The sequence below is a fragment of the Medicago sativa genome, chromosome 8 (genome assembly GCF_051527215.1).
Source record: "Medicago sativa cultivar Bolivia chromosome 8, Bolivia_mono, whole genome shotgun sequence".
NCBI classification, from domain to species: domain Eukaryota; kingdom Viridiplantae; phylum Streptophyta; class Magnoliopsida; order Fabales; family Fabaceae; genus Medicago; species Medicago sativa.
Genome location: NC_140756.1, coordinates 77,980,348 through 78,052,436, shown reverse-complemented (window position 1 = coordinate 78,052,436; position 72,089 = coordinate 77,980,348). Strand labels below are relative to the sequence as shown.

At 32.7% G+C, this 72,089-nt stretch overlaps 3 protein-coding genes and 1 pseudogene across 5 annotated transcripts; 2 read left to right on the top strand and 2 right to left on the bottom strand.

Moving 5' to 3' along the window:
* Positions 1–26,967: 26,967 nt before the first annotated feature.
* LOC146901821 (uncharacterized) lies at positions 26,968–36,743 on the top strand. 2 transcript variants are annotated; one of them, XM_085735629.1, is made up of 15 exons: positions 26,968–29,869; positions 29,963–30,091; positions 30,171–30,359; positions 30,440–30,486; positions 30,581–30,893; positions 31,061–31,202; positions 31,285–31,449; positions 32,265–32,369; positions 33,968–34,164; positions 34,275–34,490; positions 34,570–34,845; positions 34,969–35,116; positions 35,200–35,333; positions 35,535–35,621; positions 35,699–36,743. In XM_085735629.1, the coding sequence occupies exons 1-15, from the start codon at positions 27,194–27,196 to the stop codon at positions 35,783–35,785; spliced, it is 4,911 nt and encodes a 1,636-aa protein (XP_085591755.1). In that variant the 5' UTR covers positions 26,968–27,193; the 3' UTR covers positions 35,786–36,743. The 2 variants fall into 2 exon arrangements, with proteins under 2 accessions (XP_085591755.1, XP_085591754.1); XM_085735628.1 differs by having other exon boundaries at positions 31,055–31,202.
* Positions 36,744–41,103: 4,360 nt separating this feature from the next.
* On the bottom strand, positions 41,104–42,873 carry LOC146901820 (uncharacterized; annotated as a pseudogene). The gene is made up of 2 exons (XR_015022796.1): positions 41,654–42,873; positions 41,104–41,227 (listed from the first exon to the last, which is right to left on the bottom strand). The product of XR_015022796.1 is annotated as an uncharacterized LOC146901820 (transcript).
* Positions 42,874–48,812: 5,939 nt separating this feature from the next.
* On the top strand, positions 48,813–50,376 carry LOC146901819 (LOB domain-containing protein 27-like). Its single transcript, XM_085735627.1, has 2 exons — positions 48,813–49,761; positions 50,048–50,376. The coding sequence occupies exons 1-2, from the start codon at positions 48,965–48,967 to the stop codon at positions 50,148–50,150; spliced, it is 900 nt and encodes a 299-aa protein (XP_085591753.1). The 5' UTR covers positions 48,813–48,964; the 3' UTR covers positions 50,151–50,376.
* Positions 50,377–51,802: 1,426 nt separating this feature from the next.
* On the bottom strand, positions 51,803–63,877 carry LOC146901818 (zinc ion binding protein). Its single transcript, XM_085735626.1, has 12 exons — positions 63,467–63,877; positions 61,236–61,454; positions 59,862–60,056; positions 59,396–59,754; positions 59,000–59,231; positions 56,697–58,381; positions 55,446–55,664; positions 55,212–55,349; positions 53,914–54,148; positions 53,774–53,833; positions 52,166–52,237; positions 51,803–52,067 (listed from the first exon to the last, which is right to left on the bottom strand). The coding sequence occupies exons 1-12, from the start codon at positions 63,764–63,766 to the stop codon at positions 51,966–51,968; spliced, it is 3,816 nt and encodes a 1,271-aa protein (XP_085591752.1). The 5' UTR covers positions 63,767–63,877; the 3' UTR covers positions 51,803–51,965.
* Between the last annotated feature and the right edge of the window lie 8,212 nt (positions 63,878–72,089).

Genomic DNA, 72,089 nt, shown 5'->3' with positions numbered 1-72,089 from the left:
GGACAAGAAAACAAGGTCTGTAAGTTAGATAATTATTTGAATGGTCTAAAATAAACTCCTGAGGAATGGCATGAAAAATTTGACATTCTAATATTATCGAATGAGTATAAAGTGAATGAAAGTGACAAATAATATTTGCACGATCATATGTCTCTATGAAGACAACTTGCTCATATTTGATTTAAAGATTCATGTTATGAATTATGTGAAATCATTGTTTATCAACAACATTGATAAGAAAGACCTAAACAAAAATTGAAGTAATTCTTGGTTTCAAGATTACTAGATCAGAAAAGATAATTTTTTTGATAATTCTCACAAAGTTGAGAAGATCTTAAAGAAATGTACTTATTTCACCGTAAACTTGCAATCACATATTATGATCCAAGTGTAAGAACACTTGAGATGGAACTAGAAAAACATAATATACGAGCATCATTGGAAGCACTTAGGTATGCCACTGAATGTATTAGATCCGACATTGTCGATGTCGTAAAACTCTTGTGCAAGTTTACTAGTAGACGGATGAGAAGCATTGCCATGCTATAGAAAGAGTCATGAGGTGCCTTAAGAAGACTATGACTCTAAGATTACTTCATTAGGAGTAACATATTGTACTTAAGTGGTACAAGATATAAAATAGAACATCTTTCAGATGAATATTTAGCGAATAGTGTTTGCACATTGAGCATCACTAGAGGAGTTGTTTGTTAAAACAAATGATATTGACTCAGTCCACTATGGAATGAATCTGAGATGAGAACACTAGATAAAACTAGTGAAGAAGCAAGTTGGCTAAGATCTTTGCTAGCTGAGATCCCTCTATGGGAAAAACCGTTACCTGCTGTGTTAATTCATTGTGATAGTACCGCGGCTATTGCAAAGATTAAGAATCGTTATTACAATGGTAAGAGACGACAGATATGGCGAAAACACAACACGATTAGAGAGTGTATCTCTAAATGGAGCGGTTGGAGTTGATTTTGTACGTACGAATGAAAACTTAGCTGATCCTTTGACGAAAGGACTTAATAGAGAGAAAGTCCAAGAAACATCCAGTAGGATGGGACTAATGCCTATAGCCCACAAGTGATGGTAACCCGACCTACATGACTGGAGATCCCAAGAAATAGGTTCAATGGGTAAAAACAAGTCATGAAGTGGTAGAACATGCTATGAGAGAAAGAATTTAGAAAGCATGATCCTGCAGCGAAAGAAGGATGAGGTAATAGTAACTCTTAATGAGATCTATACTCTATGTTGAGTGGGGTACACAGCTACAGGAGTACCCTTGATAGACTCACCTATACGAATGTGGAACTTAGGCCGGTCCTATGGAATTTCGAGGCAGAATTCCTAGAGCATTCGTTAAAACCGGGATACACGTGCAGGGCCTTAAAACGCACGGGCTTTTAGAATACACCTATGAAAAGGTTTGTGTGTGGATTCTATGTCTGAGATAGAGTTCAATGCTGTAAGCAACTCTTGTTAAATCAGAATATCTTCCACTATGCTAAGGTTCAAGTTGTTGGCGACACCTTTGTATATTAGCAAATCTTATGGAAACGTTTTACGTTATTTCTCGAAACCATTTTGAAGTCAAGTGGGGGATTGTTGGAACACTAGTTAATTCTAGTGAAGAAAATTGGAAAGAAAAACACTATGAAAAAACTAGTGTGTGGGTGTGACTTAAAAATGTCCCACATTGAAGGGTCACCCCAACTAGTAAGTGTTTATATATGGGAAAAGTGACCTCCAAGGGTGTGCCCTTGGGGTACCCAATTTTGTGAACGGGTGAACGCTTAAAAAAAATTGATATATATTTTTTTTGTCACTTGAAAATGTTAAATTAATTAATTAATTAATTTAATCATTATCCGTAAGCGCTACGCGTAACAAATAAATTTGTTACGATCTGACCCGATCCAAAAGCATATCCAGAAACTTTCGGATATATCCAATTAAGAAACAAAACGCGTTTGCTTAAGGATTAAGCAGACTTAATCCCCAAGTCACTCGTTTTTTGTTACAAACTCTCCCTATAAAAGGAGAGCTCGCCCCATTTGATTCTTTACACCGAAAATTCACAGTCGATGCTTCCTGTGTTTTTTCCTCTCTTCTCCCTCCGACTTGTTTTTAACAAGTTTCTTCTGCTTCTACTCCTTTCTGTCCCTTCGGTATTAAGAGTGTTCTTAAGACCATAGTCCCTTGGTCTTAAGTTCATAGTCCCTTCGATAATATATGATTCTTCGGAATATAGAGTACTATTAAGATCATATTAAAGAATGATCTTAACAGTATATATATATATATTATTTTAAAGAGAAATGGTGGTATCACCATATTTGAGTGGTCGTAGTGCCATATTCATGTTTTGGAGAAGTTAGAATGGTGGTAACACCATATTTGAGTGGTCTCAGCACCATAATAGAATGGTAATAATACCATATTAATTTGAACGGTTTCGAATAGAGCGGTTACGTACCGTATCGAGTGGCTTCGATCAAACGATTGAGCCATATTTTGAGGGTGTAATTCTCGAACGATTTATCTACAGTGCAGTAGTTAATCGAACAATTGTAGCTGGGCTTGTTTTATCCTGGAGGCGGCGTGGTTGATAGTCTACCTTGCACAACTTTGGGTAGTGCCACGAAACGTCTTAAAGAGAGCGACCTGGTCGTGACTCAACCTAGTAACAACTTCGGTAGATGATAGAATTTGGAAATTCAAATTTAACAGTTTGGAAATCCAAAAAACAACAATTTTAAGACGTTTCTATATGCTATGTCTACCGAAGAAGTTACATATTGAGGTTAAGTTGTCCCTAAATACATTAAGGATAAATCAAGCTATAGATTTACATCTTTCGAATGAAACGATGAAGTGATTGTTGTCTCAATCAACAACACTAAAAATTTATTTGATGAAAACAATAATTTGTTACAAAACAAATTATTTATTACAGAACCAAACAAGTTTAGTTTGTTACAAAACATAAAAAATTGTTTGGAGCGGAAAATAAAATAATGCAAGGCTGTTATTTTGTTATGGTGAATTCTAAAAGTGTTTTGTTTTTTTTTTTTTAAAACATTGATATCACGTACTGGTTTTCAAATCTTTAACAAGAATTGATAAACATATGCATCGATCGCTTTACATAATCCAAACTTGTAAATATGCAATAAGGAAAATAAATGGAATTGTGAAATTCTATTTATGTTTAAGAAAGAATCTGAATTTCAGATTTCTATTGAATAAGACTGAGTTGACTCAGACTTAAAGAGAGACTTGTGTACCATGCACTCTTGTGGAAAAAGATTGCACTTTGATGGTATGTTAAAAAATTAAATTCTCCTTCTATGTTATTAGTTGTGTGATTTTAATATTTGACATATCAAAATTGATCACGAACAAGTGTTTAATTTTAAACTTGAGTAACTTGGACTTAATTCCAAAGTTATATAATTAAACAATTTTATTTATTGCAGTCAAGATATATGAATCAAAAATTCATATAAATTAGAATTTAGAGGATATGAATCTCTAAACATAATGATATGTGTTAATTTAATGACACATAAATTAGAAATGATAAAATGATATTTTTATCATATTTATTGATGACTGTAAACTTTGGAAAAATAAAATTGATATACTTGAATGTTCAATTTTTTATAACGAAAATTGAAATTTATAGAGTACCCAAGTCTAAGAACAAAAATTCTAATTAAGAAATTTTTGAAGAAAAGACAATCCAACTTGTCTTATTTTTCGAACTTGGGATTGTCTAGACTATATTAAGATCCTGGACCCCAAGAGAGTTGAACTCACTAGTAGAGCCTATGAATATGTATTCATCGGGTATGCGATAAATAACGAAACATATAGGTTTTATGACCTAAATGTTAAAGTGATCATAGAATTTAAAAGATGTCGAATTCTATGTAAATATTTACCCCTTTAACTAAAGAATAATGGGGGCACTAGTGGGGGCTCTAATGGGAGCACGACATTAGTGGGGGCAAATTAAATTCCCCTTTAAAAATTAAGAACTAGTGGGGGCACTATATCTAATCACATTCATGTAATTAGAAATAGTTATGAAAACATCATACAAGATGTTATAGAACCTCAAGGAGGTAAGAAAGCTAAAATTGCTAAAGAGTATGAACTTGGTTTATACATTGGAAGAAGATTCATTAAGTCTTAAAGAAGTTATATCCTCATTGGATGCTGAATTATGGCAAAAGCAATAAACGATGAAATGAATTTTCTAGAGTCTAACAAAACATGAAACTTGGTTGACTTGTCTCATAGTTGCAAAACCAATCGGTTGTACTTGGATTTTTGAAAAAAGAACTAAAACCTGTTGGTACGGTTGATGAATACAAGGCTTTCCTTGTAGTCAAAGGTTTTAGACAGAGAGAAAAATATAGACTTCTTCGACATTCATTCACCAGCCACGAAAATCATATCCATGAGAGTACTAGTCCCTTTAGCCGCCGTTTATAACTCGAAAGTACTCCAAATGGATGTGAAAGTTGCCTTTTTATGGTGAACTAGAAGAACAAGTCTATATGGAACAACCTGAAAAAGTTTGCAATTCATGGACAAGAAAACAAGGTCTGTAAGTTAGATAATTATTTGAATGGTCTAAAATAAACTCCTGAGGAATGGCATGAAAAATTTGACATTCTAATATTATCGAATGAGTATAAAGTGAATGAAAGTGACAAATAATATTTGCACGATCATATGTCTCTATGAAGACAACTTGCTCATATTTGATTTAAAGATTCATGTTATGAATTATGTGAAATCATTGTTTATCAACAACATTGATAAGAAAGACCTAAACAAAAATTGAAGTAATTCTTGGTTTCAAGATTACTAGATCAGAAAAGATAATTTTTTTGATAATTCTCACAAAGTTGAGAAGATCTTAAAGAAATGTACTTATTTCACCGTAAACTTGCAATCACATATTATGATCCAAGTGTAAGAACACTTGAGATGGAACTAGAAAAACATAATATACGAGCATCATTGGAAGCACTTAGGTATGCCACTGAATGTATTAGATCCGACATTGTCGATGTCGTAAAACTCTTGTGCAAGTTTACTAGTAGACGGATGAGAAGCATTGCCATGCTATAGAAAGAGTCATGAGGTGCCTTAAGAAGACTATGACTCTAAGATTACTTCATTAGGAGTAACATATTGTACTTAAGTGGTACAAGATATAAAATAGAACATCTTTCAGATGAATATTTAGCGAATAGTGTTTGCACATTGAGCATCACTAGAGGAGTTGTTTGTTAAAACAAATGATATTGACTCAGTCCACTATGGAATGAATCTGAGATGAGAACACTAGATAAAACTAGTGAAGAAGCAAGTTGGCTAAGATCTTTGCTAGCTGAGATCCCTCTATGGGAAAAACCGTTACCTGCTGTGTTAATTCATTGTGATAGTACCGCGGCTATTGCAAAGATTAAGAATCGTTATTACAATGGTAAGAGACGACAGATATGGCGAAAACACAACACGATTAGAGAGTGTATCTCTAAATGGAGCGGTTGGAGTTGATTTTGTACGTACGAATGAAAACTTAGCTGATCCTTTGACGAAAGGACTTAATAGAGAGAAAGTCCAAGAAACATCCAGTAGGATGGGACTAATGCCTATAGCCCACAAGTGATGGTAACCCGACCTACATGACTGGAGATCCCAAGAAATAGGTTCAATGGGTAAAAACAAGTCATGAAGTGGTAGAACATGCTATGAGAGAAAGAATTTAGAAAGCATGATCCTGCAGCGAAAGAAGGATGAGGTAATAGTAACTCTTAATGAGATCTATACTCTATGTTGAGTGGGGTACACAGCTACAGGAGTACCCTTGATAGACTCACCTATACGAATGTGGAACTTAGGCCGGTCCTATGGAATTTCGAGGCAGAATTCCTAGAGCATTCGTTAAAACCGGGATACACGTGCAGGGCCTTAAAACGCACGGGCTTTTAGAATACACCTATGAAAAGGTTTGTGTGTGGATTCTATGTCTGAGATAGAGTTCAATGCTGTAAGCAACTCTTGTTAAATCAGAATATCTTCCACTATGCTAAGGTTCAAGTTGTTGGCGACACCTTTGTATATTAGCAAATCTTATGGAAACGTTTTACGTTATTTCTCGAAACCATTTTGAAGTCAAGTGGGGGATTGTTGGAACACTAGTTAATTCTAGTGAAGAAAATTGGAAAGAAAAACACTATGAAAAAACTAGTGTGTGGGTGTGACTTAAAAATGTCCCACATTGAAGGGTCACCCCAACTAGTAAGTGTTTATATATGGGAAAAGTGACCTCCAAGGGTGTGCCCTTGGGGTACCCAATTTTGTGAACGGGTGAACGCTTAAAAAAAATTGATATATATTTTTTTTGTCACTTGAAAATGTTAAATTAATTAATTAATTAATTTAATCATTATCCGTAAGCGCTACGAGTAACAAATAAATTTGTTACGATCTGACCCGATCCAAAAGCATATCCAGAAACTTTCGGATATATCCAATTAAGAAACAAAACGCGTTTGCTTAAGGATTAAGCAGACTTAATCCCCAAGTCACTCGTTTTTTGTTACAAACTCTCCCTATAAAAGGAGAGCTCGCCCCATTTGATTCTTTACACCGAAAATTCACAGTCGATGCTTCCTGTGTTTTTTCCTCTCTTCTCCCTCCGACTTGTTTTTAACAAGTTTCTTCTGCTTCTACTCCTTTCTGTCCCTTCGGTATTAAGAGTGTTCTTAAGACCATAGTCCCTTGGTCTTAAGTTCATAGTCCCTTCGATAATATATGATTCTTCGGAATATAGAGTACTATTAAGATCATATTAAAGAATGATCTTAACAGTATATATATATTATTTTAAAGAGAAATGGTGGTATCACCATATTTGAGTGGTCGTAGTGCCATATTCATGTTTTGGAGAAGTTAGAATGGTGGTAACACCATATTTGAGTGGTCTCAGCACCATAATAGAATGGTAATAATACCATATTAATTTGAACGGTTTCGAATAGAGCGGTTACGTACCGTATCGAGTGGCTTCGATCAAACGATTGAGCCATATTTTGAGGGTGTAATTCTCGAACGATTTATCTACAGTGCAGTAGTTAATCGAACAATTGTAGCTGGGCTTGTTTTATCCTGGAGGCGGCGTGGTTGATAGTCTACCTTGCACAACTTTGGGTAGTGCCACGAAACGTCTTAAAGAGAGCGACCTGGTCGTGACTCAACCTAGTAACAACTTCGGTAGATGATAGAATTTGGAAATTCAAATTTAACAGTTTGGAAATCCAAAAAACAACAATTTTAAGACGTTTCTATATGCTATGTCTACCGAAGAAGTTACATATTGAGGTTAAGTTGTCCCTAAATACATTAAGGATAAATCAAGCTATAGATTTACATCTTTCGAATGAAACGATGAAGTGATTGTTGTCTCAATCAACAACACTAAAAATTTATTTGATGAAAACAATAATTTGTTACAAAACAAATTATTTATTACAGAACCAAACAAGTTTAGTTTGTTACAAAACATAAAAAATTGTTTGGAGCGGAAAATAAAATAATGCAAGGCTGTTATTTTGTTATGGTGAATTCTAAAAGTGTTTTGTTTTTTTTTTTTAAAACATTGATATCACGTACTGGTTTTCAAATCTTTAACAAGAATTGATAAACATATGCATCGATCGCTTTACATAATCCAAACTTGTAAATATGCAATAAGGAAAATAAATGGAATTGTGAAATTCTATTTATGTTTAAGAAAGAATCTGAATTTCAGATTTCTATTGAATAAGACTGAGTTGACTCAGACTTAAAGAGAGACTTGTGTACCATGCACTCTTGTGGAAAAAGATTGCACTTTGATGGTATGTTAAAAAATTAAATTCTCCTTCTATGTTATTAGTTGTGTGATTTTAATATTTGACATATCAAAATTGATCACGAACAAGTGTTTAATTTTAAACTTGAGTAACTTGGACTTAATTCCAAAGTTATATAATTAAACAATTTTATTTATTGCAGTCAAGATATATGAATCAAAAATTCATATAAATTAGAATTTAGAGGATATGAATCTCTAAACATAATGATATGTGTTAATTTAATGACACATAAATTAGAAATGATAAAATGATATTTTTATCATATTTATTGATGACTGTAAACTTTGGAAAAATAAAATTGATATACTTGAATGTTCAATTTTTTATAACGAAAATTGAAATTTATAGAGTACCCAAGTCTAAGAACAAAAATTCTAATTAAGAAATTTTTGAAGAAAAGACAATCCAACTTGTCTTATTTTTCGAACTTGGGATTGTCTAGACTATATTAAGATCCTGGACCCCAAGAGAGTTGAACTCACTAGTAGAGCCTATGAATATGTATTCATCGGGTATGCGATAAATAACGAAACATATAGGTTTTATGACCTAAATGTTAAAGTGATCATAGAATTTAAAAGATGTCGAATTCTATGTAAATATTTACCCCTTTAACTAAAGAATAATGGGGGCACTAGTGGGGGCTCTAATGGGAGCACGACATTAGTGGGGGCAAATTAAATTCCCCTTTAAAAATTAAGAACTAGTGGGGGCACTATATCTAATCACATTCATGTAATTAGAAATAGTTATGAAAACATCATACAAGATGTTATAGAACCTCAAGGAGGTAAGAAAGCTAAAATTGCTAAAGAGTATGAACTTGGTTTATACATTGGAAGAAGATTCATTAAGTCTTAAAGAAGTTATATCCTCATTGGATGCTGAATTATGGCAAAAGCAATAAACGATGAAATGAATTTTCTAGAGTCTAACAAAACATGAAACTTGGTTGACTTGTCTCATAGTTGCAAAACCAATCGGTTGTACTTGGATTTTTGAAAAAAGAACTAAAACCTGTTGGTACGGTTGATGAATACAAGGCTTTCCTTGTAGTCAAAGGTTTTAGACAGAGAGAAAAATATAGACTTCTTCGACATTCATTCACCAGCCACGAAAATCATATCCATGAGAGTACTAGTCCCTTTAGCCGCCGTTTATAACTCGAAAGTACTCCAAATGGATGTGAAAGTTGCCTTTTTATGGTGAACTAGAAGAACAAGTCTATATGGAACAACCTGAAAAAGTTTGCAATTCATGGACAAGAAAACAAGGTCTGTAAGTTAGATAATTATTTGAATGGTCTAAAATAAACTCCTGAGGAATGGCATGAAAAATTTGACATTCTAATATTATCGAATGAGTATAAAGTGAATGAAAGTGACAAATAATATTTGCACGATCATATGTCTCTATGAAGACAACTTGCTCATATTTGATTTAAAGATTCATGTTATGAATTATGTGAAATCATTGTTTATCAACAACATTGATAAGAAAGACCTAAACAAAAATTGAAGTAATTCTTGGTTTCAAGATTACTAGATCAGAAAAGATAATTTTTTTGATAATTCTCACAAAGTTGAGAAGATCTTAAAGAAATGTACTTATTTCACCGTAAACTTGCAATCACATATTATGATCCAAGTGTAAGAACACTTGAGATGGAACTAGAAAAACATAATATACGAGCATCATTGGAAGCACTTAGGTATGCCACTGAATGTATTAGATCCGACATTGTCGATGTCGTAAAACTCTTGTGCAAGTTTACTAGTAGACGGATGAGAAGCATTGCCATGCTATAGAAAGAGTCATGAGGTGCCTTAAGAAGACTATGACTCTAAGATTACTTCATTAGGAGTAACATATTGTACTTAAGTGGTACAAGATATAAAATAGAACATCTTTCAGATGAATATTTAGCGAATAGTGTTTGCACATTGAGCATCACTAGAGGAGTTGTTTGTTAAAACAAATGATATTGACTCAGTCCACTATGGAATGAATCTGAGATGAGAACACTAGATAAAACTAGTGAAGAAGCAAGTTGGCTAAGATCTTTGCTAGCTGAGATCCCTCTATGGGAAAAACCGTTACCTGCTGTGTTAATTCATTGTGATAGTACCGCGGCTATTGCAAAGATTAAGAATCGTTATTACAATGGTAAGAGACGACAGATATGGCGAAAACACAACACGATTAGAGAGTGTATCTCTAAATGGAGCGGTTGGAGTTGATTTTGTACGTACGAATGAAAACTTAGCTGATCCTTTGACGAAAGGACTTAATAGAGAGAAAGTCCAAGAAACATCCAGTAGGATGGGACTAATGCCTATAGCCCACAAGTGATGGTAACCCGACCTACATGACTGGAGATCCCAAGAAATAGGTTCAATGGGTAAAAACAAGTCATGAAGTGGTAGAACATGCTATGAGAGAAAGAATTTAGAAAGCATGATCCTGCAGCGAAAGAAGGATGAGGTAATAGTAACTCTTAATGAGATCTATACTCTATGTTGAGTGGGGTACACAGCTACAGGAGTACCCTTGATAGACTCACCTATACGAATGTGGAACTTAGGCCGGTCCTATGGAATTTCGAGGCAGAATTCCTAGAGCATTCGTTAAAACCGGGATACACGTGCAGGGCCTTAAAACGCACGGGCTTTTAGAATACACCTATGAAAAGGTTTGTGTGTGGATTCTATGTCTGAGATAGAGTTCAATGCTGTAAGCAACTCTTGTTAAATCAGAATATCTTCCACTATGCTAAGGTTCAAGTTGTTGGCGACACCTTTGTATATTAGCAAATCTTATGGAAACGTTTTACGTTATTTCTCGAAACCATTTTGAAGTCAAGTGGGGGATTGTTGGAACACTAGTTAATTCTAGTGAAGAAAATTGGAAAGAAAAACACTATGAAAAAACTAGTGTGTGGGTGTGACTTAAAAATGTCCCACATTGAAGGGTCACCCCAACTAGTAAGTGTTTATATATGGGAAAAGTGACCTCCAAGGGTGTGCCCTTGGGGTACCCAATTTTGTGAACGGGTGAACGCTTAAAAAAAATTGATATATATTTTTTTTGTCACTTGAAAATGTTAAATTAATTAATTAATTAATTTAATCATTATCCGTAAGCGCTACGCGTAACAAATAAATTTGTTACGATCTGACCCGATCCAAAAGCATATCCAGAAACTTTCGGATATATCCAATTAAGAAACAAAACGCGTTTGCTTAAGGATTAAGCAGACTTAATCCCCAAGTCACTCGTTTTTTGTTACAAACTCTCCCTATAAAAGGAGAGCTCGCCCCATTTGATTCTTTACACCGAAAATTCACAGTCGATGCTTCCTGTGTTTTTTCCTCTCTTCTCCCTCCGACTTGTTTTTAACAAGTTTCTTCTGCTTCTACTCCTTTCTGTCCCTTCGGTATTAAGAGTGTTCTTAAGACCATAGTCCCTTGGTCTTAAGTTCATAGTCCCTTCGATAATATATGATTCTTCGGAATATAGAGTACTATTAAGATCATATTAAAGAATGATCTTAACAGTATATATATATTATTTTAAAGAGAAATGGTGGTATCACCATATTTGAGTGGTCGTAGTGCCATATTCATGTTTTGGAGAAGTTAGAATGGTGGTAACACCATATTTGAGTGGTCTCAGCACCATAATAGAATGGTAATAATACCATATTAATTTGAACGGTTTCGAATAGAGCGGTTACGTACCGTATCGAGTGGCTTCGATCAAACGATTGAGCCATATTTTGAGGGTGTAATTCTCGAACGATTTATCTACAGTGCAGTAGTTAATCGAACAATTGTAGCTGGGCTTGTTTTATCCTGGAGGCGGCGTGGTTGATAGTCTACCTTGCACAACTTTGGGTAGTGCCACGAAACGTCTTAAAGAGAGCGACCTGGTCGTGACTCAACCTAGTAACAACTTCGGTAGATGATAGAATTTGGAAATTCAAATTTAACAGTTTGGAAATCCAAAAAACAACAAATATTAATATCAACTGTCTCATATTTTGACCAAATACCAATTTTGTATTTTTTTTTTCTCTCTAAAATAAAGACGTTAGCGCATTTCGTAATTTTTGCTTTCATAAAACATAGAACTATTCAAATTACTAATTTTTATTTTTTCTTTCTAAATTCAAACACTTCCTTATCTTTATCTTGCTCGTCCATTGACCAGAAAAAATGTTCCAAGCATGCAAGTGTTCAGACGCAGTTTTAATCAAATCCGTTAGTGATCCGATTAGACTTTTTATTGAGTTTGACCAAAAAACTATATAATTTTATCTTTAAACTCGAATCACCCAACCCATCTGAGTTATGACTTATGAGTAGATTGGTTTGATTTACCAAGTCATAAGACATAAAGTATTTTAAAATTTTGAAAAATAAAATATTATCAAATAACATTCTATTTCATAAAACCTTAACAAATAATTGAGGACCTCAACAAGTGTCTTATTTTCCCTAAAAAAAATGTCTTATTTGCCTTGCCCGTATGCATGTACAAAACTTGCTTACAAGTTAACGTGTCAAAATGAATAATTTTTTTGATGAAATTCGTGCATTAAATTTAATTTTTTTAACTTTTAATTAATTTAATGCATAAGTATTAAAAGAATATTTTTATTTTTGGATTGTCTAACATGCGTCCTTAGAGTAAAAGTTAGCATGACCTATGAATATATCTATTAAAAGTTTATTTAGAGAATGGTGATGTTATATATAACGAAGCCAGGAATCACAGATTTATCCCAACTGATTTGTAGTCAATAGATCTCTTATTTGACCGAAAACATCAGTAGATGGAGTAAAATGGACTCCACTAATGGATATACTTTTGTATGTCGTAATGCTTTCGTGAGTAGTTAATTCGCGACATGTAGCATTATGGAGAAGAGCAATGCTATATGTCCTGAGATAGAGCATCGCGAATTCATCCCGAGAAAGAAAGCAACCAATCAAATTACTCTATTTGCCGGAAAACATGGAGGTGCTGCGGAAATCATGGAATTATATAAATATGCTTTCAATAAAAACATGCCACCTGTGTCGGGAAGGTATCGTGAGACTGCTTTTCGCTGTCTATAGCATTTTCCTAGTAATTTATTTTCTTCTGATAGTGGGAAGTGTTTGGTGCAAGAGACTACTCTTATTCGCTTTGCTGCCGGGTCAAATTATCTCTAGGAGTTTGTGTGTATATAACAATAGCATATAAAATTATGAGTCAAATTATATCATACTTTACTCGGTCGATAAAAAGTTGATTCAATCGTAAGTTCGTGAATTCAATTTCATTGCCAACATGAGGGTCTCCTTGATGAGTGGTATGTAATTATTTATATAAATGCTTTGAGTCTTGAAACTTGCCATGATTTTGGTGAACCCATGTAGTCTAACTCATCTAAATTTATCCTAAAAAAAAATAAGCAAAATTAATTAACTACACATATATGAGGTACTTAACACTTTCTCAAATATGGCGAACTATTAAAGAAAAAAAGTTGAAAATGGTATACATCTTATATGGTACGGGACGCTATGAGTATTTGAAAGGTGAGGAATAAAATCCAATTATAGAAAAAAGTTGAAAATGGTATACATCTTATATGGTACGGGACGCTATGAGTATTTGAAAGGTGAGGAATAAAATCCAATTATAGGGTCCAGTGAGCAGAGCTCAGCTGGTAGGACAATGCATTATTTTATGCAATGGTCGGAGTTCGAACCCCGGACACCCCACTTATTCATCTTATAAGGTGAATTCTAACCATTAGACTACCTGACCAAAAAAAAATCCAATTATAGGAGTAATGTATCATCTTAATGGTGTAGCAATCATGTTTTACACTTACAAAGTTTATAATTGCTTAACTATTTTTTTAATGGGTTTGAGTATCCCTTATACCCCGTTAATAAACCTCTTGCTTATAAAAAAGAAATTACACACATAAGAATATTGGTTAACTTTCAATGGAATAAAAAGCACTTGTATTTTCCAAATCATCATTTCTTTTCTTTTTTTTTAAGGAAAATCATCATTTCTTTTAGGGTTAAATATGTTTTTGGTCCTTACAAAATTGAGACCTTCTAAGTTTTGTCCTTACTTAATTTTAATAGTTCTTTTAGTCCTTAAAAAAAATTTTGCACTTAGTATTAGTCCCTCCTCAACTCAAATTTGTTTAATTTATGCTTAAACTCTTGAATTTTTGAACAATGTTTTGCAAACATGTTAAGAACATTACTAAAAGTTCCTCCGTAAAAAATTGTCGCAAAATTTGATTTCTACGTCCAGATTTTGTTAATTATATCTTTAACTTTTGCCGTTTTAAAAAATTCATATTTAATTTGTTTCATGTTAAAAAATTCTAAATTTTAGTTAATGAGCCTTTCATAGTGTTCTAAACTTGTCTCAAAAAAATCGTTAAAAAATTTAAGAGTTTAAGGATAATTAAACAAACTTTGTTGTGACATGGACTAAAATTAGAAGTAATATATTTTTTTGTAGGGACTAAAAAACCTATTAAAATTAAGTAAGGATTAAACTTAAAAGTTCCCAATTTTATAAGGACCAAAAACATTTTTTTTTAGTACAGACCAAAAATATATTTAACCCTTTCTTTTAATACCACTATGAGATTAATAGCATTAAATAAATGTGAAATTAGCTTGATTTTGCTTATATTGAGGATTATCATATATGACTGTTTTTCTCCTTTTTTCGAGACTTAAGTAGTACTCCCACCGTTTCAAAATGAGTGTCGCTTTAGCCAAAAAAAATTGTTTCAAAATGAATGTCACTTTCAGTTTCCAATGCAATAATAACTTTTTCTTTTCAATTGTACCCTCCAATTAATACTCTGCACACTACTTTCAAAGTATTACTTTTAAAACTAACCAATAGTTAATAAGGATAATTTGGTAAAATAACCATTCTCTTTCTTTTAATCATTGCATTTCTTAATATGTGTGTAAACACCTAAAACGACACTCATTTTAAAACGGAGTGAGTATGTTTTGGTCGTTATTATTATTATTTAAAATACTTATACAAAAATTAGTATGAGAAAATCTGATTTTTGTGTAAAAACATTCACAATGTAAGTATTATAAACAAAAAGCTAGGCCATAGCTATATCTAGTGAAAAAATATATTTTAACATACCAAAAAAATAATAAAAGAACTAGATTGCATTAGTCAATTCAAGCAATTGAACAAAGACAGGCCAATTCGCATATTCATTTTATTCCAATTCATTGGAATGAATAAGAGACTAACGGACCAATTGAATTACAGTTGATTTAACTATATCTTGTTTTTTGTTTTTACTTTATTTATTTACGTATTTATTTGTTACCGTGGTGGAACCGATTAATTGCTGTTGACACATTGCATAAAGCTGTGGCACACATGTAAAATACGTTTTTGCCCCCTCGGCAGTTAACTGCCGAATTATGAAACCGGCTGCAGTTAACTACCGAGGAAAACTTCGGCAGTTAACTACCGAGGAAAATTGAAAATTTCGGCAGTTAACTGCCGAGGAATCCTCAAACCTTTTTTTTTTTTTAACAAAAACCATTAATTTTTTTTTATTCTTTAAACCTAAATTTTCCTTAATTAAATCTAATTCTTTAATCCTTTTAAGGAATTAAACACAATTTTTTTATGATTTCATTCATGTGATTTTGTTGCCATAAATGAAGAAATATGAGAGATGAATAATATTTGGTAGTTAATGGACCTAAAATGATAATTCAATAAAAAAAATGCAACAACAAAAAACGTTACAAATGATAGAATAATTATATTTGTAATTATTAGTAATTAATTATAATATTTAAGATATTTTTTTGTTGTTCACAAATTATAATATTTCAGATATTATTCATCTCTCTTTCAAATAATTATATTTGTAATTATTCTATCAATAATACCTTTTTTTGTACAAATAAAACCACTTTTCTATTCTTCAAAAAAAAAACATTTTTTTTAATTAATAAACGTGATTGAATATGTAGTAATTCTATGATCTCATATTTTTTTATTTATGGCAACAAAATCATATGAATGAAATCAACAACTTTATAAAAAGAATCGTGTATTTAATGGCAACAAAATTCATATTTCTTCATTTATGGCAACAAAATCACATGAATGAAATCATGAAAAGAATTATGTTTAATTCCTTAAAAGAATTAAAGAATTAAATTTAATTAAGGAAAAATTTAAGTTTAAAGAATAAAAAGAATTAATGGTTTTTGTAAAAAAAAAAAAAAAGGGTTTGAGGATTCCTCGGCAGTTAACTGCCGAAATTTTCAATTTTCCTCGGTAGTTAACTGCAGAAGTTTTCCTCGGTAGTTAACTGCAGCCGGTTTCATAATTCGGCAGTTAACTGCCGAGGGGGCAAAAACGTATTTTACATGTGTGCCACAGCCTTATGCAATGTGTCAACAGCAATTTTCTTGAATCATTTTAGATGTCTTGTTGGTTTGACTTTGAACGGTCTGATTTTTAAATTGGTAGAAATTATTATTCCTTCTACGACCAGGTCAACAAATTATTATTATTAATTATTATTTTCTCTATTATTTTTTTAGTTCAAATAACTTAGCTGGCTTCTGAAAAAAAAGTTCAAATAACTTTGCTATGTTATGAAAGGTTGCAACCTATTGGATATCAGTTTTGTCTTCTCCCCGAAGTCAAAAAAAACCACCGCTACTCTTAACCAAAGATCAAATTTCATTAAAATATTGTGTATTTAAATGGATATTTTACACATCACTTATTTATAATTTTTTAATAGTAGTACCTAATAAGCATTTAATCCCTACAACTCAGCATCTCACACAAATTTTTTAAATGTGACCCACTAATCAACTATCAATAGTTTTATATCATTGAAATGTAATGATATAAAACTATTTTTTGATTGTAAAAAAAAATAGTTTTATATAATTACATTTCAATTTTTTAATATTAAAAGAGGGAAGCCCCTAGTATGGACCCAAAAATAAAGGTTCATGGGTGGACCTGTGCAATTGACCTGCTACAACCGGTTACCATCCCTTTAGTTACTAATTTTTCAAATAAAAGGTATACTTTCAGCTTTCATAGAAAATATGGAGGATGTATCCACCGAGTCCAGCCTCAATAGATCTAGGCAGAAAATCTATATCTTCAATTTAGTTAATAATTTTAATTTTCTTAGAGTGACCTCAAATTAATTAGGTTGAATTGAAACGTTTTGTTTTTCTTTTTTAATTTGGCCTAAAACTATTTCTAGTGATAATAGTAAGAAAAGGTAAAGGTTTCTCAGCTCCCATTGTAAATATGCATAATCAACATAATGAGGGTAGATATACCAAATTCAACCTCTATAGATCTATCTAGATCAGACCGCGCGGATCAACACAGTTGGGGGTAGAAGAAACACCACCAGAGCTTGATTAACAAGACTGAAACCAAAAAAGATGTAAAATCAAATATCTTCAGCCTTGAACTTGGCAGAGTATATTGATCTTCTATGGTTAATTCTTATAAGCTTAAGCGCTGATCTGCTCTTATGTTCATTAACCATAGAATTAAATGGCATTAAGGCCCTTTAGACTGTTCTGCTCCCCACCAGTAATCATTGTTCCTTAAATGAATTGACATTGTTGTTTCTGTTGTTGATGCATCGGTTACAATGAAACGAACAAGATAAGATTTGTACTCAGTAATTACACAGTTGTTTTGTAAAAATATAATAAAAATAATCTATTAATTGGAAAGTAACCGGTTGTAGCAGGTGATTAACACAGGTGCACCGGTGAACCCTTGTTTTAGGGGTCCATATTAGGGGCTTCCTTAAAAGAGTGTGTGTTCCACTTAAGATTGAGGGTGTTAAGTGAGACCCCCGGATCTTATAAGACTCCGAAAAAGTTTCTCCCCAGTAAAGTTATACCGGGTCTTAATGTTTAAAATCCTCTCATTGAAGATGGTTAGAGTATCAATTTCAATATTTGAATCCAATTGACTCAAAAATAATATTTGTATGCAGTCACCATACTTTTTTATAGTTTAGTTGTTTAAGATTATTTGGTGCTCCAACCCTTACAAAAGATCACATAAATCTTTGAAAAATGATATATGTACATCCACTTTTTGACAACTTTCTCTCTCCTACTCACATTATATTCTTAATCTCTCTCTTCCTTTTTCTCTCTCTATTGTTTTGGACCAATAGGAAGAGAGTAAATAAAAGTTGTCATCAAAGTTGTTAGATATGGTTGTTCATCTATTGTTTTGGACCAATAGGAAGAGAGTAAATAAAAGTTGTCATCAAAGTTGTTAGATATGGTTGTACAAATATCCTAAAAAAAAAATCATATAAATCAAGATACAGGTGGAGGCAACCGATGATCCAACTAGATCCAACTAACTAATTGAGGTCTACCCCAAAATTGACATCCACTTTATTAAGTAGCCAGAGAGAATTGAGGGTATACGAAAGAACATATAATTCTTTTTTTGAGAGGAAGAACCTATAAATTATATTATGAAAAAATTACATATATACTAATATTTTTGTTTTATAATCTCAAAATATATATATATCATTCTTCCAGAGGGATAATGATCGTAGAAAGATAGAATAATGATGGGAATTAAAAAGCCTCCTTAATCCTTTGAACGTAGAAACGATATCTTATGGACATTGCATGGCATGACTTTCCAGTGAGACCAATAGTTTTGTCAAGTGAAAAGGGTAGAAAACAAGCAAAAAGGCCATGTTACATGATGATTGTGTTGAATGATAGTGCTTGCACAAAAGAAAGTAGGGTGCATTTACACAGCTCACACCCCAATAATATTGATAGCCTCTCTCAACTTTTTGCATGAATCGGATATTCTTTGCGAACAACCATATGACAAAACTCTTCTTAAAAAGATTTAACACTAGTAATTTTCAATGGTTGAATTCTAATCCAATATGTATCCGTTAAGCTGCAAGGGATCGTTTTTTCTCAACCTTGTAAGACAAAATTACTTTTGTTTAGGTGGTGTGATAACAGTTACCTTACTCGAAATACTTATGACATGGATAGGAAGCGCATTTGACTATAACTCTATAAGTAGAGTTTAATTAATCACTTTTAAGTATATATATGTTTGCCATTAAAAAAAAGCTTGTTTGATGAAACTAGGATGGAAGCATAAAAGTGGCACTGGCAACAACTCTCTTTGGTGTGATGTATTGAGAGGCAAGTATGAGAAAAGATAGATGCATGACAGGTCTATTTTAATTAGTCAAGATGGATGATTCCTTTCTTTGAAAATGCATAGCTAAAGTTTGGCCTAATTTTCATGAGATGGAATTTTGGTCTATAGGAAATGGTCTTAGTATTGATGTGTGGTCTCAATGTTGGGTAGCTTCGGGTGTGAGATTAAAGGATAGCATACAACGTGTTCACAATATATAGTATGAGTAATCTGAAAGCAGCAGATTTAATAATAGGAAATGAGCAGTGGAATTTATCTCAATTAAATTAGGTGATATAGTACTTGACATAAGGAACCTATAGTGCCACCTGATATCAGTTTAGGTGATATAGATTGAATCAATTTTACATGTTCTCCACGAGTGTACGTTAACTAGGACGATATGAATGCATCTGATTTTTGGGAAGGATCGTGAAGTTTTCGTTGAAAGTAATTTTAAGGATTCGTTAGAGTTAAATTTGAGCAAAATGAATGAGATTAATACGAGAATTTCATGGTCTGGTGTATATGGGTTATATCTTATCACTTTGGCAATGGAAGAATGAGGAGGCTCATGTTGATGGTGTTTTGCTCAGCTAATATCAAATAAAAGGAATTTGAAAATATTGATGCTATCAAAATTTCAAAGTGGGTTCTGTGGCCTCTTCACAACAGGGTTGGGTTAAATTGAACACGGGTGGTGCTAGCAGAGCCGGTGTGAGGACAGGTTGTGGTGGCCTAATTAGAGGAGATAAGGAAAATACATATGTGGTTTCTCCAAATATTTGGGAAGACGTAGTTCTTATGTAGCTGAATTGTGGGGGTCTTGGAAGGTTAAATATGGCGTGGGGTAGGGGTTTCAAGGTGATAGATCTGCATATCGACTCCAAGGTAATAATTTGCTATGTTAAGACGAGAGGTTATGGTAGTGTTGCAGGGAAAAAATAGCTTCAACGAATAATAGTTTACTTGAGATGGATTGGTTGGAAGGTCAAGATTTGTCATTCTTATAGGAAAGTGAACTTTTGTGCCGGTGTTAGCCAATATAGGGTGTGACCAAGGTTCTACTATGGTTCGTACTAGCAAATTTTTGCTCAACTTAGTCTGGTACGGGATGTAACTACTGGAAGCTTAATTATGAATATATTGGGTGCAGATCCTCTCCATTTCCTTAGAAACTTGAGATCTCAAGTTTGTAGCATATAAGTTTGACATGTGGCACATTAAAAAAGCAATGGCTGAGATTTATTTTAAGCCAAAATTCATTTAAAAATAAAAAAAAGCTCTGAAAATTAGAAAGAGAATACGAAGGAACAGTTTCACTTCCTTCCTTAGCTTCCTTCGTTGTTACACTTTCTTCTCCTATCTGTGTCTAAACCAATGCTATGGTGTTCCCAACCTCCTTCTCCTATTTTGACCTCTGGAAAAGCAACATATCTCTATCATATGCATATGGCAGAACATCAGACTAAGTTCCACAAAAACATTGCTTTAAATTGAGTTTCACTCAATCTAATTATCATGCTCTTAATTCTAATTTCTGGTTGTTGTGTTGTGTTTACCGTTTGAGAACTCAAAGTTCAATCTTAATCTCTAAATTCTTGTGTTATAATTCTTTTGTGGTGTGCCTACAGTTTCATAATCTCATAATCTTCTGGTTTTGAGTTAGGTTATTAATTAATAAATCAATAAACAATTTGAGTTTGTATGAGTTGAACATGAAATGGGACATAAGCAATCCAATTGACACCCATATCTGATACAACTAAAATAGAAGGTCATTCAGCGATGGCAACAAGAAAGCCTCATGTTTGGCAACACGATAACGACGGCGACACAATAACGAGTTGGAACGGCGACGACACCATGAAGACGTGTAGAAATAGTGACAACATTCTTTTGTTTGGCAACACGACTACGTCGACGGTACGACGGAGTGATGAGGTGTGGTCGACGACGATATTGGTGTTGTGCTACGGAGAAATGAAATGGGTTCTTAAACTTTTTTCCTGTTCTGTAAATCTTCCTAATGAGTGAGAAGAAGGGGGCGTGGTTTTCCATGTTTGTTTTTATTAAAATGAAATAAAAGAATTCCTTCAATGAATCACAACCATCAATATCTATTTTTCCACGTGCCTTGTTTATAAGAAGAGAAATTGAGATGGCCAGTTTTTCTCCAAATGGAGAGGATCTGCACCCGAATATATTAATGAAAAACCAATTAAAATTATACATACGTTAACGCCGTTTGTTGAGATGATTGTGATGGAAAAACCTAAAATTGTCCAAAAATCACAAGTTTTAAAAGAAAATTCAAGTGAAGTGCAAAAGAGAAAATAAAAGTACCAAACTTATGCTCTATCATATATAATGATTTTTCCGGTACATACCCACCGGAATAAGGCGTTAGATAGTTATCACTCTAATCCTTAGTTGGATAACTTTTGGATGTTATTTTTGGGGTGAATTCCATATTTTAGGAGACCTTTAGGTATTGTTTGGAACAAAGGAAGGAAACCTATGAAGGAAAGAAAGTTTTTAGAATTGTGTGCTTCCATAGTTTGGTTTGATTATGAATAGCTAAGGAAAGAAAGTTTTTTCATGGGTCCCACAACAAAAACAATCCTCTCTCTATCCTCTCCAAATTGGACAGAAAGATTGCAGAAAGCATATTTTTATTGAAAAGACACAAAACCCAAAACCTTTTTTTATTGGAGAAAAAACTCAAAACCTTTTCTATAGTATATTAATTGAGATTATAGTATAACTTACATTTTTTTATTTTTGAGGGAATATAACTTACATACCTGTACCTATCGTCTTTCAAACAAATATATTGTACGTACAGGAAAAATTATATGGAAAATAATTAATATATATACATATGCTATAATAAAATAATTTTTTATATTAGATTGATATCATATAATATATATCATTTTTATATAAGGGTATTAATGTCATTTAATAAATATGACTCATTCTTTCCTTTCACTTTCTATTTACTTTCACTCATACCAAACAACCATCAAAATTCTCTCACTTTCTTCTCACTTTCCTATTACTTTCTTTACTTTAACAATCCTTCCTCTCACTATCTTTCCTTTCACTTTCTTTTCTCATCCATTGCGAGTTGGGTTTTGGAGGGGAAGGGAGGGGAAGGAAAGGCATATGGAGAGGTAAACTCTTGTTTGCGAGTTTTAAAAAACAAGGGAAAGGTTTTGGGGGGTTTAGAAGGGATTCAATTGTTCAATATTAAAGTTCCCCCAAATTGGGGGGTTTTGGGGGTTAAGCATACAAATTGACAAATTTACCCTCATAATAATTCAAATTGACAATTTTAGATATAGCCTAATTATTACGATCTCTTTTCAAAACAACATTCAAAATAGTTTATTCATCAAAAACAGCTTATTACGACCACTTTTTCAAAAACAACTTATTGAAAACAGCTTATTCATCCAAAACCGCTTACTACAATCTCTTTTTCAAAAACAACTTATTCAAAACAGCTTATTTATCCAAAATAGCTTAATACGATCTCTTTTCAAAAAACAGCTTATTCAAAACCGCTTATTTATGCAAATCAACTTTTAATGACCTCTTTTTCAAAATCAGCTTGTTCAAAACAGCTTATTCATCCAAAACGGCTTATGACGACCTCTTTTTCAAAAACAACTTATTCATCCAAAACAGCTTAGTACAATCTCTTTTTCAAAAACAACTTATTCAAAACAACTTATTTATGCAAAGCAGCTTATTGGATGAATAAGCTGTTTTGAAGAAGTTGTTTTTGAAAAAGAGATCGTATTAAGCAGTTTTGTATAAATAAGCTGTTTTGAATAAGTTTTTTTTTTTGAAAAAGAGATTGTAATAAGGTGTTTTGGATGAATAATCTGTTTTCAATAAGCTGTTTTTGATAAAGTGGTCGTAATAAGCTGTTTTGGATGAATAAGCTGTTTTTGAAAAAGACGTGGTAATAAGCTGTTTTGAATAAATTGTTTTTGAAAAAGAGATTGTAATAAGCTGTTTTGCATAAATAAGCTGTTTTTTGAAAAGAGGTTGTAATAAACTGTTTTGGATAAATAAGCTGTTTTGAATAAGCTGTTTTTGATAAAGATGTGGTAATAAGCTGTTTTGCATAAATAAGCTGTTTTGAATAAGCTGTTTTTTGAAAAGATGTTGTAATAAGTTGTTTTGTATAAATAAGCTGTTTTGAATAAATTGTTTTTGAAAAAGAGATCGTAATAAGCTGTTTTGCATAAATAAGCTGTTTTGAATAAGTTTTTTTTTGAAAAAGAGATTGTAATAAAGTGTTTTGGATGAATAATCTGTTTTCAATAAGCTGTTTTTGAAAAAGTGGTCGTAATAAGCTGTTTTGAATGAATAAGCTGTTTTGAATAAGCTGATTTTGAAAACGACGTGGTAATAAGCTGTTTTGAATAAATTGTTTTTGAAAAAGAGATCGTAATAAGCTGTTTTGCATAAATAAGCTGTTTTTTGAAAAGAGGTTGTAATAAACTGTTTTGGATAAATAAGCTGTTTTGAATAAGCTGTTTTTGATAAAGATGTGGTAATAAGCTGTTTTGCATAAATAAGCTCTTTGAATAAGCTGTTTTTTGAAAAGATGTTGTAATAAGCTGTTTTGTATAAATAAGCTGTTTTGAATAAATTGTTTTTGAAAAAGAGATCGTAATAAGCTGTTTTGCATAAATAAGCTGTTTTTTGAAAAGAGGTTGTAATAAACTGTTTTGGATAAATAAGCTGTTTTGAATAAGCTGTTTTTGATAAAGACGTGGTAATAAGCTGTTTTGCATAAATAAGCTGTTTTGAATAAGCTGTTTTTTGAAAAGAGGTTGTAATAAGCTGTTTTGGATAAATAAGCTGTTTTGAATAAGCTGTTTTTTGAAAAGATGTTGTAATAAGCTGTTTTGAATAAATTGTTTTTGAAAAAGAGATCGTAATAAGCTGTTTTGCATAAATAAGCTGTTTTGAATAAGCTGTTTTTTGAAAAGATGTTGTAATAAGCTGTTTTGTATAAATAAGCTGTTTTGAATAATTGTTTTTGAAAAAGAGATTGTAATAAACTGTTTTGCATAAATAAGCTGTTTTTTGAAAAGAGGTTGTAATAAGCTGTTTTGGATAAATAAGCTGTTTTGAATAAGTTGTTTTGAATAAGTTGTTTTTGAAAAAGAGATCGTATTAAGCAGTTTTGTATAAATAAGCTGTTTTGAATAAGTTGTTTTTGAAAAACAGATCGTATTAAGCTGATTTGTATAAATAAGCTGTTTTAAATAAGTTGTTTTTAAAAAAGAGATCGTAATAAGCTGTTTTGGATAAATAAGTTGTTTTGAATAATTTGTTTTTGAAAAAGAGGTCGTAACAAGTTGTTTTGCATAAATAAGTTGTTTTGAATAAGTTGTTTTTTGAAAAGAGATCATAATAAGTTGTTTTGGACAAAAAAGTTGTTATGAATAAGTTGTTTTTTTGAAAAAGATATCATAATAAGTTGTTTTGAATAAGCTGTTTTTTAAAAAAGAGATCGTAATAAGCTCTTTTTTTTATTTTTATAAATAAGCTGTTTTTTAAAAATAGATCGTAATAATTTACTTTTTATGAGATAAGGTTCTTTGAATAAATTTCAAGATAAATTACAAAGTATAACACAATGTATTATTTTTAAGAGAAAAAAAAGGGTAAAATAGTAAAATTATAACATGAGTCCTCCATTTCCTTTCCTTGTTGGTTTTTTAATTCCCAAACAAGGGGAAGGTTTTCCCTCCTTTCTCCCTTCCCTCCCTTTCCTTCCCTTCCCCTCCTAAGCCTTTCTTTTCCTTTTCCTCAAAACTCGCAAACAAAACCTTAGAGATTTTGGGGAGCTAAAAAGAAATGTTCCACAAATAGGGGTATATCCATAATGAATCTTTTTATATCGTCAGACTTGGTTTCATACCCCCCTCTCGATTTTCTATGTATGTATTTGCTTTTTGATTTTTTGCAAAACCAAAAAGAAATTATTTATATCATCGAGCTTTTGGTTTCACAACCCATTAATAACAATAATAATAATAATAATAATTTTAATAATAACAACAACAACAACAACAATAATTGTTTCAATAATAATAATAATAATAATAATAATAATAATAATAATAATAATAATAATAATAATAATAATACCAGTTTTCTATTTTAAAAATTTAAAAACAAAATCAATTTTTTGTTATGAGTTTCAGATTGATTTTCAATTTTTCTTTTTTGTTTGAATTACTCACTTTACCCCACCTCACTATGAAACCATCTAATATTAAAAAAATTATAAACATAAAAATAGTAAAATATTGACATGAAATAAGAGTTGAGTCAAAATAACTCATTTGAGTTGGTTTGGTGGTGTTGACTTGAGATTTAGGAGGGTGCTCCTCCTTGAGGTTTCAGGTTTGATTTTTCCTAATGCTAATTTTGGGTGGACTAGTTTAACTTCTTAACAAATTTTTTTTGGGTGGACTAGTTTAGCTTCTTAACAAAAAAATTGAGTCAACAACTTTGTTAAAAAAACAATTGAGTTAAAAAAACATCAATTTTAACGAACGTGGTAGTTGCTAGAAAAGGCGATCGAAGTGATGCTTGTCAATGGTTGGTAGTGGGTTAGAACGGTTATGCGGTGGTCAAAGTGGTGATTGATGGCAGTCGCAGCAGTGATCGGTGGTGATTAGATGTGCGTGGCGTGGTGAGTGGTCACAATAGTGATTAATGGTTTTTTTTAAGTGATCAATGATTGTTGAAGAGGTGATTTTTTTTTTGGTTACATGTTGAAGAGGTGATTGATAATGATATGAATTTTCATTTTTTTTTTTTAAAAAAAACTCAAATTTCTTAAAAAAAAAAAGGAAATAAAAACTCAAATATCATTTATTAAATTTTTGAAAAAACCGCAAAGATTGATTCATTAAATTCACCCTGGCTACACCTTAAATTTATTTTCGTGAGATAGTCTAGTAAGTAGACTCATTCATTCAAGTGTGAAGTAATCCCAAATTCAAACCCAAACTTTTACACATAAACACACTTGCAATTGTATAGAATCGTACTTACGAGACTGCATTCTTTATTCTTATTGTACAATGACAACGACAAAAGATTCATATTGATTTTTTTTTCTTTAGCATTTAAATGCACACATTAAAAAAAAGAATCATCAGTTGGACAAACTAAATTTTTCAATTTTTTCATTAAAAAAAATCTCAATTTGTTTGCCACCACAGCCGAAAATAATAAACAATAAATAAATATAAACATGCGTTGTCAAGATATATACTGTTTGGGTTCACTTGTTTTTGAGCTTAAGAAGAATAGTTTATGTAAATAAATAAATTTTCATGTTAATTTGTAAGTTATCACAAACAAAAATTGTATCTTCATAAGTTGTTTTTTTTCAATAGCTACCTTAACAAATTTATAAATAATACATAAAACTTATTTATTTGCATAAACTATTTTACATAAACTTGAAAAATAAAGTGTTCTAAACGGGTCATAGACCGTACCAAAATTATTAGGCTGAAAATTTTCATTTATATCGAATTGAGAATTGTGATTGTCACTTTGTCTAATGAATAAAAAAAAAACATGTAGAAGAAAAGTTGCAAAATAATTGGGGTTAATAAATTTTTTTGATTTGATTAATTGATTCACTTAAATAATTAAATTTCATTCGATTGATCTCTCTTTCTCTTTCATATGAAACTGAAACCTCACCCATCTGCAGTGCCTGTGGGTAGGTGCTCCCTTCTTCACTCTCTCTCTTTCTCTCTCTAGGTTTCTCCTTTCTCTCTCCGATCCTTCACCGTAACCGTCTCCGGCAACAACCACTTTCTCTCTCTAGGTTAGTTTTCTTTCCCTCTCTCTCTAACCTTTTTCATTGATGCACGTGAATCGGATTTGCATGACCTCAATTCAATTTCATGGGACACAAAAAGCGAAACTCTGTTCCTCCTCGTTCCAAACTATCTCCGGCGGCTTCTCCGGTGAATCAATCTCCCATCGGCGGAGCCGCCACCGCCACCACCACCAACGGCTCTACTTCACCCGATGCCGATAATTCAATCATTCTATTCGATCCTAACCCTAACAAGATCGAATTCGCCAATAACGCTTCTCCTCAATCCGAGGCTTCTCATTTCTCTGCAATTAAGGTAGAATGTGAGCGTGCCTTAACCACGTTTCGTCGTGGGAATCATAATCGAGCAATGAAGCTCATGAAGGAGTTGTGTTTGAAAGAAGAAGGTTCGTTTTATTCGCCTTTCGTTCATCGAATTTACGGTTTTATTTGTTTTAAAGTTGCTTCTGTCATTACTGATTGTAACGCGAAGCAACGGCATTTGAAGCATGCTGTTGAATTGGCTAGAAGAGCTGTTGAGCTTTCGCCGAATTCGGTTGAGTATGCACATTTTCATGCTAGTGTGATGTTGGAAGCTGCTACTGAGGCCAAGGATTATGAGGATGTGGTGCATGAGTGTGAGAGAGGGCTTGCGATTGAATATCCGACTGATCCGGCTAAGGAGACGTTGCAGGATGAGAGTGAGCAGAAAGTGTCTAGTATGGAGGATAGGATATTACATGTGCAGGGTGAGTTGAGGCAGTTGATTCAGAAGTCGAATATAGCTTCGTTGTCGTCTTGGATGAAGAATTTGAGTAATGGGGAGGAGAGGTTTCGGTTGATACCGATTAGGAGGGCTACAGAGGATCCTATGGAGGTTAGGTTGGTTCAGACTAGAAGGCCGAATGAGATTAAGAAAGTTACTAAGACGCCCGAGGAAAGAAGAAAAGAGATTGAAGTTAGGGTAGCTGCTGCGAGGCTGTTGCAGCAGAAGTCGGAGTCTCCTCAGTCTCCGAATGAAGTAGATAGGGAAGACAGAGCATTGGATTTGAATTCAGGGTCTAGTCAGAGAACAGGCGAGAGGCGAAGACATTTGAGAAAGAATGGTTCTACAGCTGAGAGGAGAAAGTGGGTGTTAAGTTATTGGGATTCGGTGGGTATGGATGTGAAAAAGGACTTGCTTAAGATTAAAATAAGTGATATCGTGTCCCACTTCAACTCTACAAAGGATACTTTGCTAAAAGATGTTTTATCAGAAGCTTTGTCTTATGCTGAAGCCAATAAAACATGGAGATTTTGGAGTTGCTGCATTTGTTCTGAGAGATTTTCCAATCAGGAATTTCAGAGGCAGCATGTTATGCAGGTACACCTTCAGACTCTCCCGCCAAAAATGCAGAGAATTTTGCCTCAACATGTTGACAATGAATGGATTGAGATGATTCTTAATTGTTCCTGGAAGCCTTTGGATGTCTCAGCTGCAGTTAAAATGCTTGATCATAAAGCAAAATTCAGAGGTTCATCACGTCCGGAGGACTATCTTACTCAGGACTACAATGATTGTTTTAAAGATTCAAACAGTTCTTACCATGAACAGGAAAGTTTAGGGTACAGTGCTGTTAATTGTACGACCGAAAGCAGTAAGTGTTATAAAATTGATGAAAGTGATGTCAGAGAAGGCATTGAAGACCAACAATTTATGGCAAATCCTGTTTCTGATTGTTGGCCTGTATCTGATGACGAGGAGCGTGCACAACTTCTGGAGAAAATCCATGGGGCATTTGAGATACTTATTAGATACAAATGTCTTGCTGCTGGTCATCTTCACAAGGTCATACAATTTAGTATAAGCGAGATCCAGGGTCTTGCTGCTGGTTCTGAACTTCTAAAACATGATGTAGACCAAACGCCAATGTGTATATGCTTTCTGGGAGCTTCGCAGCTCAAGAAAATTCTTCAATTTCTGCAGGAATTGTCTCATGCTTGTGGGTTGGGTAGATATGCTGATAAAAGTAGTAGTCCCAAGAATGATTTGCATGATATCAGTCAAGGTGCTGAAGCCAAAGAAAAAATTGTTCTCAGTGGAGATGCATCATGCCTCCTCCTGGATGAGTGTCTACTGCGAACACAAGTCACTCCTGGTATAACACAGGAGGCTGTCTTCGAGGACATGGTCACTCCTAGTTCTCCTGATGGAATTTCAGACAGTAGTGGTGCTTTGCTGTCCTGGCTATATGCAAGTCGGCCTATTGGGGATCATTTTGCGTCATGGAGTCGGACCAAAGAAGATAAAATGTGTCAAGGACAAGAAATGGTCCGGGCACTTGACAAGGAGTTTTACCAATTACATAGCCTGTGTCAGAAAAAGTGTGAACGTTTGAGTATTGAGGAAGCACTACAGACAATAGAGGATCTTTGTCTTGAAGAAGGTAAGAAGAGGGAAAATGTGAGTGAATTTGTGCAGCGAAGCTATGAATCAGTCTTAAAAAGGCGGAGAGATGAGCTTGCAGAGAGGGAGAATGAAACGATGTATCCCGGCAATAGGGTTGAGTTTGATTGTATAACAAATGTTTTGCAAGAAGCAGAAACAACGAGTCTTAATAATCAATATTGCTACGATGAAGCTTATACTGGCATGGCTTCTCAGTTATGTGACTTGGAATCCGGTGAAGATGATGAATGGAGAATGAAGGACTGCTTGCATCAAATGGATGGCTGTATAGAAATTGCTATTCAGAAACTGAAAGAGCACTCATCTATAGAGGTCAGTCTGTTGGTTCTTGTCCTGTGTCTACTAAGTTAATTGCAAGGATGGACTTATGCCTTGATGTTCTAACCCAATGTGTTTACTTTGCAGATTAGCAAAGTTGACGCTGAAATAATTAAATGTGTTTCAGAGGTGCAGCTATTGGAACTCAAGCTTGGGCATGTTTCTACCTATGATTATCGAGCAATACTAGTGCCTCTGGTGAAGCTGTACCTAAAGGTTTGTACACAAACTGCCCAAACATGTACCATTATTTCTTCTTGCACTTACTATATGTTTGTTTGTTTTGATCTTTCAGACACTTTTGGAAGATTTGGCTGAGAAAGATGCAAGGGAGAAATCTGATGCTGCAGGTGAAGCATTTTTGGCTGAACTTGCTCTTGATTCCAAGAAGATTGGCAAAGGGGGAAATGAGAACACGAGACATGTGGAGAAGACAAAGGATAAGAAGAAAAATAAAGATCACAGAAAAACAAGAGATTTGAAGGTGTTCATCATGCATGTTGAATTTGTTCATATATTTGACCAATGTCTGTGATAACTGATTAAAATGTATCTCTCTTGCAGGCCACAAGTGGTTCTATGCACCCCTTGCTTCAGTCTACAACTCTTGAGTCAGTATATGTTCACTTTGTTTTTCTCGGTTTTCATGTTTTATGTAATCTTCTAGAAACGATGTAACTTTTCTTAAAATTGTTTTTACTGCAGTTCCGATCTAGTATCACCTGACAGTGAATTTCAAGATCATGAAGTCGTTTCTATGAATGATGATGATTTGGAACACCATGAAGAGGAATTTAGACGTAAAATTGAGCTTGAAGAGGAGGAAAAAAAGCTTGAAGAAACCTTGGAACTTCAACGAAGGATTGAAAATGAGGCCAAACAGAAGCACCTTGCTGAACAACAGAAGAAATTATCTGGTACATGTTTAGAGGAAATGACTGACAAACTTCAAGATTGTCGATTGAAGCCTGTTGCTGATGGCTTGGATGTGCAAGAACATATAAGACTACCTATGCAGGTATGAATACAGACATAATTTCTGGTTACTAATCTTCAAGTTACTATCGTACAGTTAATGGACGTATAGTCAAACATACAAATTATTAGAAAATACTTAAAGCCAAGAATCAGGTCTTGCTGGAAATACACCCGCTGAACTTGCACATGTTTTTTTTCCAGGAACAGTTGGCAAAGGAGAATGGGTGCCCAAGCAATCTGGAGGTTGTGCTTAATACCACAGTGAATGGTTCCATGATGCCAACTAAATCTTCAGCCGATTCCGCTTCCCAAAAAATTAATAATTTGCACCAGTCAAAAATTAAACAAGGTCGGTGGTGTCTCAAAATGCAGTTTTTAATTTTTAGCCTGCGGTTCCTCACTTTTTTTTTTTTAATAAACATTTCCCACAGACATGCCCAATGGAATCGTTCCAGAGAATGGTCTGCCTTTGCCTGATCGGCGTGCAGGAAAAAAACATAAACGGAATAAGAATTCGTCTAAAATGGTTGATGGAAAGTTGGAACACAATGAGAATATTGAGGACTCAAATACTGTCAATCAAGATGCCAAACATTGTAAGTTTTAATCTTGCTGAAAAATTATTTCCATGTAATGCTGGGACATATATTTATTCTCTACCAATTAGGTTTTTACCAGATGTATTTGATTAATATTTCATTACAAAGACAAAGATAATGTTTGACTCAATTGAATTTAATTGGTATGCACCATCAGATGTACATGTGTATGAATGTATATCTATAATTAATGTTGAACTAGGCTCTTCTATGCAATAGTTTCTTCCATTTATGCTCCATCTTTTTTGTCTTTTTTGGCATCTTGGCCATTTTGTACCCTAGTTATCTTCTCATGGGTTCACTTATACCTAGGTTTGGATTATGATTGTGTGATGTTTTGTATGGTAGATTAACCGATAAATGTTGTTACAAATTCCGATTTTTGATTGCCCTAGTATTCCATCTTTTTGGTTAAGTATTATGGGCTTGTTTGATATTATATATAATTATTATCTTGACTTTAGTTATACTTTCTCTGGCAACACTTGTTTAGATTGTGGTTTTTCTTCAGTGGGATCCTTCTCTTAATAAAGAAGTTTTTGATCAATCTCTACTTTTGTTCTGTTCAATTAGATTCAAAATCTGCTTTGCACTCTTTGAAGTTTCATTGCATCATTTTGTGCTTCTTTCCTGCAAGAATTATGTCAATATTTAAGTTTAAACTTGTTGATGCAGAAATCCTATTTCAGATTTTGAGCCTTGATGAAGTCATTGTAATATTTAACTTTAAAATACTATATACAAATGCCATTTTGTGAAGGTATTTTCCAAAATATGAAAGTTAATGCACTGTTGCTTTAATGTATCATCAGTGTTGGAAAACAATGGAACAAAGGTGATGAAAGAATTGCAAGTGGAAGATGAGGAGGAGGAAAGATTCCAAGCTGATCTTAAAATGGCTGTACGTCAAAGCCTAGGTATAAATCTTTCAGTACATACGTACATATGTAGATTAGTTGTTGTCATCTTATACTACTAAGATGTGTTTTTTTTATGCTTAATAACATATATCTTTTCCTTAAGACAAAATCCACCTACTGTAAATGACTCAAGAAAGGAAATGAAACCGTTTGAATGCCAATTTCTCTGAAAGTTTTCGTTTTTCCTTTATCATATTCTGTTCCCTTGGTCGGTTGCTTTCCTGGCTAAATTTAAAGCTATGAAATTAATGAACATCGTAGATTATATATCAGTAAATAATATAAATATCGGCCCTTGCTTAATGTAATAAGTATGACCCCTATTTTATAGGGAGGGCTTCGTTGACTGCAAAGTTTTTTTATTATTTGATGGATAGTTGGTAGAAGATTGAGATTATATTCGGACTGACGAGATCAAGCTCCATACAATTAGAGTTGGCCCTATGTTTAATCGAAAATGCAGAAAAAAGTATGAGCAGAATGTAACAATAAAGATTCTGCTGCGATTGAATGCTCTAACCCGCCCCTTCCTTTACTCTGTAGTGTTTTCCCCCCTTTCCTCTGCCTATTAGTCCTCTTCTATTAGCCTGTTTGTTTGAGATAGATAACAAATGGATTCAAATGCATTTTTTTCCTTCTCAAAACATCTCGTCCGAAGTTTCGATTAAACACCGGTGGTGGCCCGCCCTTCTCCACTTAACACATGACAACTGTCCATGATGGTACAGTTCCCTTCCTCTCTTGTCCCCGCTCCCCCAATGAACATTTCTTTTGGCACTTTTTGTGCAACCTGTGTAGATCTTGTCCTTTTTCTCCAATTATCTCATCTTTCCCTTCATTTACAATATGTGGCCCATCATGTTCAGTTAGCCCCCTCTTCACAGTCAATTTTTTTTATATCATACAGTGTCAATAAAATTTCAGCTTCTTTGTAGGAGATATTAGAGGCTGTAATATGTGATGCAGTAATCAGTAGTTCAATCCCTTGCTTCCCCCATCCCCCACTTTTCATTAATTAAATTTTAGCACAAGGCACTTATACTTAAAAGTTCAAAGGTTCTAGTGTGAGGTGTGTCATGACATATAAAATCATTCTTAAGCATCTACTTCTGAGTTTAAGCTGTCGGAGTAGTTGGTTCTTTTCAATGTCTGTGCCATGCAGTAAGCTTTCTTTGTATTTCAGATCAATACTTCAATATCATGGCCAAATTCCTTCTTGAATCTTGATTTGATAATTAGATTTTCAAATTATCTGCTTGTTGACAACATTTATGACTAGCTCTCTCATAGATGGTGGCTCATAGCCCATGTTTATTGTTGTACTTAACTTTGCAAGGGTGCATTTTCCATTATCTAGTGCAACAATTTACTATCCATTTGTAGCTACTAATAATCATTTTTTAATTTTTGTAGATACATCCATAGTTTCTACTTTCATTACAATTTACCAGTAAAACTTGACAAACTAAATCTTGATAGTCTCGTAAATATTTTCTGTTTCCGTTAAATTAGCTATAATAAATCATGAACCTTAAGAAAGGAGTTCTGGCTTCATCTTGTGACTGTCTAACCTTGTAACTGATTCTTCTTATCAGACACATATCAAGCACGTGGAAGTTTGCCTTTGGTTTCGAGTTTGAGAATGCCTCAAAGATCTTCCTCACAAGTAGACTGCTCAGGTCTTGCACCTGTGGAAGACTCAGCGCAGGATGTGAATGGAGCTAGTTTGCTTGGTACGGGACTGAGGAATGAAGTGGGTGAATATAATTGTTTTCTCAATGTTATTATTCAGGTAGGTATTTCAAAAGTCAATTTTCCAATATTTTATTATAATAATTGCAGTACTTATGTGTCACTGATGTATTATTCTAAAAATGATTTCATGTCTCTGTATGACCTCAGTCATTGTGGCATTTAAGACGCTTTCGGGTGGAATTTCTTGGCAGATCAAGATCAGAGCATGATCATGTGGGTAATCCCTGTGTTGTCTGTGCGTTGTATGACATATTTACTGCTCTAGACCTTGCTTCAAAGGATTCAAGGAGAGAAGCAGTTGCACCTACTTCCCTGCGGATAGCTCTAAGCAATCTATATCCACATAGTAACTTCTTCCAAGAGGTAACTTCATTGAAAGAAAATGAATACAAGGTAGTTCATCTGTTGGTAATGTGATTAATGTATTATTGGCATTTGGCAGGCTCAGATGAATGATGCTTCGGAGGTACTGGCTGTGATATTTGATTGCCTTCATAGATCATTTACTCGTGGTTCAAGTGTTTCTGATTCAGAATCAGTGGAAAGCAAATGCACGGGGTCTTGGGATTGTGCAGCTAGTAGTTGTATAGCACATTCACTTTTTGGAATGAACATTTTTGAACAAATGAACTGCTACCATTGTAATCTTGAGTCCAGACATTTGAAGTATACTTCCTTCTTTCAAAATATAAATGCCAATGCCCTCAGGACAATGAAGGTATCTTTAGGATTTTCTTAACATTTAATAATTTATAATGTTTCTGATTTTATGCTCAGAGGGGTATGAACAAACAATTATGCATGTTATGCACCTTAGCTAGATCCCTTCGTCACCTTTCAGGCTATGTTTCCCGAAAGCTCCCTTGACAAGCTTTTGAATCTTGTGGAGAGGAACCATCGGTTGACTTGTGATCAAGAAGTTGGCGGCTGTGGCAAGCTCAACCACATCCATCACTTCCTTTCAACTCCACCCCATGTTTTTATGACAGGTACCTCAGTTGTTGTGTGTGGATGTCAAATTTTTTTCAGTATGTTTTTTTTGCTCTTTATCTTACATGTTTGGTATTCACAGTTCTAGGTTGGCAAAATACATGCGAGAGTGCTAATGACATAACTGCAACTCTGGCAGCCCTGAGCACCAAGATAGATATCAGTGTCCTTTATCGTGGTTTAAATCCTAAAAGCACCCATAACTTGGTTTCAGTGGTATGTATTTGAATGATATGCTAGGAATTTTTCTATTTATTATTGATTGCTTTTTCTTCCTGCTGTTTGAGACGAATTTGATTTCATTACAGAAAAAGACTGCAATGTAAACATTTACTGTGGAATTTGCAGAGGTCCAATGGATTTTGGTAACATAGTAGTGGGCTAGTTTGTGCTAATTTGTGCCATTTAAACTTGCAGGTATGCTACTATGGCCAGCATTATCATTGCTTTGCTTATAGCCATGACCACGGCCAATGGATTATGTATGATGACAAGACTGTTAAGGTGAGTTAAATCTAATAAATAGATGAATATATGTTTTGTCATTCTTGCTGTGTTAATTTTACCCTTTAAATGACCAGATAATTGGTGGATGGGGCGATGTTCTTACTGTCTGCGAGAGAGGGCATCTACAACCTCAGGTGCTCTTCTTTGAAGCTGTAAACTAGATTTCGGGTGGAACTCACTTTGGCATCAAATTGGTTTCTGGTGTGGCCCTGTTTAGGCTGATGTGCTGCATTACACATGAGTGGTTTATATGCTGCAAGTTTCACTGGTGTCCAACAAGTTTTGGCGTACATACCTCAGGATATACAGTGTTATAAATTTTGTGATACAGTTCTTGATTTTAATAGGAACAGATTATCGGGGGGAAAATGATGACGAATACTTTTAGTGTAACTGGATTTGATTTGGAAGAAAGCAGAGAGTGTGTTTGGCACAGAGCATTGCCCAACTCAGTTGGTTCATTTTGAGAATATCAGATTCATTTATTGTATCCATCCAATAAGCAGGTTTTGGCATTGCTAGAAGAACCTCAAGTCGACCAGCAATCTGTAAGAAGATCTTAGCCTGTTTTAGATGAAAATAATTGCCCATTATTGTCGGGTAACATATAGCAATTTGTGCGAAGGGAATTCATTCTTCAGTTGTTGAGGAAATTTCCTTCCCACCCCTCCAACCCCCAAACAGAAAAAAGATGATCTGTATAGTTCTTACACAATTAGATTTGTCCCAGTGTCAGCTTGTTGCAACTATGGATGAAAAAGGAGTGTTGATTACTGATCTACTGGACAACTTTTCTACCACTCACGATACCTGTGATGAAATGTGCTGCATGTCTGGCTTTGTGCCTACTCAGTAAATTGAGGAGATTCCGTCCTTTGGCTTTGTACCTTATTTACTTTTTGTTGTAGGGTGGGGGAGAGAAGGTAGGATCTCTGTGGATTGAGTGTAAGTGAACTAATGATATCAAATTATAGTTGCAGGTAGTAACCGTAGCTCTGTGTGAGTGAAAAGCTGAAAGTTTTTGGCACAATTTTGTCCTACACCTTTTGGAAATAGCGTCAAGTGAGATGGATTATGTGATACTTAATTCTTCTATATATATTGATGCAAAATGTGTAACTCCTCTATGTTTTCCTTTTCCCCCCTATTCAGTTACAGTTATTTTTATATCATACTTAAACGTCATTGCCTCAAATGTTAAAAAATAAAATAATTTTAAAACTTTTAAACAATCGAAGACACCATTTTCTTTGGTTTTTTAACATGTACTTTTAGGGCATTTGCAAGCATTTTTCTTTTATATTTTACATTGAGGCAAATTTTTTTTTTTTTTTTTTTTTGCATGTTGTGTTTCTTTTGATTGTTATAGTTTTGTTTTTACCAATATTTTGTTTGGAGTTTAATAAGTTCGTCATACAGTCTATTGATTTTGCTGTTGTATAATACTGTTCACAAGAGGCTGAACTTTATCTTTCATATATCAAGTTGGTATCCTACTTGATTGTTTATCTATAAACGTTTCATGAAGTTAATGAGAAGGAGGTGGTTGAATGTTTTAGTGGAATGTGTAGAATAGAATCGAGTTGAGGTGTTAAACTAATGGTTGGATGTTTGTAGTGGAAATCTCATGAAAATAAGTTGAGAGTAGAAGGAAGTTAATGTAGAGAGGTTCTTAGGTAATTTATTGAAAACGTTGCAAACTATTTTCTTTTCTCCTTTGCTTTCCCCTTTCCCAGATTACCCCATAATTTCCCTTTAAACTCTCAAAGAAAGCTTAAGAGGAGAATATGTTTAAACAAAAATATAAGTATAGGATCGATCACTTACGTTATACTTTGGTGGTAATAGCCTCAAAAAAAAAAAAAAATTGACTTTGGTGGTAATAAAAATGCTGAGTCATGCTAATTAGTGTCTTTGTGTCACTGGATAAAGCAAAAAAAAAAAAAATTGTATTAAGAAGAGCATTATTTTTACACTTTTAAAAGTTTTACTACACAAGTTTCTAAATATTTGTACTATATTGACTAGCGTCATGACGGGCATTAACGTGTTCATTTTTCCGTTTTTATTGGCAATGAGCCATAAAATGGTACTCCGTCTCAGTATTATTGACGTTTTAGAAAATAAAAAAGGTAGCAAAATGTTAGTCGTTTTGTGTTTTTTATGCATAATTAAATCACTTTTTCCAACTTTGCCCTTCATGCCTTTTACTCCTCCTCTATTTGTACGTGCTTTCTTTTTTGAAAAAAGTAATCTTAAGCCATGTGTGAAGTAAGTACTCGGCTGCAATTATGTTAACAATGTTTATATCACCTTTTGTAATTAATGCCTTAATGTGACTTTTAATCTTTCCAATAATTTAACTTTAACTAAATGTGATTTTAAATAATAATAAAAATAAGTAGTGAGGTTAGTTTAGTAAAATTAGTATGTTTGTTGACTACTTTATTACATTTCTTAATTTGTGTGTAAAAACCTTAAACGACTATTATTTAGAGACGGAGGGAGTAAAAAGTAATCAAACGAAGAGTAATACTGATAGAAAATATAATATTTTTAGGGAAATGCAAAAGAGTGCCCTTAAGACATTTGTTAAGAGGACACTGATTAAAAATGGTGAAAAGTGATGCATTTGGCTTTTTAAAACTAAAAAAGCACTGGTTAGCATGACCCTATTTTTTTATAAGATAAATATATAGTTAGGGCAAATTGTACTTGACTTTATTATGTTTCCGAATTTTGGTCCGACTAAATTTCAGAGCTTAATCATCCCTAAATTTGAATAAATACAACACTTTCAGCTGCTCTATGTTTATGTTTAGTTGCTGACCAATTCATACGAATCTGTAATTTATCATTTTATGTTTATGTTTGGCTGTTCTAGCTGGAATTTCTCGGCTAGAAGTGTTTGCGATTTTCCGAGATGCTCGGCTGAAATCTAAAGAGTCAATTTAGTTTTTTTTTTTTTTTTTAAAGGAAAAGAGTCAGTTTAGTTGTTAGCAGTTTTTAATTTTTAAATTCCATCGGTAATTGTTGCTGCAACGTATATTTTTATATAAAGTGAATTGGCTGCTAGTGCTTGTGTGGCTTGCTAACCTCATCTCTCTGGAGGTTTTGAGCAATTGGTATTCACTAGGCGACTTCATGGTAGCATTAATTTGAGTTTTTCAAAGGCACCCAAGTGCTACCCGTGTTGGTATTAGGGAGCCAAATATTTTAGTTTTGTTGGGGAAATCATTTTGATTTGTTTGGTGTCTTTTTATTTCTTGGCTATGTGGAGTAATCCTTGTTGTAAGTATTATTACTTCAAAATTCTTTTTAGAATGAACGAACATAACAATTACTCCCTCCGTCCCATATTACTTGACACAGTTGACTCTAACACATATATCAATGCACATTTTTTATCTTAAATATTTTTAATTCTCTATTAGAAAAAAATTATGAAAATTTAATATTTTAAAAATACTCATCGAGACGAATCCAACGATATCTTACATGATAATGTTTATCTTTGTATATTAATAAAAAAAATACGGTCAAAGTATGTTAAGTCAATATTATATATATTGTCAACTAGGTCATCTATTGTGGGACGGAGGGAGTAGTAAATTAGAAAGAACTAGGTTTACTTTTCTAAAAATAAATACACTAGCCAAGTTCTGTATGTTCACATCCTCTAGATTTTATGGCTTTCATATTTGACTTTTATTTGGGACTTTGGAATGGTTAACTTCATGTTCAACTCATTGTTTAATTGACAACAATTAGGAGCAATTACATATTTTTTTTTTGATGTACTCCATCTTCAATTTAATACTCTATACTTCTCTTATTGATAGTGTCTATAGGAGAAAATGACATATGCATTGATGTTACATGTTACATGACCTCTATTTTGTTGCTCAAAAGAAATTCATGGATTCATTACTTCCACAAGTATGAACTTTATAATCTTAAATTCTCATTTCAACCCTAACTTCACCATTTATATTGTTGGGCACATAAATGAAAATCTTGTGCATCCTTCTCAAAATTACAATATCCTTTCATTATAGTAGTAGTTTGTTTCCTTCCCTCTTCTTCAATCCAAATAAAACATAGTAAGATCATTTTTGAAGAAAATAAGTATACCTTTTATTGGATTGAGGCTCACATATGTATTATTTTTATGTTTCCGTTATGCTGTTTTATAAAGGCTAACATTTTGATTATAAATCATATATATTTTTCAATGAAGATGAGAAAGGAACTTGAAAAGGCACAAGCTCTAGTAACAACATAACGTCGAAAAGTGCATAGAATGTATGTCACAAGCCAATTTCAAGAGGAGGATGAGGATGTTGATTTATGTGAAGCACTGTCTTCGAATACTATCTTGGCAAGAAAAGCAACCTACATTAATGATAAAATAATCAAACTATAAAATAATCAACATTTGTAAACTCTAGTTATTCTCCATTAATGTTATGTATGTATGGAAAAGTCTCTTTTCAATTATCGTATCAATATATCTTTCAACGAGTCTTTCCAATGTCAAGTTGCATGTGCTTATCTAAAATAAACGTCAGAACAGGAAAAACTCCCAAATAGAAAACCACTTATAAAAACAACATTAAGCAACAAATGCATCTTCTGTCATAAAAAACAACAATGAGCCTCTCTTTGTAATATTTTTTTTCAATCGTACTGTTTCCTTATTAATTTAAAAAATGCATTTTCTTTCTCATAACACATAGTAAATTTTGTATTTTCTTTTTATTTTACATTAAGCAGCAAATATTTAAAGATTTGAAGGCTGCTTTGGACTTGTGGCAAAAGTTTTATGAAGGGCGCGTCATTAAAGAAGAGGCGTCTGAAATCCAAAGCAATACGATGATACATATTTTTTTTTTAAGGGAAATGCTAACCAGTGTCCGGGGGCAGCACTGGTTAAGGAATCAAAGATAGTAATATTTGAATGAGTTCATATGTTTTATCCTCTCCAAAAAGAATTGTTGATGTTTTATAACATCGGTGTTCTCTTAAATGAGCCCGAATTCTCATTTTATGAAAGTGAGAATTCAGAAGAAAGTGAAACCAATCAGATTTCCACTTTTTAATTTAAATGTTGACAAAAATTGCTCATCAAGGTGTTCAATGATTTAACTATGTAATGCAACTACAAATTGCATCCTGCTCCCTAAGTTAACAAAACAAGGATCTCATGCACAAAAGAAAACTTGCAACAAGAATACCACTCAATGATGAATATGGCAGCAAAGCATTAAAAATCAACAATCATGCCAACCAATTAAACTACAAGGAATCTCAAGTTATCATGCTAGAAAAGGAATAGAGTTAAAAGACTTGTCCTAGTATAGGTAACAATGATGAATGATTTGAAGTTTCAACTAAACGAAAAATGTGAATAAGATGTTTGTCACCTCTAACACTCAACATGCTGAGATGTTTGTTGAGAACCAGTGTTAAGTATCATCTAATACGAAAAATACGAAAAATAGAGTTCAAATGTCAAAAGCTTCTATGCATCTTCATCTACTGTACCATCTGGTCCTCCCCTCGACTGTACCTTTTCTCGTTGTCCTGAATCCTCCTGATCTCTGCAAAGGAAAAATGAACATGAGATTAGATGTCATAAACACATAGTACATGTGATGCACAAATTCATAAAAAAAAGGTAATAACCCAATTTTTTTTCTTTCCAAACTCTATTTATCCCAGCCACAGGTCAAAATATAGATGTATAGATACATGTAAGAAAGTTTCCAAATTTTGAAGCTAGGAGTTTATAATATATACTCTCGAGTCCTTGTCACATTCTTTCTTCCTATTTAAATATTCATATTTATTTATGTTTTATCTATCTCTAATCATCCTGAATAAGTTGAAACTAATAAACATTTATTCATACTAATTTGATCTGGGAATCATGCAGATTAAGATTAAAGGTGATGATAATATAGTGGTAACCATGAATACTATATCAAATTTTCCATAATACTCTTTATAAAGATTAAATAATTTACCTGATGCCAAGTTGCAGATTAAGATTCAATAATAGCTTTGATGGTGTTCAAAAAAGCCCATACACACGATCTCTGCTTTACTTTCTTTGCAATATTGAATGCATCCTGTTTTTTGTTCTTCTTATTATGTGTTACTTTTGAATACTGTCGAATTTTCTCCACAATTAGAACTCCTTTCATATATTCCCTTTCGATGATCAAAGGTTTCACACCAGATGAACAATTAGCACATATACGACCTCCATCAGGATTTTGAAGGCTCCATATCATCAGTCCTTTCTGTATCACTTTTTCATTTGAGCATATGCAACCCTTGTACATTGTTCTATCTGAGCATGTGTATGTTCCGTTGTCATAAAGAAGTCTACTCTTGAAGTTACCAATGTCAACATCCCCATTTGCAAATCTAAAAACACCAGATTCATGTATAAGTCCATTTGACCAGCAACCATCAAAAACATCACCATTAGCCCAATTCATGCTCCCTCTTCCATCCATTTTGTCTTTTTTCCAATTTCCGCTATAGACATCCCCATTTACACATCTATAAACTCCAAATCCATGTCTAAGCCCATTTGACAGACAACCACTAAAATGATCACCATTAGCCCAATTCAAATTCCCTCTTCCATCCAATTTCCCTGTTTTCCAATTTCCACTGTAGACATCCCCATCTAGAGATGTAAAAACTCCAAATCCATGTAAGGCCAGTTGACCAAGAACCAATAAAAACATCGCCATTAGCCCAACTGAGAATCCCTCTTCCATCTGCTATATCTTTTTTCCAATTTCCAATGTAGATAGTTCCATCCTTCCAAGTTTGGGTGCCATTACCATGACGGGAATTCCCAGAGAAGTCGCCCTCATACTTTGCTCCTGATGGCTGTATCAACAGTCGTCCTTTCCCTGCCAGCTTTCCATCAACAAAATCACCCTCATATATTGATCCATCTGACCATGTGTACTTTCCGTTGCCATCAGGAAGTCCATCCTTGAAGGTACCAACGTAGACATCCCCACTTGAATAATTGAACGTCTCTTCAAACCTACAGTTTACAAGAAACAATGAAATTACAATCATAATACATGGATACTAAGAATCAATAAAACAGAACCATACATTCATGTTGTGGTTTTGAAATAAAAAACAAAATAATAATACTATGCTAGATAATGATTCTAAATTTTAACAAACAAATAAACCCATTGCATGATGCAAAGGTTGCTGCTTTCTACCAACACAACACAAAGAGCATAAAAATAAATATATATATATATATATATATAAAAAAACTATAGAGTAAAACAAATGGTTTGCCTTTACCCCATTGCTTAGGTGTTAGGTCGATCTCCTTTTCTAATCGCAGTGTAGTTTTTTTTTTTTTTAAGTAATCGCAGTGTAGTACTAGTTATTATACCTAATAAATGATAAACGCTCTATTTATATATTAACAGTAATTTAGGGTTAGTTTCCTTTTCTTTCCTTAAAACCCTGGTTATTATCTTTTGGGTTTGTAACTTGCAACAACCAACGTGTTATTCTTTTTAATTAATGTGCTTTATCTTTTTTTCACTACTCTCTCACATTTCATTTTACTTTTATCTTCACTATTTATATATTTTTCGTCTTTTCGCCCTTTTGATTACGCTAACGTTTAAAAATTATTAACGGTTTTTTTTATTTTATGAAATTTTGATTTAGATTAAAACTAAAAATATAAATATTTGTTGCTTTGAAGTTATAACAAACCAAACTAATCATGATTATTTAATATATGACACCAACAATATAACAAAAAAAAGTCTAAATTCTTTTTTTTAATGACAACAACAACGATCTTTATTATGGTGTCATTAAAAAAAAGAATTTAGATTATATTTTTTGTTATATTGTATTATTGTCGGTGTCGTTGGAATAGATAATCATGGTTAGTTTGATTTTTTATAACTTGAAAGCAACAAACATTTATATTTTTTTAGTTTTAATCAAAATCAAAATTTCATAAAAAAAACACCGTTCATAATTTTCAAACGTTAGCGCAATAAAAAGAGCGGAAAGACGGGCACGGGAATGCCCCGTCTTTTCGCTAGTAGATATAAAGAAAATAGTCTAATTTGGCTTTTTTTGACCGATTTTTTCTCCTTCTAAAATTACGCTCAACTTTCACATGTAACAAATAGATAAGAGTAAATTCAAATATTAAAACAAAATGTAACAAATTGTTTATTTTAATCTTTCAACCTTTCAATTTTCTTTCGACTAGATAATGGATGAGAGTAAATTCAAATATTAAAAAAAATGTAACGAACACAATATTTTTTTTGTTACCGCACAAAATATATTGGTTAACAAACATGATATGAGCATATGTTCAGTTGTTTTCCTTTATCCTTAAAAAAAAGTGTAACTAGATCAAGTATCTGTCATTGTAAATATAATCAATAAGATAATGATTGTTATTTTATTTTAATTTTATATACAGGCAAACCAAAATACGTCGAGTTGATAAATAATTTCATTATATGCTTTGACAATAATTTATAGATAAATCGATGAACAAATAATTTCCATTAATATTTAAAAATTTAAAAATTGTAATTAAAATTATACAAACATACATAATAAAATGTACACACGCGTTAGCGCGGAATAAAGAGCGGACAAATGGGCTTGTCCGCTAATAAATTATAAACAATATTTTATATGATAATATTAAGCCGATTATATTATTAAAAGATAATATTAGTATTTTTACTGGGTAATATTAGTATTATTGTTAATTATTTGTATTGATTGTTTGATATTATTAAATTAAATTGTCCGTGGGTATAGAAGTTACGAATAATGAGGAAGTAGGGGCATTAACCAGTCTAGCGGTATAGTTGCAGAAAGAATAAATAACCAAACTAGTGGTGCAGATAACAAATCTGTCTAAGATTATGTGACAAAGGCTAGGTCCTAGTAGTGACTATATAAAGATAAGAACGTGGAAGAATTAGGGTTACAAAAAACATTTGTTGACGTGAGAAACCAAAGAAAAGAAACAAGGGAAAAGAGGCAAACCTTAGCTAAGGAGAATTGAACCAAAATATCATTGAAAAATACAAAAAATTAACTTAAAAATAGGAACTAAAAGTAGTGATTGAAAATTTTATAGAGATTGAAAGGTGAAGGAAATTTCTAGAGGAACTAAAACGTAAAATTAATATATTTATAGAGAAAAAAACATTTTACCCAAAAAAATAAATACTTCACATCTTATCTTATACTAGTGCATAGTTTAATTTAATCAAACGACTCCAACATTTGCTTAACTGTCATATATATATATATTCGATTATTTTATCAATTGGCAAGTTTCCATTTTTCATTATCCTACTAAAATTTCATATTTCATTGGTTTTACCCTTTCATTCACCTTAATTGGACTAACCAAATAATATATTGCTACCATGATAAGTTGATAACCATTGCAACACAAAAAAAAATCTTACATTGGTGGACTAAGATATACAATCTCTAGATTTTTTTTTATCAAATGGAAATTTTCCATTTTTATTGCTAAATGGTGCGACACACCACATGCACGATGAGAGCACGAATTATTAAAACACGCTATGTATGAATTTTATTTAGCTTGTGTGAATTTTTTAAAATAAATAAATAAATAAAATTCAAAATATTTGACAAAAACACAATACATATCCCACTTCCCTGATCTTATCTTTTGTCACCACCACCTCACCGCTTCAGCAAGTGCTACCTATCACCCTAGTGATCTCAATTAATCAACTGCTTCTTTTCTTTCACTATTTAGTTGATTTGCAATCAGAATTAGTTGGATACTTCTATCTTTGCCAATGTATTGATTTTTTGTTTGTTTATGTTTTAATAATCATGTGTGAACAGGGTGTGGTGGTGTTGGTGATGATATTCTCTACCTCAACATGCCAAAACATCTTATGATAGGTCATATTATATGTTAAAGTACTGGATGCTATATCACTTGGATCAAAGGCAAGAAGAGAGTATGAAATATTGCATGTTTTTTGTGCCAAAGGCATTCGTGTGTTTTACGCGAATTTTTCTTTCGCACAACAAAGCATTTTCCTTAAAATTTCCTATCTGTCTGTAAGATCTAACACCAGTGGCAATGACAATATTGCTATACTAGATATCTTCATCCTATTTTCTACCCAAAACACCAGTGACAATGGAAATATTCCTTATTTGTCACTTTATCTATCGAAAAAAAATTATATTTAATTGTTTTCTCCCTTTCATTCATTCATTCATCTTTAATTAACTAATCAAATAATAGATTGCTACCACAAACAATAGTCATTGCAACAATTACAGAAACCTCTTGAGTTGAAGGACTAAGACATATACAATATCTTTAGATTTTTGTCTTTTGTTACCCTTAATATATAAACTTGCTTTCATATTGACCCTGAGTTGATCTTTATTTGGTGGCCTAATAGACGTTGAGTGGTTGAGGATGACGATCACTCCGCAAAAGATGATGGTATATTGCAAACAATCCAATGATCAAGTTAATGTTTAATTGTAAGTGTACTGTGGGTTTTAGAGTTTAGAGAATGTGTAACTAAATCCGAGTCGAGTCGGTGTTTGTAGAAGAAAAATTAGGGTTTTTGGAAGGAAACCCTTACTGGACAACCGACCTTGGTGACAGTTGTGGACATAACATGATGCAATCTTTATCAAACGGTCCGAATTACATATCCATACTTGCTTGGTGTGCCTCTTGGACATGACTATAACCTAGTCTGTAGTTGGTTATGGCCTTGGGTGGATACTCGAACTCTTGTTGTATTGAGCTTAACCCAATCTAAAACACATATGTATCTTTCTCTCTGTTTTTTTTTGTTGACAAAGTATCTTTCTCTTGTTATGTACAACATTTTCGATGAGAGAAATTATCCGAGTAGCATGTTGGATCTTGTGTTGGGGGTCTGCTGCAATAACTTGACCAAGAAGATGATGAAGATGAATACGATGAAGTGTGCACATAAATTCCAAAGATTGTTGTATATCTTGATTGTTGGGAAGAGCCTGCTGCACTTGAAACCTGAAAAGTTTAATAGTTATGCATGTAAACTCAAAGCGTATGGGGTTGCCATACTAACCTTTAGGTTCGATTCGCCCCCACCAATAACTGTATATTGGATGCAATAAGGAATGACCGGCGAATCCCCTTCATGATACTATGAGTTCTTTGACGTGTATTGCACAACCACACCAAGCGTATCTCTTAACAGTATTTTACAGATTTATGGTTCCAGCAATTCACTCATGCATTAGAGAATTGATAGATGATTTAGAGTAAGAGAATGATAGAGAATTATTTTGTTAATGCAACAAAATTCTAGTTTCTGTCCAAAATTGTGTGTTTTTGTTCTGTCAAACTAATGCCCAAATGTCAAGCATTTATAGTGCATTATATGACTCTTCATATGAGAGAAAACACCCCTTTGATTTGAAACAATGTTATGGTTCATTAAACATTCATTTGTCAAAGGTTATAATCATATACACTTGAATCAATGCAAAGGTTCATTAAGCACCCCTTTGCCAAAGGTTATAATCATATACATTTGAACCAATGCAAATGTTCATTAAGCCCCTCTTTGCGAAAAATTCCAATGTATATGAATGATTCCCATGAAGAGTTACAACTTTTGGTTCTAAAGTGATTCCATTATTTTGGAAATCACCAACATAGCACGCCTAAAAAAAGAATGCAATAATATAACATAATCATTTATGGGATTAACAGTATCTACCACCAAGTTTCCTTCAAAAAAAAAAGTATCTACCACCAAGTTGAAAATAAACAAGTAGACATCATCATTGTTAGCAAATTTACTCAAGGATTTTAATAACCATGAATTTTTTATAAAGAGTAAGAAATCATACTTGGATCCATCATGCATATATTTTTTTAGTGTTCTATTAATTTGCAGGATTTAAAAAGGTCATTTTGTACTCATATTCCCTTCACATGGTCCAGCTAGTGCCTTTGAAAAAACATCAATATCACCACTATGCTAATACGTTGGAGATTATCATAAACTATATGAGAAAGGATTGTAATTTAGTTTTGAAACATACTCTTCGTGAATGGAATGTTTGTATTGATATTCTTGCAAATATGGGAGCCAATTGGTCATACTCTTTGATTATGGTTAATGAGTCTATTCCTAGTTTGTCATTGACGCTTCTGGCGGGTGCTAGAGGAGTGTCCATTATGAGGACTTAGTTTTTTTTTTCTCCCTTTTTTCTCATGTAAAAAAAAAAAAAAACTCAAAATGATGTATTGCAACAGAAGCCATACCCACTGGGGTATGAATCCGCACTAACATTGAAGAAAAAAAAAATCCAAATTTATTGGGTTCGGGTTTTCTCCGGTTTCAAAAGACAAGAGCAGAATGAGTAATGATGACATTGATACCCATCCTGAACTTGTCTCACTTGTATCAAAATTATATCTTTACCTCGCTTAAATTCGAAAACCTTAAACAAACTCTTAAATTATATTCATATGTTTATTTTTAAGATGAGCCTTAAACAAGTTGTTTCCTCTAAAAATATTGGATTGTTGAAAAATCTTAGTTTTGGGTATTTAATTATTTTTTTTTAATTAAAAGGTATCAAAATATAGTCCAAGTTCATGCGGGGATGAGACGGGGTGGGAATACCCAGACCCATCGGGTACATGGTTGGGGCTCTATTTTTTCACATTGTCGGAATCCGAAACGGTTATGTGGATACCCGAGAAGCAAAAACCGTCCCCGCTCCATCCGTTGTCATGCCTACTCAAAATGTCTTGTTAGTTTTTTCCTTTGACTGAAAATGTCTAGTTAGTTATTATTTGAAACATTGTGGGTGCAACAATTTTTTCTTCTCAATAAATTGCAATTCTAGTTCTAGTATAAGAGTATTGTCAGGTTAGACTTAGAATAGATTGCTGTTAGTGAGGCATGACCGAAGCATATGGCAACCCCAAAACTTAGGAGTCTCTAACAGAATCACTTTTGAAAACAACCTCATCCCAACATTTGTCCTCTCTCCACTTTTACTCAGTCTTTCCATACCCTAACAACAGATCCACGCATTAATAGAGACACCTTGCAGTTCTCATTTTCATCAAAAATATGCATACACATCATCCCCCCTTCAAACCTTAACTTCATCATCCATTCATTCTGGATCATATTTAGTTAGTTTTTTCCAGCATCTTTCTCACTAGGTGGTGGAAAGGGAAAGAAATAATAATAATAATAATAATGACCCTTAAGGGTGGCACAACACAAGCCTGTGCAGCATGCAAATTCCAAAGAAGAAAGTGCACACCTGAGTGCCTTTTAGCTCCTTATTTCCCTGCAGATCAACCCAAAATTTTCCAAAATGTTCACAAATTATTTGGAGTTAGCAACATTGTCAAAATATTAAAGTACCTGGAACCTAGTCAGAAGAAAACAGCCATGGATTCTATTATCATTCAAGCTAATTATAGGGATAAGTATCCTGTGCATGGATGTTGTGAGGAAATTTGCAGGCTACAATATCAAATATGGATGATGGAAGAAGAACTTCATGCTGTTTATCAACAACTTGAAATTTGCAGGCAACAACAAAACCAACAACAGTTACCTCATGATGATGTGACTTCACAGTTAGAATTAGGAATGGCGACACGTTCCTTCAATGCGCTCGCACTCTTTAATCACTCTCCACAACCACAGACTTATAACAACAATAACACAGTTGCTGCACCTTTGTCTGTATCTCAGCAACATTCCTACTCCAACAGCAATAGTGTGGATTATAATAACTCCTCCCTCTACATGGATTCAAAGGATGATACTACAAATCCTAATTTGTGGCTTCAGTGCCCTTACACAAATAACAATAGCAGTTCAATAGCAATGCAACCTCATAAATTGGTTACCTCAGAGTCGCAGCCACTATCATCTGTCCAACAAGGAGTTGTTGAAGATAATTATGATGAGATGCATTCTTTTTTTGATACAGTTGATGATAGGCAATCATATATTTATTCTAAGGAGGCTTATGAATCGAGGTAAATTGGTCAATTACTCTGATATAATTATCAAGCACACCGTTAAAGTAGATCAAAAACACTTATTTTCTAGATGATCATTGATCCACAGGTTCCCTCGACCAGAGGTAATCTTGTCAGGGGTTTGTACCAATTCTAACCTCCTCGAGTGGTCGTACTAAATGAGATTGATGTTTCAATGTTGAAATTAGATATAGTGGGCAATTGATAATCATATCATATTATATATCAAAATCCTTTGTAGTGAAAATGCTGATATTTGATATTTGTACATTTCTGCCTGCAGTTCGGAAGAATCGCTGAAAGATACAAGAAAATGCACAGAGCATGTTTCTGAGAATGAACTGAAGAGTGCTGCTGCTTGTTTCAGCCTTACCAGTGTCAACTGATCAGTACTATGCTGCCCTCTTTCCCTCAACAAAAAGAAAAGATGAACTAGGTTTCATTTTTCCAGTCCTTTTTGGATTCTTTTATTTTAAAATTTTGGTAATATTGTCATTATTGAGTTTCCAATCCTTCACTTGTCGACATTTTAAATAGAAGCATGTTTCTTGTATACTGAATATTTGATTATGAGAAGGCGAAGAATAATATCCAGATGGGACACTTTTCATCGATTTATACTGAATATTTGATTGTTCTTATCTACTACCATAATATTAACTGCATAAATATTTTAGAGCAACTTTATATATTTGCTTATGTAAGTAGTCACTATTGCAAAGAATGTTAACAAAACCAAATTATGCTGTTGGGATTGGCTACTTATCAGAAGATGCCATGATTCCATATCATGTATTAAGATCACAGTTAATTTGTTTACCTCAAAATCTGGTCTGGTCTATAATATTTCTTTCTAATCTTTTTCTACCTCTAACTACTATAATTAGGACAAAACTTAGGTACTTTTTTTTAGGTGCTTTTTGTGTCGTTCTTCACATACAATACTTATAACTACCAATGAAATTACCCAACTTTTATTAAGGCACGTATACAACACTGGCATATGACAATGAAATTTGTATTCTCATTTCTTTTAAGTCACTTTCATCAGTTCATGTTCAACAAGAACACAACCCCTCCTTTAAGATTTTTGACTTAAGATATGAGGATACAAATTAACTTAAAAGAGTGGCTTTTCTATCTGAAAAACATGAAAGTCTTTGCTGGTTTCCAAATTAACAGACATAGCCCTCTTTTTTAACCTTTCATATCTTAACTCAAAGTTGAGTTAGTTTCCTTTCATAAGTGCTTGTTTCATTAATGCAGCTGCTATTTTCATTATTAAATAAAGGAGGATATATAATCAGCATAAATGAAAGCTTTTCTCATTAAGCCAGGTTGGCTACATGGATAAAAAATATATATCGTCGGAAAGGTCACTTGATCATATTCAAATATAGAAAATACTAAAAAATGCATTGCTATGTATTACTGTTTCTGGTGTCACTTTGTATATGACACTATTTCTATAAATCGTAATGCTTCTCAATTGAGACTAGACAAAAAGATATACTCGTAATGCTTCTCAATTGAGACTAGACAAAAAGATATACTTTTGATTTAAAAATGTTTTCTGTTATGGAAAATGTGACTTATTTTTTAAGTTAATTCTTATTAAAGTTTTATTCGTTTTTACCTCAACATTTAACAATAATGTGTTGAAGTATTTATCTGAGAAACATAAACTTTTTAAGGACTAAAACATATTTAATCCTATATTGTGTTACTTTGGTTATCAAATTCAAGCTTGATCAAATATGTCAAAATTAACGATTTATCAATGAAATTTAAGCTCATCTGTATACCTCAAGCTCTCAGAGTATATCTGATAAATTCTTATCCTTCTTAGCATTATTAGATGATATAAAAAAATTATGGTGTTATCCACGCTATGCATTTAATGAGTAAGCAGATAACCAAAACAAAGTGGATGGCAAGGCAAATATCTTCTAGCAGAAAGCTGTCATGAATATCATTTCTTGCTTTTCAAACTGAAATTGTAATGTTGATTCTGAGTAGTTGCACATCAAAGAAAGAGTTTCTAACAATTAAATGTCATAAATAACAATGTAATTATTTTTACATTAGGAGGATTATTCTGGCATAAGTGATAGAGCTAAAAACTTAAAAACAAAGTATGATCTAATGCTTAAATACAGAGAAGCTAGGAGAGGCAAACATCTATGCTCACATTGGAAGAATCATATAACTCTAGTGTTATAGGAACCACAACAAGGGCATTTATGGTAAAGCCAGTGGAAGGGAGCTGCTCCTTTCTTTTCACAGTCATTACATAATATAACCTGCAGTTATAGATTCAATTAGAGTATATATTTTGGAAAAACAATACAAAATTGAAGGTTTAATATGAGACGGAAAATAAGAGAAACAGCTGACTAGCCTGAGTTTGACCCGAAAACTCATCAGACATTTTCTGCTCGGCCAATAGTGCATCTAACATCCTAAAAAGGACCTGCAAGGCATTATGATAGTATTAGAGAGATGATTGCTTGAAAGATAAATGGAGTACCGATGACAAAATTAAAATCCAACCCAACAGTCCAGCTATTTCAAACAGACAAATTGAATCATGAGCAGTTGCACAATAGTTTTCAGGTAAGTGAAATGACAATATCATTTGAAAATAAATGATTGAAGAACTGGAAAAAAAAAAAAATTAAGGTGAAAAAACAATTGTCTATGCTATCAAAATCTATGAGCTCGATGCATGGCTTCTTTTAATCTCATCCCTGTGGAATTTCAAAGTCCTTGGCAGATTTGAATATTCCTAGCTATAAATTACAACTATAATGCAACTAACATGCAGTGACTAGCAACTTCTAAAATCAGAATTCTTTATTTTATTTAAATATTTCAGTGATCTGGTCCTATTCAAGTAGTGAAACTCTGTATTCCCTTAAATCAGAAATAGTTTTTTTAGAGTATCTGAACAATATGCCACCATATCTTTTTTCTGTCATGAAACTAGTTAGATCATTGAATATCTCTTGGAATCGGTATCCATTTTCTTATTTTTATGGTTTGTTTTCATAGTCTAATAAAAATATACAAAGATCGGTGTTCTTGTTTTTTAGCATATCATTCATAAAAATATCAAACATAAATGGCAAGTTCTATAACTTTAACATGGTAGCAAAGTGACATCATCCACCACGACTAGTCGAAGCAACTAATGGAAGTTCTACAGCATTCCTGCATTTTTAGTCAAATGCAGTTAGGCCGTAGCTATATCCCAAATGCAGTCTAGCCTCTGTCTCTGTCCTAGACATGATCTGCCCCCAACTTATCACAAATACGATTTTGCCTTGACTTTTGTCCCAGATGCAATCTGGAGTCTGAACCCAACTCTTTTATCCCAAATGCAAGTTTGCCCGACACTACTCCCATACGTGGGTTGGCCTCAACTTTTCTCCAAAATGTGGTCTAGGCCCGCTCTTCTCCAAAAGATGGTCCTGCCATAGCTCGTGTCTTTAGATGCAATCTGGTCCTAGCTCTTGTCCTGGATGCGCTCTGGCCTCATTTTTTGTTTGAGTTGACTTTACAATCATGTAAAGCTTAGTAAGCTTCAGCTTAAGGGAAGTGTTAGAATATCTTTATTCTATCGTAATATGTCGTAGATTATCTTAACTGATCTCTTGTAATTGGTTTCCATATTTCCTTATTTTCACGATTTGCTTTCTTAATTAATTAGTATTACATAAATCTAGCCTAAATATAAATAAGGAATACCGTATAGCATATCACTCACATCAAATATCAATATAATTTTATTATTTTGAATATTATTTCTCCTCCCACTACAACTAAAAGACTAATCCTATAATGTGAACCATTATAATCATCAGAATGCAAGAAAGCTTCTAGTGAATCTTCAGTACATGTAGCAATGTAAGTGAAGAGATATACACAGTCATTACCGTGGTAAGATATATTTGCAGCAATATGAACAATATATCTTAATATAGGATATGCAATAATATTGACTGACCTGCATGTCTCCAAGTGACTTGCTACATATTGGGCAGGTATAGCTAAAGCAAGTATATTCCTGGAAGTCCACCACAAATGCAACTTAAGTTATCTTTGTTTTTGCAAAATGATTGTGGAGGAAAAAATACAAGTGAGTACCTTGAAACATGTTGAGTGCATGGCATGACCACATGGGAGGGCTTTTACTGGAGAGCAGGATGTGAAGATGTATTCATGACAAATCGGACAGTTTTCCTCTAAAGATTTCTCTCTGCATGTATGTATCATAAGAGAACGAGACATACAAGCATTGCAATTCATGCAATGAAAATAGTCAACACCCAAACCCTTTCCAACTCGGCATAAGTTGCAATAGGGACAATGATAAATTTCCCTGTTAAAAAATGCATGAGTTTAGTCATGGTGGTAACATAATTTGAAATTTTCGCATAAAGATAAAAGAACAGCAAGATTAAGTGACAGGTATCACCCCCCGTGTACTTGACCAGTTTCCATAAAAAGAAAGAACTAGGAATATGTTAAAATTTGCCCATAAGTTTCTAAAACCTTCCTTCTATAGGTATGAACAACATTAAGATTCCGTATTATTCTCTTATGGACTAGCTACTATCAGCTGGCCCAAGGGCATTCCATAACTAACTCACTTCTGGGTTTCCACTCACCTAACATTCTCACATTTATAAAACTATAGCAAATGTCAGTAGAGATCCTTTCCATTTCTCAAAAGAAATGAAGAACTCTATTACTACGACTTTTTTGGTGTATAAAGGCCTAATTATATCACTGGTTCTAGAAATGTATGACTTCACACCCTAAACTATAGAACTGAAGCTCTCCATTTCTTTTGAGAAATGGAGAACATCTCTAGCTATCAAATGTTGTCCCCCAAGAATGTAATGAGAAATTGGTTATTATGAGGCTACACAACACACACATATGTGTGAGAGAGGAGGAGAGGTAGTTAGTCTTTTGACACTAGTGGATGTCATAAGTAATACATGTTAGAATGTTACTACTCTGGTTTCAAATATAAGCAAAAAAGAAATCAATACTCTTTAATGGAACAAGTTCTCGTACAAAATTACATGAAAAGAAATGACAATTTTGTAAATGCTTTAATTTTTTTATTACATCGAGAAATTTCAATGAAGTTAACCAATATTCTTAGTATGTGTGTAGTTAGTCAGTTTTGTTTATAATTGAGATAGGAGGGAGTAATATTTCGTCAACAACATTTATGTTACAGATGTCATTTAGCTAGTTATCATCTCCTTGATAAACTCCAATTTATCTCCCTAAATTATGGTATTTATACGATAAATAAGACATCATCGTGTATGCCTGGGACACACAATTTATCTCACACTTTTGCAAACATTTTATGGGAAGAGAAAGTTAGTTTATAATTTATAAAGAAACCGGTTAGGCTACATTACCTTTCATCTTCAAATATCTTGCAGATCCCGCAGTAATATTTTGCCATGGATAAATTGCGGCAAGAAACTGATGAGCATGTGGCATTGATTGGTTGAATCATCAAGCACTTCATACACATCATCTTTGTAATTGATTTTCTACATATATTTAGGCATTCCGTCAAAGATGAATTATGAAAAATCAAATTCCTCAATTCAAAAATAAAACATAAACAGAGCACATACTATTCTTACCTGTCAATTAAATGATCTGATGCCTCATCATGGCAATGTATGCAAGCATGAAGTTGGTTGCAACAGGGAGCCAAAAGCTTACAGTTCCTCTTGTAGTGTTTGCAACCATAGATTTGTTCATGAGGATCCTTGTAAGATGGATGTTTCCCAGGGAATTCCTGTCCATCGCTTTTGATATTGGCTTCCATAGAAGAGATCTTCTGAATAATAATCCAACGGCTGAAAATATGTGGGAAGTTATGTTAAAAACCTGAAGTGTGTGGCTATCATAAGATTGGAATAGACGAACGATGGATGCAATTAGTCGAGCAGAAATACACCGTCTTCTAAAAAAATTGTATACTAAATTTTAGCAAATAAATATCAATGGTTTACAAGATCACACTTAAATAAACCACAGGCATTCATATCCAACTATGAAAGGTACATTTCATACTCATTGTGTTCCATGGTTTACTGCTTTCTAATAGGACCATACCATGGACTCAAATACAGTACAGGTCGGGTCCAAGATGAAGAAGGCTTGCATGTTTAAACCTGCAAGCCCTGGCCCACTAAAGATTAACTGCAATCAGGAAGAAAACATGTAGGTGTCGAGGGATTGACCAAATTGTAGATGCTGGTATAGAGATAAGGTTAGTTACAGAAAGAGAGTATAGATGAAAGAGAACATACAAGGTACAGACAGAAATGTAACAGAATAGGAGAGGGATATCCTGTTCAGTTTTATTTTAGCTTTTAGCTTGGGCTAAGTGTTATTTTCCCTGGTTAGGAACACGTTCAGCTCTTTCCTTTTTCTGTAGTTAGTTCAGATTTCAGTTTCAACACAATACCCCTTTTATTGATTGGAATTGTTTCCTATAACCTTCCAAAATTAATGATGAGAAAAACAAGCAAGATTACATAACCTTGCCAGTTGCCATTAATGCATGTTAGGATTAGCTTATTTTACACAGAAAAATACCTCGGTCAAAAACTGTCTACGTCTTGATTGAAGCGTTTTTATAAAAAAAAAAGAAAAAAGCAAAATAATTTGAATGTTAACATAACAATTGTATTGTTCACTGACGATAAAATTGACTAGCAAAATAATTTAAGCAATATTCTTCAATTGTCAAAATATGAGGAGATAAAACATAATTGTCAACAACCAACTATCCAAGAGCTAAGTTGTTACTTGTTAGGTATAGGCACATTATGAGTTTTTATTATATAAAAAACAAAAACCATTAGGAAAATCACAAGACCAACCTCGTAAGTAGGCTCTGTATTATGTACGACTTTTCCTGAGGGTCTAGGCAAGAGTCACGAGATACCCTTCTTATTACCTTCTCGAGATCATCTTGACTCAATTTCAGAAGTCTGTCATAATGCCCAAACTTGTCAAAATCAAAATGTTGAACAGACTGACTTGTCATAGTGCCCACTGGTTTTACTTCATTGCAGCCATTTTTCTTAATATCATGAAAATGATTTGTGCATTCTGAACATTGACTATAACCTTGTGCTGCATTATGAACCTTAACATTGTCATCAACATTGTTGTCGGAGAACTCAAAGTTATTGCCAATAAGATCCTTCTGCAAAAAATTTATGCTTTCGTTGGCAGACGATTCTTCTTGTAATGCATTAAGAACCTCTTCTGACAAATATTTGGATATAATTTCTAGTGGCTCAACATTCTGTAGAGGGGCATCATTTGATCCATCTGCTGCCTTAGAGATACTGTACCCATTCCACCATTCACCTAACCATTCATCAAACATTGTATTCTTAGTAGCCATGGACCATAAGAACATTAAAACATGCTGTTCTTCCTGTGTTAAAGATGCCATTAGCCAAGGTATCATATCTTGTAATATTTCTGCACTTATTCTTCCAAGTATGCATCCTATGATCTTCCCTTGCTCCCGGTTCGAGAAGAATTCTCTAATTATAGGCCAAATTTCTATTTCCTCGCGGTTTATATGATCAGAAAGTAACTTATGCATTGATTTGCACCTTTCTTGCAGCTTCCTGATTAAACGATGACGCCTTAGCACTCTCTTGTCCCTTATCTTTGAATCAGTAGTAGAAACTAAAAGGTGTAATTCAGACATCTTATCAAGAATGCGAGACATTTTACCAAAGTGCTCAACTTCATGTTTGTGATCAAAGGTGTAGGCATGGCTAATGTTTTTTAGCTGGCCTATTGCCTCCAAAGCTGGGAACACTATTTCCTCCTCCGCATCACTATGGATTTGGTGAAGAAAATATATGAGATTGAACCGTTTTTGGAAATCTGTAACCAAATCAGCATGCCCCTCTAACTGAGCTGAGCCAAGAACCAGGTAATCCAAATCTTTCTTAATAGCCTTGTGAAAGAAAAATATCAGGTCAATTGGTTTTGGATCATTAAGAAATGAAACAGAAGAAGAATTTGCTGCATGAAGTCTTGGATGCTGACTTAACTTCAGAGCAGTGTCAGGGAAAAATATGTGCAAATTAATTCCTGTGGAGTATGGTGTCTCATACTTGCTCACACTTTTGGATCCAGAAGATGAGGAATAGGACAAACAATTCTTGCCACAACTTTTATGTGGCTGCTTGTCAGAATTTAAAAATGAAAACCCACAAGCTTCCTTCATTTTCTCAGATGAAAAAGAGTGTCTTCTTTTGAACATATGCTGCAAGTCCTGTCGGAACTTTTCAATTGAGGTTTTACCTGAATAACCGATGCGAAACCATTCATGCAACAATGGTGCAAAAGCTTTACTAACAGAATTATTTCCCTCCTTTATGCAATAGAGAATGGACCTGGATTCTTTTTCAGACAAGTGAACTGAGAACCAAGTTATAACACATTTTAGTAACCCAAGTGGCATCATATGCATGCTCAAGCTTAGAAGTCTGACTTGCATTCCATTTCTGCAGTTCTTTCTAAAGATAGGAAACACCTAATAAACAAATAGGGTGTCAGAATGGGAAACATTTGAAATAGTAACATGTAGCATCCTTTAAATGAAGAAAAAAAAATTGTTGATGAATATGGAACTAAGATGTAGCCATAAATTTGATCCAAAAAAAGAAAGATATAGCTAGCCATAAATTGAACTTTTCTTTAAAAATGGATTTCTTGTTTTTTTCACTCAGAGTAAGAAACATTTCATTCCACTGAAAACTTCATATATTTATGTGTCTGTATAAGTGGATAGGTTTGTTTACTTAAAGCATTTTTATCTTGATAATACGTTTAGGATCAAGAATGGTTTCAAAACCCCAACATGTGGATATTTTATTAAACTGATGAACTAAAAGGTTAAGGACCATCGTCATATATTATTTGGGAAATGTTAACTAGTGCCCCTGGGGCCCCTGGGGCACTAGTTAAGGAATTATAAAGGGAAATCTTTTCTTGAAAATTGTGTATGTTACTTTTTGAAACTTGAAAAAGTGTTACTTTTAATTTTAATTTTCTCTTTTCTTACTATTTTTAATTCCTTAACTAGTGCCCCGGGGGCACTGGTTAACATGACCTTGTTGAGTTAAAAAAAATTGTGATATACATAGAATACCTCAATTTCTTGAAAAGAGAATTGTTTGTTGACTGTTGATACAAATAATTCAAGTTTTCCGCAAAGCTTCTCTACAAATTTTGTCAAAGGCATTTCACTTTCTGAGTTATAGAATAGCAACTGTTGTAAATCTTCAATGTGACTTTCACCAAGGAAATGTTCAGTAGACTTGGAAAGTCGGTTATGGGCATGTTTGTTCAGTACAAGATGAAAGAATTTCTTAAGAGCATTGCTGTGATCAGAAAGTTATATTCAGAAATTTGGACAATTAAGAAAGAAAAATAATGAGCATTTTAGATAGAAGAGGATTGACTTTAGAAAATTCAGCAAAATTAAAATAAAACAAATTAGTCAGCTTCCACAGACCAAAAAAGTAAGACATGTCAGAAGTATTACCTGTAAATGATGAGGACATCAGCCAAAAATTTTAGCTGGATAAGTATTGAGTCTAAATTTTGAGAACATCCAGAACCGGAATTTCTTATTAGATAAAGCTCTTGCAGAATTTCTTTCAAATCTTTCTTAATGGCGTTATGCCAAAGATGGAGAACTTTAATCTGGTTGACCCCATCTTCTGTTTCTTTGTCATTCACTTTCGTCTGACTCGAAATTTCTTTTGAGTAGTTCCTATTGAATGAACTCGGACCAAATGGTTTTTCTATATGTAGGAATCCATGAGAACCTTGGAGTTCCTCACTCTGAAAATATGTCCCAGTGAAGGTTTGATTGTTGCTTCCAAGCCAAGAAACCAAAACCTTCACAATTAGATCTGAATTATTAAAAAAGGCGGGGGGGAGTGTATAAAATTTTATTCATTATTCAGTAATAAACTTTCATTATTCAGTAATAAACTTTAGCTAACCTCTTGCAGTGTTGTTTCCATTGGTGCAATTTCATTAAAACACTGAGTAACTTCTGCTTGTTTATCTGCTGAAAGGAAGGATACCATCCATGGCAAAACTTCCTCCAGCAACATTATAGGAACACTACATATGAATTGCCACACAAGTGAGGCTTGTTCTTTAGCAGACAATTTTTGGATCAGAAGAGGAAAAACCTGAGGCAATGGATAAATTTGATAGCAAGTATGATAATCAAAACTTAAGTATCTACAAATACGCTCGTGCAAAAATTTACATTATTAAAGAATTTCAAAATTAAAGATGTAGGTCAAGTCATTTCTAAATATTTCTTGTTTTACCCCTTCATACATTTCATTGTCATGGAATCAACCTCATGGTTCAGATCACTTTAACGTAGATGCCTGAGCAATTAATTGCATGAAAACTGTATTTTAAGCGCACACACAAGAGAAAGGTATGCCAAGCCTGACTGTTAGTCATAATTGACACCGGCATGGTCATTTTCACGAGTCAAATTAATATTTGTTGGACATGGTTTTTTCTTGCATTCGGAGAACAAAGAATGGATTTTTTTTGTCCCTTTCAAAGTTGAGGTCATCTTACATCATGATTCAATCCCTCTAAGTTTGAGAGATTTATTGCATTTATCCATTAGTCAAAATGTCCAATGAGCGTGTACTATAGAAGGGCAAATAGTAAGTGAACCAAAGTTGAAAAGGGGAAGAGGGGATGGGTTTGCATTTTACCCTATATTTTAAGGTTGTTTTATTTAAGCCATAGTTATAAAGGTAGTTATTAGCTGTTAATTAGTTAATCCTTTATTGGCTTCAATTCTTGATACACTCACAGAGTAAATTAATTGGGTTGTGTGTATCATTGTATGCACAATCGCACCATACATCCTAAACTAACAGGACATCAACTTTATTAAATTTCAAGCCTTTGCATTAATGCAGATAAGTGTTGAGTTGGGAATTTATTTTGGAATGTCGTTAAAAAGCTAGACACACACATTCCGTACAGGAAAATCAGTGCCTAACTTCCTATTACAATTGCTTTCAGTACCATGATCTATATACTATAAGAAAAAAAGTAGCCACCAAAATCGAATAAACTAAATAATATGAAACACAACACAAAACTCTCGTCTGCAATGATCAAGTGAACAAATATATTAAATGAGTTTAAACTGCATTTAGTGAAACGTGTATTTATCACAATAGGTTCAAATAAATGGGAACTAAACCAACAAAAGCATAGTCAAAAAGACAAAATAACCACATTGATCCATTAGGCCTGAAAAATGAAACAAGGAAAGAACAAAAGATGTAACTAGGTAATTTTTCATGAACCTGATAATAGCAAATATTTACCTGCTCTTCTTCTTTCAGCATATGTTGGTAGACTGAGGTTTGCAAGATATCAATGCAGTACACAAGTTCTCGGAACAGCTTGGAAATATTGTCACTAGAGCCCATCAGCTCATCCAAGAAGTGTAAAATAGAATCAAACAGCCCATTGGTGCTGTTATGTTCAAGAGAATATGTACATACAACATTTTTTACATGAATATCCAGTGCATGGAAGATAATCTGCCAAAAATTATTTTGAAGTTATATGCTGAATTCCAAACATTAAAAAGTAGTATAACAATCATAAAATGCACACACCTTGTCAAACACACATACATGTGAGAGCGTTTAGTTGTATACTACCGTCTCATATTAATGTCACATTAGCAAAATGAGTGTCACTTTATGTTTTCAATACATCATTAATTATTTTATGGAGGGAAGACCCAATTCAGTCCCTCGCAATTTTCTCACTGCCCAACTCAGCCCCTAACAAAAAATAAACTTAAATTAATCACTAACATTTTCAAATTGGAGACAAATTAGGCCCTCTGATACAATGAGTTACGGACTAATTCGTCCTCTGTATGAAAATGTCAGAGACTAATTTGCGATTTTTTTTTTTCAAAGAGTGATTTGGACCGCGAGAAAATTGTGAAGGACTGAATTGAACCTTCACTCTATTTTATTTAAATTCTACCATTAAGTCAATTATATATACACTGCATATGCATTTATAACAATGATTAACATTGCTGTCAAAAAAAAAAGATTAACATCAAGTTTAATCAGAATAATTTATATAATCATTACATGTTTTCTATCACTATAACTTTTCTTAATAGGGGTGAAAAAACCTAAATGAAAATTAATATGGGACGATGAAAGTACTTTTTTTCTTTTTGCTCAGCTTAATTCATTCAGTGATATTCTGTTATGTAACTGCCCAAGTTAGTTACACCTCTATAAATACAGAGTTGTGGTGCAACTGTTGTGCAGCTTCACAATTTAAATACATGATTACATTTTATTCTCTCTAAAACCTAATAAGGCACAACATAAGAGGCCATTTTAATCCTCTTCCAAGACGGTGACTTGACCAATACAAGTTTTCTTATACTACCTCCGGTCCTATTTATAAGAAAAATTTGGGTCAACAAAAGTGAATGTATCTGGTTAAAAAAATTAGACCAGATACATTAACTTTTGTTGACTGAAATGTCTCTTGTAAATAGGACCGGAAGGAGTAATATTTTATTGGCCAAATACCTCCCACAGTCATTTAAGTTAGATATTTTTAGCAAGTTACCATTTTTTCATCAAACTCCGTTAAAAAAATGCTTAAGAGATTAATTAACATTGAGGTGGCATTCCAAAAAATGCTTGTGACCCCAAGCATAATTCAATACGCACATTTTCGTCTTGTTTCCAAATTGAAACATAATTTTACAGATAAACTGTTTATCAACAATATTATAAATCAAGTAATTGATCGATTTCGATTCAAACCAAGATTGAATAATACATCTATGATCCCTAGTTTTGAGAGCGGAAAATTTAGACTTACTGACTTAGCATTAAACGGCCACATAATAACTTTTTAACCGAGTTTGATGAAAAGAGAGTATTGGTGGATACTTTTTATGACTTAAGGTCAATTTGTTAATAAAAAACTTAAAACTTATTTGTTACAAATATCTAACTTAAAACTGTGGGATGTATTTACTATTTAGCCTAATTGATTTTACGAAGTAAGGTGTTTAATACAAGTAACGACGAAGTTTGAAATTAAGCGGAATAAACTATCAAATTAATCTTTTTTTTTTTGGTGTATATCAAATTAATCTTTAAGCTATCGCTTAACTCCTAAACATTATAAATATAATAACTAGTCACTAAAGTTTATAAAATTCATCAATTTAGTCCAAGAATTGATGACATTCATATTAGTATACTCCAGAGACTAAATCGATAGATTTCATATAATTCAGGGACTACGTGTTTTATCTCTATAGTAAGTTTATAGACTAAATTGAAGACAGAGCGGTGATTTAAGTAACTGTTAATCAACAAACACAAACATGAATCAGCAAAATTACTTACGAAGTTTGAACTATTCAATTTCTCAGACTAACATAGGATTACGATTAAACAGCAATGTTAAATAGGTTAATAACACATAATTAAACACATCCTAATTCTACGGTCTAATAATAATAATAAAGGCTAATTTAATTAAGAAATGAACTAACCTCATCTTCAGCAGCGCAATGATACTTAAAAGCTAATTTCAAAAACTGAAATCTCTGATGAAGCTTAACAACTATTTCACGGCAACGGTTTGGATCATGTTCCAAGGACGACGCAGTTTCAGCAAACGGACGAAGCTGATCAAGTTCAGAACGCAGAGCTTGGTGGAAACAAACGAAGAGAAGTATAGGAGCATCGAAGATTTGAAAACGAGAAAGAATGTCAACTGAATCGTTCACCATCACATCGTTTTCCTCCTCCTCTTCCTCCATATCCGATAAGGAAGGATCTCCTCCTCCCATCTACAGTGAAAATGTCGGCGGCAGTAACCACCATCAACGAGGGCGGGGAGAGAGAGAGAAGAAAAGGGAAGTTGTGAGTGAAGAGATGCATTGATTTATCTGTGTGAATTTGCTTTGGTATTGTAATTGTTTATTAATTTAAAAATAAAGAATGTTGAAATGAAAGAGACGTTGTAACCAACGGTGAAGGATTGTTTGTTAGCTCTTGGAGGTTCAGATGATTTGATTTTGATATGATATTTGAGAAGAGAGTGGCATGAAGCGCGCCTCTTTTCTCATTTAACTAATCAAATACGTGAACTGGACGCGCCTATGTTTGCCGCGCTGCGGATTTTGTTTGTTAGTTTTTTTTTTTTTCAACTACTCAGTTGCACTTTTTTTTTTTTTTAAGAAGTTAAATAGCTCACCTAAATTGGCACCGAGAGAATCAAACATGAGACCTTGCAGAGGAGCACACTCTCAAGACCCAAGCCAATACCACCAGGCCAACCCAAGTGGGTTTACTCGGTTGCACTTAATTTAATCGTTGGAATTGCCATTATGATAAATGATATTTGTACAACTATTTGATGATAATTTTTGTGACAACTTGTCCTTTTTTCTTTTTATCAATAAAAAATAATAGAGAGGGGAAAAGGAAAAAGAGAGTAGTAATATAATGTAATTATAAGAGAGAAAATTGTCACAAAATGGTTGTATAAATATCCTTTTTTTATGATTATAACGAATAGTTAAATATTGTTGTATTTTCAGCGCTAGATTTGAATTTAAAACTTCTTGTTAAACCAAAGAGAAATTATATTTGAACAATTATTTTGTGATAACTTTCTTTCTCATATTCACATCGTGTTTTTCCTTTCTCTCTAAGGGGGACCGTGGTTAGGTGGGTCAGTGTCATGGTCATGTTCATGCTTTTTACGGCGTGAGGCTGTGTGGGTTCCTTCCATGCCTGCCAGCCGGCGCTACGTTTTTCTCCGTTCCACGTTATTTAATTACTTTTTAACTGGAAAGAGAAAGAGTTCTTTTTCATGCTGCTTATACTCACAGTAATATCTTGTTTTCTTGCGTGCTCTTTTTCTTATTCGTTTTTTTATTTTCATTTCATTTTTTTTTAGAAGTCATATTTTCATTTCATTTTGTGTAATTATTTTAATGTGTGTTTAATACTTAATTATAATTTGGATGGATATTAAAAGACTTTCTTATGATCAAAAAACTTTTTGCTAGTGAGTTTTAGTTTTAAAATGATTTGGAAGGATTTTAGTGGATTCTTTTCTTCATATCTATTTTATTGTTTTCACTTCTCTCTTTCTCCTCTCTCATTTCATTGTTTCTTTTTCCTCCTTATATATCTCTCATTTCTTTTATTTTCTTCCTCACTTTTGTTGTGCAATTGTGCACTAAAGTGATAAGAACATATAGCGAAAAGAGATATATAATTATGCACAAATAACATTGCCGTTTTTCACTCCTTTTTATTTCTATGTAAATATTTCAGCTGTATTTTTTCTTTGTCGACGGTCGAACTTCATTTTTTTTAATGAATCGTCACACTGACAACATCCAAAAATTAAAATAATTTTTTGTTCAATTTCATTTAAAGTGTTGGTTTTTAGTTCCACCTCACAGTGTGTGATGCAATAACAATGAATTATTAATACATTTCATGCATTATTGACGAATGTGATCGAGGAAATAATGATTATCGGTATATCTTTAAGTATCGATATAAAATTGTATTGATATTTTTTATGTTGTTATTCAACTTAATTTGTTATTTCTATATTACCTTTCTTAGGGGTGTTTCTTTATTACTATTTGTTTGCATGACACTCATAACTTTGAATCTTTGCTAAAAATCTAAAGAGTCATTTGAAATCAAAACTACCACCAAATCTTGATTGTAACAGTCTTTTAAAAAATCTCAAAAATCATTAAAATCTTAAATTGTTTTTTAAAATCTACAAGATTTGTTCATGTGAACCTAGTCTTTGACAATCTTAATAAAAACGAAAACAAGAAGATATTCATTTATGGAGTACTCGTATCATTTTTATATATGTGAAGAATTAAATGTTACTTAGTATGATATGTACTAACTTTTTACTTTTGTAAAAAATTGCATAAGGTCCTTTCAAATCTTGTAAATTTATAAAGTATTTTGAAATCTTAAACGTATGTGTTATAAATCTATTAAAATCATGATCGCAAAAATACTTTAAAAATAGTCTTAAAAGCCAATATATTTCTATACAGCCTTTTATTATTTTCACTTCTCTCTTTCTCCTCTCTCATTTCATTGTTTCTTTTTCCTCCTTATATATCTCTCATTTCTTTTATTTTCTTCCTCGCTTTTGTTGTGCAATTGTGCACTAAAGTGAGAAGAACATATAGCGAAAAGAGAGATATAATTATGCATAAATCACATTGTTGTTTTTCACTCCTTTTTATTTCTATGTAAATATTTCAGCTGTATTTTTTCTTTGTCGACGGTCGAACTTCATTTTTTTAATGAATCGTCACACTGACAACATCCAAAAATTAAAATAATTTTTTGTTCACTTTCATTTAAAGTGTTGATTTTTAGTTCCACCTCACAGTGTGTGATGCAATAACAATGAATTATTAATACATTTCATGCATTATTGACGAATGTGATCGAGGAAATAATGATTATCGGTATATCTTTAAGTATCGAGATAAAATTGTATTGATATTTTTTACGTTGTTATTCAACTTAATTTGTTATTTCTATATTACCTTTCTTAGGGGTGTTTCTTTATTACTATTTGTTTGCATGACACTCATAACTTTGAATCTTTGCTAAAAATCTAAAGAGTCGTTTGAAATCAAAACTACCACCAAATCTTGATTGTAACAGTCTTTTAAAAAATCTCAAAAATCATTAAAATCTTAAATTGTTTTTTAAAATCTACAAGATTTTTTCATGTGAACCTAGTCTTTGACAATCTTAATAAAAACGAAAACAAGAAGATATTCATTTATGGAGTACTCGTATCATTTTTATATGTGAAGAATTAAATGTTACTTAGTATGATATGTACTAACTTTTTACTTTTGTAAAAAATTGCATAAGGTCCTTTCAAATCTTGTAAATTTATAAAGTATTTTGAAATCTTAAACGTATGTGTTATAAATCTATTAAAATCATGATCGCAAAAATACTTTAAAAATAGTCTTAAAAGCCAATATATTTCTATACAGCCTTTTATTGTTTTCACTTCTCTCTTTCTCCTCTCTCATTTCATTGTTTCTTTTTCCTCCTTATATATCTCTCATTTCTTTTATTTTCTTCCTCGCTTTTGTTGTGCAATTGTGCACTAAAGTGAGAAGAACATATAGCGAAAAGAGAGATATAATTATGCACAAATAACATTGTTGTTTTTCACTCCTTTTTATTTCTATGTAAATATTTCAGCTGTATTTTTTCTTTGTCGACGGTCGAACTTCATTTTTTTAATGAATCGTCACACTGACAACATCCAAAAATTAAAATAATTTTTTGTTCACTTTCATTTAAAGTGTTGATTTTTAGTTCCACCTCACAGTGTGTGATGCAATAACAATGAATTATTAATACATTTCATGCATTATTGACGAATGTGATCGAGGAAATAATGATTATCGGTATATCTTTAAGTATCGAGATAAAATTGTATTGATATTTTTTATGTTGTTATTTAACTTAATTTGTTATTTCTATATTACCTTTCTTAGGGGTGTTTCTTTATTACTATTTGTTTGCATGACACTCATAACTTTGAATCTTTGCTAAAAATCTAAAGAGTCATTTGAAATCAAAACTACCACCAAATCTTGATTGTGACAGTCTTTTAAAAAATCTCAAAAATCATTAAAATCTTAAATTGTTTTTTAAAATCTACAAGAATTTTTCATGTGAACCTAGTCTTTGACAATCTTAATAAAAACGAAAACAAGAAGATATTCATTTATGGAGTACTCGTATCATTTTTATATATGTGAAGAATTAAATGTTACTTAGTATGATATGTACTAACTTTTTACTTTTGTAAAAAATTGCATAAGGTCCTTTCAAATCTTGTAAATTTATAAAGTATTTTGAAATCTTAAACGTATGTGTTATAAATCTATTAAAATCATGATCGCAAAAATACTTTAAAAATAATCTTAAAAGCCAATATATTTCTATACAGCCTTTTAAAATTTCGATATTTTTTATAATACACTATTTTTTTTAGGGAATATAGCACACTCTTTTAAAATCTCAATCTAAGCAACCAAAGAAAAATTTCACACAGTAAGCAAAAAAAGAAAAATACAACTTAATAAAAAAAAATATTACTCAACCTGCAATATTTTACATGAGAATTTTTCAAACCATCTCTTACAATTTTTTTAACAAAATTGCGAACTCTCTCAACTCCCACACAATTTCAATTTTTATATGTAAGAAATGCAAACTCTATCTCAATTACAACTTTTTGCCTAAAGAAAATTTTAAATTTTCTCATTACACATAACTACCCGAACACCCAATACATCCAAGAGACTAGAGTTGTTATGGTGAAGGAAATGCAACTGACTCTATTAATAATATACTAACTTTCTAAAAAAAAATCTCTGCTCAACGTGGAACGTGGATGTATACTTCGATCCAACATGATCCATATTTACACTCTCTTTTTCTCAAATATGCTTAAATTACACTCACCTTCCCCTTTTAGGTTAAAATATACACTTCATTCGCCTTCTTATTCAAAACATATTAGAAAATAAGAGAAGTTTGAATCACATTCCATATGGTACAAACATTCAAGATGAATTTATATAGCAAAATATATTTAATTATTAAGTATAATTTCTATAATTATATTTAAATCAAGTATAATTTCTACAATATGTTGTAATGTTGTGATAGGGGGCATATCAAGTGAGAATGATATGTTTATATGAGAATGGTAAGAATAAATATCAGTCTTTGGATCAAAACACACGGCTGTGATTAAAAACTTCAATGTAAAGAACACGTGTTCATTTCCTTGGTGTAATATTTTTTTCTCTAACCCATTTTTCCTTTTCGTCTTCTTCCGTCATCTGCAACATAGATTTGGAAGACCATGGTCTGCAATTTTCATCTCTCTCTAGTGACTTGTTTTGTCTTTTAAGCTCAATTTAAAATTCAGAAAAATCTAAATAAATAGTCTATAAAAATACATAACAAAAACAAATGAAAAAGAACAAATCATAGAAGCCAGGCCAAATCTATTTTCACGTTTTTATTTGACAATCGAAGAGTGCAGATGATGATGGCAGCCGAGATCGAAGAACGTCGCCTCAACCGTCCCTGTTACAGTTTCGTCGGCATCGCCGTTGTCGTCGACAGATCTCCGATTTGAATTCAAAGATACACGCGAGAGTGAGAGAGTGATGTCGGATTGAGAGAGACGACGAGTTACGAAGATGAATGGTAAGGTTGATGATTCAAACGTGTTACCAGAATCACAATAGCAAAAATTGATAGTAAGGTCGGAGATGAAGAAGATGAATGGGTTCAGGAAATCAACAAGTATAGTTAGGTACATGTGTTGTTTAAAACGATGCTTTTAATCACAGCCGTGTGTTTTGATCCAAAGGCTGATATTTATTCTTACCATTCTCATATAAACATATCATTCTCACTTGATATACCCCCTGTTGTGATATATATATATATATATATATATATAACAACTTAATTTTAGGCGAACGCTTTATTTCCAACACTTTTTTTAACACTCACTTTCATATCGAATGAATTTATGTGAGTCTAATCAATTTATATGTGATTTATTCGCAAAGAGTGAGACTCGTATGAGTTTCACTAAACACTAGAGTGAATATTAAAGAGTTTTAAAAATAGAATATTTATAACACTCTATTGTGTTTTTATTTTTAAAACAGAAGGACACATGGCACTCTCCAAAGTATAAGACCATTTGCAGTGGTCCGTTGAAAGTGAGATTCAACAACAATAAATGTTTCAATGGTTTGTTGAGAGTCTTGAATGGTGAGTTGGATGAGAGAGGAGATAAATCGGTTCAACACAATTGAAAGCAGAAGAAATGCTACGCGTCGCGTTTTAATTGGTCAGTTTTTGGTGCGTGTAGAACACTCGCCGACAGGGCGCGTGAAGAGAAGAAGAATTCTGGAATATGGAGGGACACATGGTGCTACTTTATTGGTTGCCCGGTTTTTAATAATTTTAATAAAAAAACCTCAATTATTTCGTTTTAAAATATTTTTAAAAAAATAAAAAAATATACCAAAATTCATGATTTTTTTTCTTTATAAATAGAGACTTGGTTCATTTGATTTGGACACAGAAAAAAACCAAGTTTTTCACTATCTTCTTCTTATTATTATATTTCTATTAGCAAACTAAATGAAGTTTTAATCTTCTTTCGAGTGAAATGGATCCCAATAAATTTTGTTTTTACAAAAAAAAAATTGTTAAGTTTTTCTTTATTTTAATTTAATTATAATCGATAATTGTAATTTTATATAATTATAAAAAAAAATATAAAATTAAATAAGAATAATAAATAAAAGGTGGTGGGGTAGAGTGTTGAATGAAAAAATCATTGGAGATGTAAAAATTGAATGGGTGTTGAATTAAGAGAGATAAGATGATGTGGATGGTTGAAAATTGAGAAAGTGGGTGTTGAAGGATGTTGAATGTATATAACCATTGTAAATGGTCTAAGATCAATGTGTCGAAAGGTAGTGTTCCTTTGAGGCTATAAAATTAGAGAATCTCTAATCCAAAAAAGTCAATGTTTAATTTAAAAAAGAGACAAGGGAAGAAACAAATGAATAGTGATGTGACTCAAAAAGTGATATCCTTTCGGTTCACATACAGTCGTCTTGGCATTATAATGGCCCCTTGTGTTTCCTTTCTCCATTCTAACACGAGGAATACCATAAATAATCTTTTTTTCAAAATGAATGTCACTTTCAGTTTCCAATGCAATAATAACTTTTTTTTTTCAATTGTACCCTCCAATTAATACTCTGCACACTACTTCCAAAGTATTACTTTTAAAACTAACCAATAGTTAATAATGATAATTTGGTAAAATAATCATTCTCTTTCTTTTAATCATTGCATTTCTAAATATGTGTGTAAACACCTAAAACGACACTCATTTTGAAATGGAGGGAGTAGTATTTATTTTACTGTTGGATGAATTTTTTGCGAGTTTCTATATTTTAAAAATGAATTTCATATTACTTAAAAAAAATGAATTTCATATAAATTGATAAGACCTGTATAAATTACATTGAATGAATAAGTGAGTGTCCGAGAGAGGAGTTTAAGAAAAGATGACTAACACTACTTTTCTAACACTATTAACAGTAGGATAAGCATAGGAGCATGCATGTACACTTTATCTTCCATTCCTCGCGCGTGTTGTGCTGAACATGTCTTAAGAAAATTTACCTAGACCTAATTTCATCTGTCACTAAAAACATCTTAAAAATTGATATTAATTTTTTTAAGATTCTAAAAATTGTTATTGTAAAGGCACTTGTCGTATATAAGTATTGTTAGAAAAAAAACAAAACAATATTTATAAAATTGGAGATTGATTTTGTCCTTTTAGACTGACATCAAACATTCAACGTGCATTAATTTATGCAACCATCGTCTTCCCTCTTGAGATTCTAAAGATTTTCATAATATTAATCAATTGATCAATTGTATTCGAATCAAAGTATACTATTTAAATTTGTTCTTGTTCATGGCCGAACCTTCCTCTAACGTGGACTAGAATCCAAACCACGCTGTAGCTAGCATGAGGTTAATGTAGGACACTCTCAATAATCAATGTATTCTTGAAAGATTATTTCAACATATATTCTTCAAAGATTTTGGATCGTTAATTAAGGGTCTTTTTTGTTTGAGATGAAAAATGTATTTTATAAATAAAAAAATCACTTTTATCATTTTAATGATATTTGTTTAAGATATTTAAGAAAATCATTTTGTTAAAAACAATTTTTAACCTTAAAATGAAAGGTTGATTTTAGAAGCTTTTTTTTCCTTCTAAAAACAAGAAATATAAGTGTAGGAGCTTCAAATTAAAAAAAAATAATAATCATTTTTATGATAGTATACAAAGAAACATACATCAACTTCAGATTTTTTTTTTTTAAAAAAAAAAACTTTAAGAAAAATCTCTGATTTTTTTTAAAACAAAATCTTTTATTTTATAGTTAAAACAGACACACCTAAAATTAGTTGAACCTGAACCATATATAATTTGAGTCGTTTAATTCA

What these genes read in the sequence shown, in the direction of transcription:
- LOC146901819 (XM_085735627.1), top strand. Translation starts at nt 48,965, where the DNA reads ATGACCCTTAAGGGTGGCACAACACAAGCCTGTGCAGCATGCAAATTC. An exon ending in AAGGAGGCTTATGAATCGAG is followed by an intron (nt 49,762 to 50,047) that starts GTAAATTGGTCA and finishes TTCTGCCTGCAG; the next exon opens with TTCGGAAGAATCGCTGAAAG.
- LOC146901821 (XM_085735628.1), top strand. Translation starts at nt 27,194, where the DNA reads ATGGGACACAAAAAGCGAAACTCTGTTCCTCCTCGTTCCAAACTATCT. An exon ending in AAGAGCACTCATCTATAGAG is followed by an intron (nt 29,870 to 29,962) that starts GTCAGTCTGTTG and finishes TTTACTTTGCAG; the next exon opens with ATTAGCAAAGTTGACGCTGA. An exon ending in ATGATGACAAGACTGTTAAG is followed by an intron (nt 35,622 to 35,698) that starts GTGAGTTAAATC and finishes TTAAATGACCAG; the next exon opens with ATAATTGGTGGATGGGGCGA.
- LOC146901818 (XM_085735626.1), bottom strand. Translation starts at nt 63,766, where the DNA reads ATGGGAGGAGGAGATCCTTCCTTATCGGATATGGAGGAAGAGGAGGAG. An exon ending in TGCTGAAAGAAGAAGAGCAG is followed by an intron (nt 60,057 to 61,235) that starts GTAAATATTTGC and finishes CCATTGCCTCAG; the next exon opens with GTTTTTCCTCTTCTGATCCA. An exon ending in TCAGATCATTTAATTGACAG is followed by an intron (nt 55,350 to 55,445) that starts GTAAGAATAGTA and finishes AAATATATGTAG; the next exon opens with AAAATCAATTACAAAGATGA.